This window comes from Homalodisca vitripennis, unplaced genomic scaffold (assembly GCF_021130785.1).
Source record: "Homalodisca vitripennis isolate AUS2020 unplaced genomic scaffold, UT_GWSS_2.1 ScUCBcl_6899;HRSCAF=14331, whole genome shotgun sequence".
NCBI classification, from domain to species: Eukaryota; Metazoa; Arthropoda; class Insecta; order Hemiptera; family Cicadellidae; genus Homalodisca; species Homalodisca vitripennis.
The window spans coordinates 1-54,339 of record NW_025783020.1 but is presented as its reverse complement, the minus strand read 5'-3'; the positions used below and the strand labels follow the sequence as shown (position 1 = coordinate 54,339).

The following is a 54,339-nucleotide window of genomic DNA, read 5'->3' as shown; positions in this document are numbered from 1 at the left end:
AATATATTTATTTCCATCTTTTTCATTTATGTTACATAATAAGATGACAACTTGGAAAAGACAAATAACCACCATTAATTTGCCAGTATTCGGTGGTTATTTTGGTAATTTAATTATAACATAATTACAACTTAAATTAGTAGTCTTCCGTAATAAATTAACATTTTATTTTTTCGGCTTTCTGTAGCGCATACCAGCTAATAATAATAAAAATAAGTATGTAAGAGAACGAAAAAAAAACCATATTTAATAATTGCACCTATTTTACAGTTATATCACCGTTAAATGAGAAAATAATTGAAGAGCATCACATTAATAGATATACAAAATTGTATAACAATATAGATTAATACTAAAATTAGATCGTAAGCTAGGACAGTCAAAGTTAGGAAACAATAGACAGTAAAAATGCCTAAATCGTCAATATTATTGAGCCAAATTTTAAACTCTTTTTGAAAAACAATTTAAAAAATAGTAATTTGTTTTATATTATCAGGTATAAAGGATTGAAGCATTTTGGACCTAAGTATACAAATGTTTTTACAAAGAATGATCTGTTTACCTATGGTCTAACAAAAAAACGGCGGACTGTGCTTCGAGTTGGAATAAACAAATTTTCAGTTCCACTGTTGCCGCTCTTTTTGAAAAAATGCTTGAAGAACTTTAAACATAAAAAGGTTTTTTATAGGTAAAATTTGCAGATGTTTGAAAAGATAGTCAGTGTGTTCACGCTGTTTTTTTTAAAAAGCATTATTCTAACAAAGTGTTTTTGGGTCACAAAAAAGTTTATTAATTAAGTTATCATAAGCGCCACCCCAAAAACTGCAGCCCATATTGAAGGCGGGAGTTTATCAACGCGTAATACAGTGATCTTAAGCAAGTTATGTCACAGATATTTCTTAAGAAATAGAATGTTCGAATTGATTTCCTGATTTTCGGCGTGTAATTTATTTAATATGACTTTTCCATGTTATTTTGTTGTCAATTAAAATTCCAAGGTATTTAATTTCGGGTGTTTGTTGAATAACTTCGCAGGTACAATTTTGTACACCTAAACAATTGTTGTGGTACTTAAACTCATAGTCAAATTCAAAACCAGTCAAATCAAAGTTTAAAATTTTTGTTTTTGATGCATTTATTACCATTGCATTCCTGTTACACCAATTGTTCAGTAAAGCTAAGTCATGAATTATCGACTCTTTAATTGTAGCCCAGTTTTCAGACGAATACAAGAATGCAATATCATCGGCCAAATGCTATGATTTCTCCACGAAACTTTTCTAATAAGAGATCATTAATAAAGAAGTGAAAAGAGATCTGCCGATAGAACTGAGCCTTGAAGAAACGCCGATATTTACTAAATTTATGTCACTCAAAAACGTTGCGTATCCGAACTTATTGTTCTCTATTTTGAAGAAAAGTTAGAAAACCAATTTAGTGTAGGGCCTCTAATGCCGGTTACTTCTAGTTTTGTTAAAAAGATAATCATGACGGACTAAGTCAAACGGCTTTTCTGAAATCAATAAATAAGCCTGTTACTTTTTTGCCAGAATTTAAATTTGTATAAACCATATGCATAAGTTTTTCAATCGCGTCCTCTGTACTTTTACCTTTTTTAAAACCGAATTGATTGTTAGAAAAACAATTTTTTGAATAAAGAAAACTTTAAAATCTTGTTCTCATAAGTTTTTCCAGCAGTTTTCGAGGAAAATTGAGAGCAGTGTTGATTGGCCTATACTGCTCTAACAATTCGGATTTCCGCCCTTGAAAATTGGCACAACCTATTGATTTCTTTAAAACCGTAGGGAACACTACCGGTAGCAAAACTTATATTGATTAGTTTGGCTAAGGGGTCAGAAATGATTTAAAAGCGCCGTTTTTTTGTTTAGACCATAGGTTAAACAGATCATTCTTTGTAAAAAACATTTGTATACTTAGGTCCAAAAATGCTTCAATCTTTTACCTTGATAATATAAAACAAATTACTAGTTTTAAATTGTTTTCCAAAAAGGTTAAAATTTGGCTCAATAATATTGACGATTTAGGCATTTTACTGTCTATTGTTTCCTAACTTTGACTGTCTAGCTTACGATCCTAATTTAGTAATTAATCTATATCTATTGTTATATAAATTTTGTGTTATATATAACCTGTTATTGTTACAATCATTTCCATCCATTTATTACTGAATGGAGGCTCATAGAAACATTGCAACAATAACTTTTGGAGCTTCTTTACAAAATGAATAATTAAGAGAAGGAAGTTGCGTACCATTTACAAAATTGGAATTCGCCATAAAGAAGATGAGTTTACACTAAAAGAAGTAGTCACGTTGGGCTTTTTGCACTCAAACCTTCAAGACTGAGAGGCAACTTCTATGCTTCCACTTTTACTTCTCCTAAGTAATCTAAAAGTCTTCGTAAGTAATTACTTTAATCGGAGCTTAGACCAACTTGTGGGTGCACAAAGAAAGGGCTGATATTGATTTTCATGTTAGTATCCCACTTTCATATCCCACTTTCATCCGTGCCAGTGTGATTGTGTTTCTCGGGACTTGCATTCTCTGCAGTGACAACACCTGGACTATACTTCAAACAGCTTTTGGCTATGTTTGAATCCTTTTCTTTCCCTTCTTTTCTTCTTTCTGTTCTTTATTTGGTATTTACTAATACCTCCCTATACCAATTACAATCTGATAATGTATGGACTCTTTTAAAAACCATTAACGCTTGGTTAAAATAACTTGACAACTAGTATGCTGCCACTTCTTACAACTATTTATCAAAAATAAATTAAAACAAATATTATAAATTAAAAAAAAAAAAAGGTTTTAGTAGATTTGATGATGCATGTTAAGGCTAGGTGGAAATACAATTTCTAAAGGATGTGAGATAAATTTCTTAGATTTAAGTATTAAACTTGGCAGATACCAAGCGCTTTAAGGGGGGGTGTGTATACCAATTACATGGTATACTTTAAAATAAAAATAAAAATTTAATAAATAAATTTTATTTTAGAATTGTAAATGGATAGGGAATAAAAAAGTAAATTTATATTGTAATCCAGCGGCAGGCCACAACGCGCTGGGAATCTGGTCTAGACCTGACTTGATGGCAGTGAATGCTAAACAATAGTCTACAGTGGACTCAATCTTTTGTTAGGCGGCGAACCTGCGTTGAGAGTGATTCAAACAGGCCTGCAGGAACAGGAGCGTAGTCGGTGCAGGCCGAGAAAACACGCTCTGCTTCCATTCCGAGTTGAGAAGCGATAGAGTAAAGTCTTTAGTGCGAGTTTAAAAGTAGTGTCGGGCGTAGGATCCGTTGGTATAGATTATTTTAATACCGAACTCCAAGACCTTCACGACCAAAGAGCTAAGTACTTTTGACTGAATTATTAAATTTTTCTAAATTTGAAATTTGAAAATTTAAGAAGTGAATTAATTTGAAATTGGAATTGAAATTTGAAATTAACGATCAAATTCTGTTGAGTGTGGACTAATATATATCTAAATTGTAAAGGAGTTATTTATTTAAAGTCCAAACGTAAAAATTTAATTGAAAATTGTAGGGATTCTAGTTAAAATTAAGAGCTGCAGGTGCTGCACCATATCCTGTAGGAACTTGTGAAAAAAATTCCTGTTGAGAAACTGTTTAGATTTGTTTGAGAATTTTATTTTAAAGAAGTTTATTAATTTTTATTTTATTAGTTTTGAGAAGAAGCCTATTTATTTTATTTCATTACAAATTTATTCAAGATTATTATTTTATTTTATATTTTATACACACGTATTTGGAGGACAGTGAGTCCATGTTAAATCGAAAAGTGCCTTGCCTAAGGAAGTAGTAATTTTAAACTATTGTGCAAAACATTTCATTGGTGGAATACAAGGTTAATAATTTGAAATTTGGATTGATTTAATAAACCTGAATATTTCTAAAAAGGTGCAGTTTTAATTTCCACCAGTATCTACTTAAATCTTATGAGTTCGAGAATATTTAAGGTCATCATAATAAAAACAAAAAATTTTGTATATTAACATTTAGTATACAAATAAGTGCGCCACTCTGCTTTATTCTGGTGAACCTTAATAAAATTGAACTTAGTGGTTGTTCATTAATAAGTGGCTTGGATACTGGAAATTTATAAAGTGTTTAATATTAAACTTTTAAAATGGCACTTAAGGGTGGACTTGTTAACCAAGGAGGAATTGGACTATGAAATTAGGTTAAGAGGTGTGGAAGTGTCTCCTAGTCTTAAAGTGATAGATTTAAGGAAAAAGTTACGGCAGTTAATAAGTCTTGATGTAAATAGTAATTATTTGAACCTGAGTGGAAAGGTCGCTTTCAAGGAGGAATGGGATAAAATTAAGTTAGAAACCCAAGTATTAGGAAGTAGGACTGGAGGAATCCATTGAACAGGGACTAACATTGGACATAGTTAGGTGTGAAACAAAAATAAATCATTGGTAGCGCCGACTAACTAACTTAAGTAAATTGTTTAAAATCGAAGAAAAGGATATAGCTAAACATGTTGAAAACCGGAATAGTATATTAAGTGAATTGTTGTTAAAAATAAAAAAAAACTTAAAAATTGACAAGGAAACATCTGATAACTTGGTGCGTAAGTTATCTGATTCCAATCTGGAAATAGAAGGTGAGCTGGAAGAGGCTAGTAAACCGGAAGTGAAAGATAAGTCTGGTCTAAATATGAGAGATGAGGTGTTTGTTTCGGGGACGGCCACATTTAAGTTATAATAAACTTACCGAACCCCATTGAGCGTTATTTGAAAGAGTTAAAAAATCTGCGATGGATTAAATGTTGAAGAATTATTAGAATTCTTTAAAATAATCTTGAAACTTAAAAAGGAAACTAGATGTACGGAAGAGGATATTATGGAGATTGCGATTTCACATAGTCAGGGAGCTCTTTTGTCGAAACTATTAGAAATAAAACAGGACAATGTCACGGTCAAATTAATGCTTGAAATATTATTGAATTATTTCGTGCCATATCATCAGCGTGAACTTTGAAATTTGAAAAGGTGCACCGTCCCCAAAGATATAATGAAAGCTTATCCAACTACATTATAGACATTAAGGAATCAGTAGAAGTACTTTGTTGTAATATAAATGAAAGGGATGTTGTGGAATTAATTAAGGTGGGAATTAATCCTGAAACCAGAAATAAACTAGTGTTTATGGGAAATCCGAGCACATATTCCGAACTGGATGAGATGTGTATAAGGGCGAATAATGTAGGTTATGCTGACAACGTGAGGAAAACAGGGAATAATTTGAATGTGAATAGGAAGTATAATGTACCGGTTAACAGCATCAGGACGAGGCAAGAAACAATAACTTGTTATAAATGTAATAGACCTGGTCATTATGCTTATCAGTGCCGGGAGGTAAACAGGAAACCTGTTGTAAACCAGCGGAGACCTATTGTAAACCACACTCCAGCTATAAAAAACCCCGAAAATGTAGGTCGTAATGTACAGGAGTCAAAAAACTAGTTAGTAGGGAAAGTTCGAACAATGAGTTAAGGAAGGGCGAACTTTCCCGGTTACCTAAAATTGTGTCCAACAAAAATTCACATGAATTATCTGCTAAATTAAATCATACTTGGCAAAAGAAAAATTCGGAAAATATCAGTTCATTGCCCAGCTTAGAAATAGATTTTGGCAAGAATATATCATTAAATGTATTATTAGATACTGGTAGTAGTATAAATATAATAAGTGATAGACTGTATAAACTATTATTAGAGAATAAGATTGTAAAGTGTTACCAGTTATCTAACCTGACATGTATGAGTGCTGAAAATAAAAAAATGTCCGTAATCGGCAGTGTAAATATAAAAATAAAAATAGATATGTTCACCCTGGAAAGTGGAATTTGTTATAGTGAAGGACTTAGCTCAAAAGGCAATTTTAGGAGCGAACTTTATAAAACATTCTGGTTTGTTAATAGACTTGAAAAATAATTGTTGTCGATTTGACTTTAATATAGAAAAGTGTATAAAAATTTGTGCAAAATATTACAGTAGCGTGTATGAACACCAATCACACTTATAAAATAGGATGCGAAGAGGCCAGTAATGAAATAATAAAAATTATAAAGGGAATTTCCAACGGTATTTACCGACAAAATTGGTAAAACTCTAGATTATGAGTATAAATTAAAAGTTAAAGATCATGAAACCCGTAAAACTTAGACCATATCCATTGAATCCACCTAAACAATTAAAAATAAAAAAAATTATTGACGAATTATTCGAACAGGACATTATTCAACCAAGTGTGAGTCAGTACTCGAGTCCAGCCTTTTTAGTAGGTAAGGAAGATGGAAAATCGGAAAGATTAGTAGTTAATTACAAGGAGTTAAACAAGAAGTTGGAAGGAGTGAGTTATCCTATAGGCGACATGCACGAACTATATTACCATTTGAAGGGAAACAATTATTACTCAGTAATAGACTTAACCAAAAGTTTTTATCAAATAAGTTTAGCGAAGGAAAGCCAGGAGTTAACTACGTTCTCGGTACCTTTCGGAAGTTACAGCTTTAAACGAATTCCTTTTGGATTATTAATTGGAAGTGGGGTATTGTCGTCATATATGAATATAAAATCTTAGGAGAATTGAGATTTACTTGCACTCTCGCCTTTTTGGACGATATTATTGTGTATTCGAAGACATTGGAGGAAACATTATATGCATTTGAAACAAGTGTTAGAGTGTTTAAAGAAAAATAATCTTACTGTGAATCCGGAGAAAGTAAAATTTTGTTATAATGAAAATTAAATTTCTGGGACATTTGGTTTCCAAAGACACTATAAGAATGGACCCTGACCGTACACGGACGTTATTAGAATCTCCGAGGCCCCGGGACAAGAAAGGTATTGCGAGATTCATAGGGATGACTAGTTATTTCTCTAAATTTATTCCAAATTATGCGGAAATAGCTCATCCACTCAATGAAATGAGGAAGAAGTCGTCCAAATTTGTGTGGGACCAAAAATGTCAGGAATCGTTCGATAAACTGAAACGAGCGGTTACCCGTCCCCCCGTGTTTAGCCATCCCTGACTTCAACAAGGAGTTCACAGTCCAATGCGACGCGAGTGATAAGGCCCTCGGTTCCTGTTTATTACAGGAAGCGGACAATGGACATTTAAAACCGGTGGCCTATTATTCGAGAAAATTTAACGAAAGTGAGGTGAAACTTACTACCTATCAAAAGGAAGCTTTGGCAGTTGTCTGTTCAATAAATAAATTCCGTAATTTCCTAGAAATGAGACCATTCAACTTAGTGACCGACAACTCAGCATTGGCTTGGGTATTGTCCCACTTTCGTAAGTTAGGAAAATTAGGGCGCTGGGTGGAGGTTATATTGTCTCTACCATTTAAAATTACGCATGTTAAAGGTAATCAGAACCCAGTAGCGGACTATTTATCTAGATTATTTCAAGATAGTGAAGTTGACCACAATGTGTTACATGAACTAGAAAAATTAGTGAATAAGGACAAGATGAATGATAACTCTATAAAAATGAACAATGAAACTGTAAATAATAAAGGACTTAGTAATAAGAGAGGAAAACAGTGTCTATAAAATAGTATAAGTACGATGCCTTTTTAGCTTTATGGACTTAAAAAACGCATCAGAAGCAGGATGTAAATATAACTAAAATTATGGAGGGTGTATTGAACTATACCAATAGTGATGTTTACAGTGTGGAAAAAGGGGTGTTATTTTATGTGAACAATAAAAACAATTCTAAAAGGATCTATTTACCTGAGCACTTATTCAAAGTCGTATACGAGTATTATCACAACTCATTGTCTGGCTGTCACTTCGGCATTTTAAAAACACAACAGAAAATAAATGAAAGGTTTTATCACCCTAAACTAAATGATTATGTGAAAAATAATGTAAAATGTTGTGAAGTGTGTTTGAAAGCAAAAAGTAGCAACTGGAGGGACCAAGGACCTTTGAACAGCAATCTGAGCAGTCGTCCAATGCAGAAGTTATATATGGATATTTATGGGCCATTACCTGCGTCTTCCAATCGAATGCAATACATCCTGATAGCTGTAGATGACTTCACCAAATATAATTGGATAATGCCACTCAGGAAATGCACCTCAGGTAATGTAATTAATGCATTAGAAAATAATATTTTCAAAAATTTTTCTTTGCCTGAAGAATTCGTGACGGATAATGGAACATATTTTGTCAGCGAGGAGTTCAAAAATTATTTGTTTAATTTGGGCATAAAACAAAGGACCATTATACCTTATACTCCTCAAGGAAATAAAAGTGAAAGGCAAATTCGAAATTTAAATCAAATTCTGACAGCTTATTATCATGACTGTAAAAAGAATTGGGACAAGGATTTGTACCATGTGCAAATGGCCCTAAATACTTGTCACAATGAAAGCATAAAGTCGTCTGCATTTGAATTGATGTTCAGTTTCAAAGCAAATGATGGTTTGTCACTAAAATGGCAAATTAAAGATATTTGTGATGAAAAATGGAGCAAAGATAAGAATGCAAAGATGGTTGAAGCTATTCAAAATTTAAAAAGACAAAATGAGCTGAATTCGAGAAGAAACCGATACAACCGAAATCACAGGCAATTAAAAATGTATGATGTAGTCTATTGTAGAATTACAAATCAGCGATATAAGCTAGATCTGAAATATGAAGGACCATTCAGAATAATTTCAATTATTAGCTCCAACTCATATGTGGTTCAAAATTTAAAAGAATTTGAATGAATTCCGTAGAATACACTTGCAGGATGTGAAACCCACTGGGGAAAGAAGAATGCATATTTAAATATAACAAAAAACAATATAATTACCGAGGGGTAAATAATTTTGAATTACAAAATAAAAAAAAAGAACTGATTAAAAATTATGACGAATTAAATTAGTTGTAAGAATGAAGAAAAACTATATTGGATGTACGCTGTATGTATGTATGTTTGATTTGAGAAATTTCAGTGACAAGGAAGATTAAATTAAAAATATATTGAACAATTGAGGAAATTCTACAGCCCTGTTAAATTGTAAATATTAACTTGAATTGTAATGTTGTAAAAATGTATTTTAAACTTGAAGAAACCTCAAGAGGAATAAAAAGTTTATGATTTAGAAAAAAAGGGCACAGGTGAAGTAAACAGTTGCGATAACTACATGGTTTGGGAGAGGAGGAGTGTATTAAAACAATTCAGTATTTATTTTCTGAATAATGCACAAATCCGAAACTCATGGTCCGTAATTAATGTTATTAACATGTGTTATTTATGTTTGTATGTAAATTAATAACTAACACGGAATGTTGGAATATTAATTTAAACTTGTTAGTTTGATAAAATTTATGCCAAGGAAGAGGGGAACAGAAGAAAAAAGACTGTTATTTCTATGATAAACAACGGTATAGGTAAAAATAATAAAATAAGAACTGACACCCCCGTCTGGGGATATGTTTTAATTCTATATGAAAGCTGCGACAAACCAGTGAATGGGCGACGAGCCAACACACACAGCCGTGCAGGGCAAAAGTTCCAAGGACGACCCAACTAATTACGGACCGGACCTGCAATAAACATCCCACAACAACAACCACCGACTACCTCGTTCTACCCATTGTGAAGGATTATCTGGATGGACTATCTTTATGGTAGGACTTAGAATTGTAAAAAGGTAGGTGGCATTTGGACTCTTAATATTTGCCATAGTTTAGGTCAAGGTTTCTATTGGGGAGTTTAATTGATAAGTTTTCAAAAAACAATCTGATAATGTATGGACTCTTTTAAAAACCATTAACGCTTGGTTAAAATAACTTGACAACTAGTATGCTGCCACTTCTTACAACTATTTATCAAAAATAAATTAAAACAAATATTATAAATTAAAAAAAAAAAGGTTTTGTAGATTTGATGATGCATGTTAAGGCTAGGTGGAAATACAATTTCTAAAGGATGTGAGATAAATTTCTTAGATTTAAGTATTAAACTTGGCAGATACCAAGCGCTTTAAGGGGGGGTGTGTATACCAATTTACATGGTATACTTTAAATAAAAATAAAAATTTAATAAATAAAATTTTATTTTAGAATTGTAAATGGATAGGGAATAAAAAAGTAAATTTATATTGTAATCCAGCGGCAGGCACAACGCGCTGGGAATCTGGTCTAGACCTGACTTGATGGCAGTGAATGCTAAACAATAGTCTACAGTGGACTCAATCTTTTGTTAGGCGGCGAACCTGCGTTGAGAGTGATTCAAACAGGCCTGCAGGAACAGGAGCGTAGTCGGTGCAGGCCGAGAAAACACGCTCTGCTTCCATTCCGAGTTGAGAAGCGATAGAGTAAAGTCTTTAGTGCGAGTTTAAAAGTAGTGTCGGGCGTAGGATCCGTTGGTATAGATTATTTTAATACCGAACTCCAAGACCTTCACGACCAAAGAGCTAAGTACTTTTGACTGAATTATTAAATTTTTTCTAAATTTGAAATTTGAAAATTTAAGAAGTGAATTAATTTGAAATTGGAATTGAAATTTGAAATTAACGATCAAATTCTGTTGAGTGTGGACTAATATATATCTAAATTGTAAAGGAGTTATTTATTTAAAGTCAAACGTAAAAATTTAATTGAAATTGTAGGGATTCTAGTTAAAATTAAGAGCTGCAGGTGCTGCACCATATCCTGTAGGAACTTGTGAAAAATTCCTGTTGAGAACTGTTTAGATTTGTTTGAGAATTTTATTTTAAAGAAGTTTATAATTTTTATTTTATTAGTTTTGAGAAGAAGCCTATTTATTTTATTTCATACAAATTTATTCAAGATTATTATTTTATTTTATATTTTATACACACGTATTTGGAGGACAGTGAGTCCATGTTAAATCGAAAGTGCCTTGCCTAAGGAAGTAGTAATTTTAAACTATTGTGCAAAACATTTCATTGGTGGAATACAAGGTTAATAATTGAAATTTGGATTGATTTAATAAACCTGAATATTTCTAAAAAAGGTGCAGTTTTAATTTCCACCAGTATCTACTTAAATCTTATGAGTTCGAGAATATTTAAGGTCATCATAATAAAAACAAAAAATGTTGTATATTAACATTTAGTATACTCCCCCACCTGACGAAGAGGATAGATTCCAATCCTCGAAACGTTGTGTTATACCTTTTGTAACCATAACCATATCAAAAGTCCAAAATCATTTTATCCTGCCAATTTGTACAATATGTTACAAACCCAACATCTCAACGTGGCCTTTAGGCCGCCGATTAAGGTACCAAAAGTGAAGTTACATCAATGATATCCCAGACAGTCTCAACAGTACAGGTATGTTTAACAGGTGACAGTAAGCGGATTAGATTTCCACAACCTTCGCGCCTCCCTGGAGGAGTGGAACAGGGCAGTAGGCTACATGTACAATCAGTGCCCAATCGATAGGTCCCAGTCGCTGTATGATGGTCCACTACGAGCAGCTGGTGTTGCATCCAGCCCGCTGGATGAAAGAGGTATTGGAATTTCTCGAAGTGCCTTGGAACGAGAAGGTGCTCCATCATGAGAGTCAAATTAACAAGTCTGGGGGCATATCATTGTCTAGGTAAGGGAGTAGAAAGGTAGTTAACTATTATATAACGGAACTATTGGTAAGAGACCAAGAAGACCGTAGCGTTTATAGCTCAATTTGTGCCTAATACTGGAGAAAGGAGAGATCAATCTCAAAATCCATTATACATTTAGAATTTGTTACATCAATATAAGATTTTATAATTTGTACTATTCTATTTTTTTATAGAAAACGGAATCACTGAACACGTTGAAGGTTTTGATTTTTAAAAGTATCGTCCTAAAATTACAAAGGAATTCCTTTGTTTAAGAGAGACGCTTTAAAAGCACCATCAGACTTTTTACTAACAGTCTAACGATTAAGTGGCATATTCTTTGGATATTACAATGAATTGTCCAGTATAATTAGTGAAGAGTATAACGGTGTATTTTCATGAAGGCGTATGGACGAAAATCTGAAATTGAGCCCTTCAGATGATTGAAACCTTTATATTAAATCCGTTTAAAAACTCGTAAAATTTCAAAATTATATTATAGTATACATGCTATGCCGAAAACTACGAAATTCTTGGACTCTTCTCAAATATTTCTATACCTGGGTATTGTTTGTTAGATAGTAATAGCTCCAGCCATGTTAACAGTAATCCGTCTCTTATACATGTTTCCTGTTTCTTTATCATACATCCTCTAATTCACCAAAGGGCAGCTAAAGGGTTCACCTTTTACATACCCCATCTAAGAGTTTCTAGAATACGTATCCGTTATGTTTAACCTCGTAAAATGTCTAAATTTCCAACGATGATTCTAGAGGATCCAGGTTAGATTTGTATGGATGTTACGATTTTTGATGGACGTGAACTGAATATCATTGATATATTATTGCCTGAAATTCATTTCTCTTAACCTGTAACAGTTTCGACCAAGAAGACTGATTAGCCTCGTCGTTAACTTTAGTGATTTCGTCAATAACTGAATTGTTCTCGTCCAATTTAATTTAACTTCTTCTACTGGCACATTATCTTTAAAAAACCTAACTATTAACAATCTACAGCCATTTGGGTTACATTAATACACGTAGATTTTAATGACAAACTCCTATTGAATTTATATATTTCTCTTTTCCATATCTTTTCCCAAAATTCATCCAAAGTGATTACTAAGTTATATACAATTATTATAAATACATGTGGTGTAGCTAGACAGACAGTGCAACACTAGTTTAACCTATCTCATTAAATTTTAACTCATATAACAACTATTATTCATATTCTTATAATATCCATTAAACAATTATATTCATTATCGGTCATTGTTGTAATAATGTATGGTTTTTTAATAAGTATTGAAATTATAGTACTAAAAATTATACTTACCATTTTTAAATTTTTTATAAAATTTACATTAAATTATAAAACATATTGTTGCTGAAATTAGTACATATAGAAATCCATTTTTCAATTTTAGGAGTTTGTTATTATTAACTAATTATTCGTATCGTAATTTTTTAAGAAAAAAATTACCACACTCAAGTCCGTTTGCCACACTGGAGACATTGGTTAGTTCGCAATGATATTTAACAAATAATGCAATAAAATATAGAGAATCGGTTTAGATGCTAGAACTCGAGAGGAAATGGACTATACTAATCTCTAAATATCTTTACAGGCTGGAGAAATCTTCTGACCAAATCATCAAACCAATCAACACCGAGCCTCTGGACAAGTGGGTCGGGTTCTATCCTCAGGATGTTGTGGATGATATGGACAAAATTGCCCCGATGTTGTTTAAAACTTGGTTACGACCCTAAAGCCAATCCGCCCAACTATGGAGTTCCGGACGGATTTGTTCTCCACAACACCAAACTGGTCCTTCAACAAATTACGTTTTGGAAACAAAAGGCGAAACAATTGCACATTAAAACTGCAATGGCACATGAATAAGAAAATCATGATTAAAAAAAAATATTGTTTACTCTTTCTTACGACCCAACATATTAAATTTATAACTATCAATCCCATATATGACTACCAGAATCCCGTTGGAGACTTTTGGCTTTGTGTGACCAATGAACTCTTCAATCGGGATTATAGCGAGACCATAGAGTATAAAAACAAATAAATTGAGACGTCCGACACATTATCTTGTAAGATCATTCCCAAAATTCTTTGTTTTATACATACTAAGTTAAAGAGCCGCGTTTGAGTCCCGGCGGAACAAGTAATTTTTGTAATTCAATTTTTATTAAATCAGGCTTTGCCGTTTATACAAACTGAATGAATGTTAAAAGTCGTTTGACAGATATTTGATCTTCCTCGGCAAAGCTCTGTAACTGACTACAATTTGAAAAAAACAATCGAGCTCAGTAAACCCATAACGATTTCAAATGAAATCACAAAGCAATGCACCAGACACACAGTGCAATCTTTTATTTCAGAAAACCATCGAGGGTTTAGTAGGTCTATGAATTGGACTATAAAAAGAAGAGATTTAGCGAACTGAGATTGGAAAGCAAAAGGAAAACAATACTGTATGAACTTTCCATAAAGGCTATTCATACATTTGAAGAACTAATGCAATTGATTATGGATCCTTCCTTCCATAATCAACAAAGCTAATACGGAGAGTGTAAGCAAATACAGCGAACTGGTTATCCTACAAGGTAAGCATACATTTCATAGTTGGGAATTTGTTTGACGTAAGCATTAGATTTAGCACCAATGTTGGTCTAGTGAAGAGTAAAAACATACTCGTAAGGAAGATAAGTTTTTTCATTCTACTATCCTTTATACCGAAGTAGATTGGCGGTAGTAAAAGTTGGTTAAAGTAGGCTTCTTTAGCCTACACACACACACACACACACACACACACACACACACACACACACACACACACACACACACACACACACACACACACACACACACATATATATATATATATATATATATATATATATATATAGCGATGAGACAAACTGAACTAGTTTTCTTGATTAGGACAGGAATTTAAATTCTACTGTGTATGTGAATGCAATTCCTTAAGTATTTTTCCTTAAACACGCGCAACAATTGAAGTAAGAGTCAATCGCAAGTACCTCACCTTTGAACCATCACAATGGAATAATATTTTCTTGGTACAAGCCTATTTCTAAGTATTGTCCTACTTAACCCTAGAGCTGGCAATCACTTTTTCATCACGACAGGCCATTTTTATATCCGTACTTTAACATTTTGTAAAACACAAATTTTAACTATATACTATATTATGTGTAATAATTTTTTCAGGAGAATGTAGAGATAATTATAGTATTAAAAACATTATGCATTAAGGTCATAAAACATTAAAACATATGATCACACTAAAATTTTATTTGTGGTGGGATTACACCTTGTAAAGTGTGATAGTATAGATAATAAATACTAGAATCTGAGATAGCCAATTTATTCTTCGTTTTATCTAATCTCAGAAAATGTATAATGGTATCCAGGTTCTCTTCAAGAAAAATTAAATATATTGTAAGAAACCGCAAATACGAGTACACGGAAGGCTAAATGTGTTACTGTGGTACCCATCATTTTCAAAAATTAAAACAAAAAAAGTAAAGTTTGATATGGAAATATTTTACTAATTATGTTATGTTTACAATGAATAAACACTAATTTTTAACTTTTGCTGAAACATTGGCTTAACCTGGGGTTACAGAAAGCACAAAGGGAAACCTAGGTGTCGCTGTCAAGGCCTAGGTTGTTTGAGTCTAACAGATGAACAAGTTCTCTAATGACAAAAATCACCAACATTTTGAGACATTTTGGAAATGAGAGCTTACAACAAAGCTATAAACAAACATAATAAACCATACCTATGATATTATCACTAACATTGTAACTTTCACTGCACTGCATAATAACCAAGATTGACCTAGGCTTACCAATTACAGCTGTTCCGAGTTAGCGAAAAAGACAGGAGGTCTCGGAAGCGCGCCCCTCCCAAACTCGGAGCAAATCATAAAAAAAAACAATCACATGCCACTAGTGGGAAGAGACAAAAACGAGACAAGATTTCGAGTACAAGAAATATAATTAGTAGGTGGCAAACATTTCCATGCAAAATACAATTATGCAGCACCACGGTGCACCGCGTAACTTAAAAACTAAATAACAACAATAAATATAATTCCAATAATGACAATAACATAATAAATAAATAATATAATAATAACACAATAAATAGAAATTTGGTCTATAAATAACATATATCAGGTACGGCGGTGGTAAATATAAAATTTTTAACAGGTAAATTTTTTATGAACTGAGGGGAGGAAAAAGGTTGTAGAATTTCTAGGCCCACTATTTTTGAAAAGTAATTTTGTTTTCAAGTTTGTAGCCGAAATTAAAAAAAAATATATTTAAAGCCAATTTTCGAAGGAGGCGGGGGCTTAGTTGCCTCCACGAATCCGAATTAAAGATGAAATCCTCCCCTTCAGGTCATGTAAACTAACTAAATAAATACTGGCTAGGTACTGGCCCTCCTCCAGATCTAACATCTGGCAGCGCTCCCTGCACCCCAGTCCTCGCAAGTTCAGTATAAGAAGTAAAAAAAAACATTTTTAATCCAACCTTGTTACAGAAGAAATGAATGGGAGCACTACACTCCGGTTGGATGCCGATCCAATAGCGCTGGCAGGGCGCGGGCATTCAATTTTTCAGTTGTTCGGGCAGACTCGCCGCACCAGTCCCGCTGACGGCACTCACGGGGACCCTGCCGAAAGTAGTGGAGTTAGCCAGCCATGGGGAAACGGGAAGAGCAGAGAACAACCAGAAACACAGTCGCTTCTCCGAACGTCTGACCGCTCCGAACAGTAGCCGGTGCCGGTGAACAGCTGGTCGGTAAACTAGTCAAGGTCAACCAGCTGATCTCGACCAATCAGTCCAACCAGGCAGAAAATCAATACTTGACGGAGTGACTCCCCCACCGACTGATAAGAGTGGCCGAGGTTGGAAAAGTAAGACAAAAATAAATTGTCCAAACTGAGCCCCGGCTCAACCTCCCCCACTAAAAGGGTGCAACCCGAAACAAAACCTCTCCCCCACTGAAAGAAGAACCAACAAGCTCTGGCACAGGAAACGGGAAGTCGAGAACCCTAACAGGAAACGAAGTCCTGAGCAGGAGGCAGACAAAACACGATCCTCCTGAAAAATTTTGAGAGGCGCCTCTCTTGGAGAAAGAAGAAAACAGAAAGAGAGTAAAACGACACCACAGGGAAAACCAGGGGTGATCAGTCCCCGGACACCCCCGCAGCCGCACCAGTATCCAGAGCATGACCAGAGGTATCACCACGGAAGGCCTTCAGATGAGAAACGTGGGCCTTCCGCCACAACCTCCCCGATACGGGATCAACCAACTCAGCAGTAACTGGGGAGAGAAAACGAAGAATCCGGTGAGGACCTGTCCACCGATAGCAAAGTTTGGCTGCCCGTTTATCCACGGCCGAACTGACCGGAATGGGCCTTACAAAAGACAAGATCCCCCACCTGGAAGGGGTTAGCAATACGTCCCTTATTGAATTTTCTCCTCACCCTTTCCCTAGACTGTAGGAGCTTAACCCTGACTGCTTCCCAAGTGTCACTCACATTGGGAGTACCAGGCACTGGTAGAAGACTATCCAGACTCCAGAGATTAGACAAGGGATCAGAAGGAGGACGACTAAACATGACCTGGAAAGGCGTGGAATCATGACTTTCGTGAAGAGCAGAATAGAAGGCTAACTGAAGCCAGCTCAGGTTTTCATCCCAGGTAGTTTGTTTCTCAGCGTGATAAGCGATGAGGGCGGCTCTGAGATTGCGGTTGAACCGCTCAGCATGAGAAGGCTGGGGGTAGTAAGGAGATGTCGTAACATGTTTGATTCCATGCCCAAAACAGAAGCGATGAAACTCCCTCGACACGAATTGTGTGCCGTTGTCTGAGACGAAGGTGGCGGGCACTCCAAAATTCTGTAGAAGGCGGGACTTGAGTGCCTTGACGGTGAGCGACGCCGTGGCACTCCTAAGAGGAATCAACCAGCAAAACTTAGAGAAAGCATCCACAGCGACAAGCAGGGAGGTGTTCCCTGACTTGCTACGGGGAAAGGGTCCCACATAGTCAATGAACACCTTTTCAAGAGGCCGCTCCGCCACCTCGGAGGAAAGAAGTCCTAATTTGGTATTTTGTGCAGGTTTACTGACCGAGCAAAGATGACAAGCTCGTACTCTACCAGCAATGTCTCTGTCCATACTCTTCCAGATAAACTTATCTCTGATTTTAGCGATGGTCTTGTGAATACCTAAATGACCGCCCACGGGAGAGAAACATGAAAGTAGGAAAAGACCATCGGTATGAGGGCACTCGGCAGAACAATCTTGGGACCACCTCCGCGTCGGGCACGACAGCAGAGGACACCCTTGGACAAGAAGTAAGGAGAGTGGGCTTCTCCCTCCTGGAGCTCACCAATGATGTTTGACAACTCGGGGTCTTGAAGTTGGTGAGAGCCAAAACTCTCAAAGGCAGCAGGGAAAATCCAACATCACAGTCCCACACAACGGTGCTTGAGAATCAACAGGATCGCTGGGTAGATGATACATTCTAGAAAGAGCATCGGCGACGACGTTTTGGGTGCCGCGAATGTGCTGCACCCTGAATTTAAAGGCCGCAATTTTGACAACCCAGCGACCAATCTTCCCGAGTTGTCGAGGATGGGCCAATAGCCAGGAAAGAGCCTGATTGTCAGTTTCCAGCAGAAATTCGGAATGCTCTAGGAACCTCCGAAACTTATCCATGCCGAAAACGACCTCCAGACACTCCAGCTCATAAATAGAAGATTTCTTTTCCTGAAGGGTCAAAGTCCTAGATGCAAAAAGCTATAGGTTGCCGAGCACCGTCGAATTCTTGAGAAAGCACAGCTCCTACAGCACAGGATGAGGAGTCAGTCTGCAAGATGAAGGGCCTACTAAAGTCCGGTATTCGCAGCACAGGAGGTTGGATAATTGCCTCCTTAAGCAGTTGAAAAGCACGTTCTTGATCTTCACCCCAAACGAACTTTGCGTCTTTCCTTCTTAAGGCGTTCAGAGGGGCGGCCACCTCGGCAAAGTCAGGAATAAACCTACGGTAGAAATTAACCATGCCTATGAATCTGGCAATACCCTTGGCATCCTTCGGAGGAGGGAAATCCCGAATGCCTTGGGTCCTGGCAGGGTCTATAGATACACCCCTAGACGACACGAGGTGACCGAGAAACGATATTTCAGACTTGGCGTAAGACACCTTCTCCGGATTGACTGTAAGGCCAGCCCTACCCAACCTAACCAAGACCTCCTCAAGATGTTTAACGTGTTCCGTGAAAGACTCACTGTAGACCAGAAGGTCATCAAGATAATTAAAGACATACCTGAACTTCACATCGTGGAAGATGGAGTCGAGCAACCTAGTTAACGTTTGGGCCCCCACAGCTAGCCCCATAGGCACAGATCGGTACTGATACAAATTCCACGGAACACAGAAGGCCGTGAGAGGACGTGATTCCTTCTTCAACGGAATCTGATGATATGCTTGGTTCAAATCAAATATAGTGAAAAATTTGGCCTTACCGAACCAATCAAAAGCAGAATGGAGATCGGGGAGAGGCACTGAGTCTATTTCAATTTTGGCATTAAGTTTTCTTAGGTCAACCACCATACGATGTTTTCCATTAGGCTTTGGAACCAAGAACGCTGGACTGGCATACGATGAGTTTGAGGGCTCAATAACTCCTTGATCCAAGAGATCCTTGATGATACCACGCATAACCTCCATCTTTGGAGGAGCCAACTTGTATGGGTGGGAGCGTACTGGCTGAGTGTCAGTCAGACGAATCTCATATTCAATAAGATGGGTAGAACCGAGCTTGGGTGTGAGAACCTCCGGAAATCTTGAGCAAAGCTCACGGAGAACCCCAGCTTGCTCCTCATCCAAGTGACCGAACGGGTCCCCAGGGGCAGAACCTTCCTCACACTCCACCTCACCAACCTGCGGTGTCGATTTGAAATTATCAGAAAAGGGGACTGACACTCGCGATTGAATTTGAAATAAGACTGGCCCGCCTGAAGATCCAGCACCAAACCAGTCTTTTGAATAAAATCCGCCCCCAAAATACAATCCATACTCAGGTCCTGGGCCACAAGGAAGCTCCACACCCATGAAAAACATTCAACCTTAAACTTGATTGAAGCCTTCCTCGAAATTGGAAGAGGGGAATTAGAAGCAGTCCAGCAAGTTAAAGAAGACTCCTCGGTGTGCTTCACCAAACCTAACCTTGAAATGGCTTCAAAAAGACGGGAAGAGATGAGGCTACAGGCTGACCCGGAATCAACTAGGGCCTTATGCACTGAGTCTCCCACTAAGATATTGATATAAGGGCACACCGAAGATGCTGTCCTAAGCCGTAGGTTTCCCTTTTCTGCTAGGCTCATAGTGTCCAAACTATTAATCAAATTTTTCGCACAGGTACTATTTTTTTTGAAATTTTTTCTTAGACCTCGGGGGAACTTCAGAGAAAACCCCCCTTTGATCTAGTTTTTTTGGACCAGTGCGATATCTCCTAGGACACTCCCGACGAGTATGACCTCGTTCACCACAGGCATAGCAGATGGGTGGATGAAGCCCACCAGAGTGATGTGGCCCATCCACGGGATTCTGTACGGCCGTGACAGCCCTGGAGGGCTGGATGGAACGATGATTGTTCCTCTCCGCCCTCTGCCGGTCAGCAAACTGCACGCTGCGCGAAGCAATGCACAGACGGTCCAGTTCAGAAAAGGTGGAAGGGCGACCAGCAAAAACTAGACGGGACCTCTCTTCAGGATTGAGACCCTCAAGAATGGTGGTGACCACAGTACTTTCGGGGATATTGAGCCTTAACACCCTATCAGTGTCCCTCACCTCGGCCACAAACTTTGCCAAACTCTCTCCGTTGCCCTGAGGCCTAAAGAATTTCTCCACACGGAGACGTTCCCTCAACTGACCAGGAACAAAGAAATCCAATGCCTCCCTATGAAAATCATCCAGGGTACCACCCCTCTGGAGAACTCGAACCAGACAGTCACCCAAAGGTGGCCTACAAAACGGAGAGATGACATGCAGGAAGCTCGCTCCCTGAAGACCAGGCAAGTCATGCAGTCGCAGGATCTCAGAAAGAAACCGCAGCAAGGCTTCAGTATCTAGACCATCCACCGTAGGTAGTCGCTGCAGCAACGGGGTAAGTGGGTTTGGGAGCTTGTGATACTGAACAAACGATCCCGTCATCACAGCTCCCAGTCCTCCAGATCCAGCAGGCAGGGTCCCGTCCACACCAGACACCCCCGACGCCACGCCCACATCAAAGTCTGCAACAACTGACCCAGGGATCCGGCATTCACCCTTAACAGCCGCAGCAGAGTCAATCGCAGACAAAGTTTTTTCAGGAGCCTTTGCCCCCTCGTCCCTCTCGAGTACCGTCAGCAGGCCGTCAACCAAGGTGATGCGTTCCTCCAACCACTCCCTATCACCAGAACTGGTAAGCTTGGATCTAAGTAGCGACAGCCTCATATGTAGATGGGTAAGCCGGGACAAATACCTAGCCCTCTCTCGGCCAGTAGGCGGCGACTCCAACCAGTCCTCCTGACTATTTTCAAAAGTCTCCAACTTAGCCTCCAAAATGGGCCTCTGTTTCTGGAACGTCAAATCCCTAGGCCAAGTCGTGTCCAGGTCCATATTATCCCGCAGTTGCTTCCGCATGGACTCGCAGTCGGAACCCGGAGTAAGCCCACGAGCCAACAACTCAAAATGGAGATCCTCCTTCAACAAGTATTCAGGCACCAGAGAGACAGGCATGATAAATAAATAAATGACACAGACTAACAAGTAACACACACTGACTCGAAGTCAACGACTAACAAAGCAATAACTAAGGCGATAAGTGAATAACTTAGTGAGACAACACTCTCAGCAGGGTCCCCAGAATTCCTGCCGTCCACGAAACACGGCAGCGAAACCAAAATACCGCAACAAAACAATACGCCGTACCAGAACAAAACCAGAAAAAAAACAATGAAGACAAGATATAACAAAAACACACAAGTAACAATAATCAGGAAATAAATAGGTTCACACACTTCCTGTCGATCGGCGAAAAAATAGCACAGCGAGACGGCACAGGCGCAGGAAGTCACAAACTAACTTCAACTCCTCCCTCTCACCACCAGTGGCAAAACAAAAACCCCGGGCCCGCAGAGGGTAAAAAACACGTAACCACGCTCTGCTACCATTTTGTTCCGAGTTAGCGAAAAAGACAGGAGGTCTCGGAAGCGCGCCCCTCCCAAACTCGGAGCAAAATCATAAAAAAAAAACAATCACATGCCACTAGTGGGAAGAGACAAAAACGAGACAAGATTTCGAGTACAAGAAATATAATTAGTAGGTGGCAAACATTTCCATGCAAAATACAATTATGCAGCACCACGGTGCACCGCGTAACTTAAAAACTAAATAACAACAATAAATATAATTCCAATAATGACAATAACATAATAAATAAATAATATAATAATAACACAATAAATAGAAATTTGGTCTATAAATAACATATATCAGGTACGGCGGTGGTAAATATAAAATTTTTAACAGGTAAATTTTTTATGAACTGAGGGGAGGAAAAAGGTTGTAGAATTTCTAGGCCCACTATTTTTGAAAAGTAATTTTGTTTCAAGTTTGTAGCCGAAATTAAAAAAAATATATTTAAAGCCAATTTTCGAAGGAGGCGGGGGCTTAGTTGCCTCCACGAATCCGAATTAAAGATGAAATCCTCCCCTTCAGGTCATGTAACTAACTAAATAAATACTGGCTAGGTACTGGCCCTCCTCCAGATCTAACATCTGGCAGCGCTCCCTGCACCCCAGTCCTCGCAAGTTCAGTATAAGAAGTAAAAAAAAAACATTTTTAATCCAACCTTGTTACAGAAGAAATGAATGGGAGCACTACACTCCGGTTGGATGCCGATCCAATAGCGCTGGCAGGGCGCGGGCATTCAATTTTTCAGTTGTTCGGGCAGACTCGCCGCACCAGTCCCGCTGACGGCACTCACGGGGACCCTGCCGAAAGTAGTGGAGTTAGCCAGCCATGGGGAAACGGGAAAGAAGAGCAGAGAACAACCAGAAACACAGTCGCTTCTCCGAACGTCTGACCGCTCCGAACAGTAGCCGGTGCCGGTGAACAGCTGGTCGGTAAACTAGTCAAGGTCAACCAGCTGATCTCGACCAATCAGTCCAACCAGGCAGAAAATCAATACTTGACGGAGTGACTCCCCCACCGACTGATAAGAGTGGCCGAGGTTGGAAAAGTAAGACAAAAAATAAATTGTCCAAACTGAGCCCCGGCTCACAGCATATCACATATAAAACCATGAAATCACTAACAAAAACACCATATCGATTTAAAAAGATCCTTACAAAACTCATTAACACTATCTTGCGAAATAAATACGTTTTGTGACTAAATCCAAGCCAATGTTGTAATCCGCATAGATGCGGATAACCTTGTTAGCCAGGTCATTGAGGTTAGGAAGTTATTGGACCATCTAAGATTTAAGTCCTGGGTGGCAGGATATCAGTTTGGAGGATGATGGCATACATCGTTGATCTATATTTTCCGGCTGATATTCTGGCAGGGGAGTAGTTATGTGGTCCTCCAGCCAGTTTAATGTAGCTATGACCACTAGAATATACTAGGGTCAGGTTATAGAGGAGAACGGAGAAGGTTTGCGTGAAAGTTGTGGTGTGAAATATCAGGTGATGTATTGGTTATTGGAATGGAAGGAGAATTTTGCCCAGGGGAGTTTGGTGAGGGTCATTTGGAAGTAAATGATGTTGTAAATTGAGCTGTATTTGTTGAAGCCACCATTATGAGTAAAATTAAAAAGAACCTGGAAGGTAGGTAGTGATATAGTCAAGATTCCGGTATCCTTAAGGGTAATCAGCTTACTTCTTGATGAGCTCGATGAGGGCACCTCAGAGAATCTGGAAGTGTAATTGATATAGCACGTAGCGGGAGGAACGTTTTTTTTTACTACAATGTCAAATTTTTTTTGGTGTTGTCATAGAGGACATTGAACCCGGTTCCAAAAACATTGTAGATCGTCCTCGTGCCATACATTCGTCAAGTTACATTGTTAGCGCACCCACTGCTTGTGGGCCGGGAGACTGATGATAGAAAAGGCTTTAGATATGCATCAAAGGACCCTTGGTAGCTTTTACAATGTCATTAAGGACGTGTCTGAGCAAAAGGCCCATAGTGCCAAGAGTGACACATTAAAAAGGAAATTCAGCGCAAGATTTAGGCAAAACTGGAATGTGTCTCTTACGAATATTAAGTTGTCACTATGTCAGTGTCCAGCGAGACCTCTTTCTGCGTGATATAGGTGTTCTCGTTAGTACTACACGCAATTTTATAGTAATCTTTATGTGTTGTGATTTTTCTTTTTCACGTCTACTTTAAATAGATTAAATATACTCACGAACAAGAAATCCCTATTGGATACATTAGCAAAGGTGTACCCAATTGAGAAGATTATAAAATACTGACTGACTGCCCGTTATGTTCCACCATGGATTTTGTTGGTTTCTGAATTTTTGGGAGTATCTCAAAGCTCGTGGTGCAGAGCCGTTCTATTACTATTCAATATAATACTTTGGTCAAAAACGATGAAAAGAAATCTGCAGGCAGTGCTACTACTGTATTACTAATATTTTATTAGATAATAAGTCCAAACTGCTTACTGTTCAATATATAACGCTTTTAGTAGAAATAATTTAATATTCTAGATTTATTTACTTCAGCTCTACTTTTTAATTTAGGGACGGATCCCAGGTTTGAATGATGATAACATTTGATGTTGATAGTTAGTGAGTAATTTTCCGTAGACTGTGGGTAGTTTCAACAGTTGGCATTGGCAGATCTGCTTTGATCGCTTATTCATTTCTGCTTTGTTTTTAGGTTAGTTATGGAATTTATGTTTTATGTTGAAATAGGTTAGTCAGTATAAGTGTTTTGAAAATGGCAAATACTGGAGTTTTGCCCTTTGTGCGTGGTGTAGATTTCAGCAGAAATGATTTTAGTGTGAGTATACAGAATATTATAACTTAAAATTTCATAACACGAATTGCAAATACCATTTTTCTGATAACAACTTTCCTAGCCCTGGCAAAGATAAAGAATGGATTTTGTAGATTTATACTCCCTATCAGTATACATATAGTGTAGGCCAATTGGTAATTAAAATTAGTGAAAGCACCTATATCAATAAAATCATCACTCTTCAAATACTGTAGCCTACAACAACTAAATATCTTGGGATTAGCCTATTACTACAAAGATCATTGTGTCTCATAGTTGATAGTCCTAAAGCAAATTACAGGGGTTAATTTTTTGTACCAGTGTCATATTTCAGACACTGCGGTGAAATGGAACTGAACTCAATATTCACATTAACAAATTAATTTAAAAAGTACTTCTTTATTGAATTAGGTTATACCTATTTTGGACTTAATTTTGACAGGATGGCAGATTTCCTCAGTCTGTTCGCCTCATGTCAGGGGTCCAGTGGCTCAAGCTGGATCGATCCAACCTGACGCAGGTGCCTGAAGAGCTCGGCAACCTCATGAAACTTGTGAGTACTAAATGTAGTGTTAGCAATTATTACTTCTAGTGATAATTAATTTGGGATAAATTGGTGAAATTTTCTGTTATGACAGGTTTTGTCAGTTAAAACCTAAAACTTTGCCTCAAAAGATTCATGCCTCCCAACTTAGCAGTCAGGCTGTGCTTGAGAATTATTTTTTAAAACTGTTGGTACTTTGGGATTACACCGACCACACCAATATGAAGAACACAAAAATATAAATTTATAGAAACAAACATGATAGAACGAAAAAAACAACTCTTTAATTACAAAATTACAAACTTACAACGATTATCAATTGTTAATGGGGTCAGATTCCATTATATGCCCCCAACGCTTAAACTTTTTTCAATGAACTTAGAATGTTTTAAAACGATGTAGTTGAGTAACAGAACTAACATTCCATCAATCAACAAGCATTTCCAGGTATTGTTGTCGCTGTTATCTTATCTTTCTCGAGAATCCCGATTAAGGCAGGCCTCGCGGCATCACATGATTATTTAAGTTTTTTGCATGGTACATAATTGCCTTTCCATTACAATTCAATTTATATTTCTGATCAGCCTCTCTAAAATTTGATATTTTACTGATAGGTACTATCTCAAGGGATGTTTTTCTTTCGTTGACATCAGCGCGGGGCAGAAGATGCTGCCGAAGCCTGCGCTCGGAGGCACTCACATTTTGGGTGGCGGAGTGTGATCAAGAATAAAAACAAGTTTTGTGTGTTTTTTTCAATAAAGAGTTTAGTTTTCGTTTGTTTTTGTTGAATTTTTGTGTTTGGAGAAATGTAGGGGTAAAACACGGAAGTACAACAAAGCGATGCACCAGCTGAACGGGCGGCGAGACTCTGCAATCAACTTTATCTACTAGACCGTTCGACTTTGATCTCTGTCTGAGGATGGGGAGGGGTTTGCGATAAGACAATTCCTGTTTTATATTGACGAAATATTGTTCTACGCTACGCTAAATCAGTAGAAGCAAATGTCAAATAATGATTCATGTCTGGGTGTGGTCGGTATAATCCCAAAGTACCAAACTGTTATCTGTAAAACAAATATGTTAAAGTGGTCACACTCATTTGTTAAAAAATTAAGCTAGATGAACAGAATGTGTTCAGTTAAATTTAAGAAATGTTGTTTAAAGTCTGTAAATGTAAAAGACCAATTTGTGGTAGCCAAGCAATAATGAAAATATATTTTCTACTCCAAATGGCATATTAGCACAGGAAATAACTCAATTTTCCAACGGGGTTTACAATGAGTGATCATTTAATGAATACGTAATATAAAATGTTTCCAGAGGTAAGTTATAAATATTAGTTTGTCTTGGAGTTCACATAGATGAGAATATCATCAGATGGAGAATTCGCATAAGTGATTATTATCAAGGATTTAAGTGAAAAGAACCACTTGACAGACCATTTAAGTGAAACTTGTATGTGGTATTAGTAAAGACGGTACTTTGGTATTTTTCGGAGACCATTAATTTTGGAACAGTTTTACTTACCGAACTTTAAAATTACAATATAAGAAAGAACAAACTCGATTTGATTTACTGTGAAAATTACATGTCATTATGACGATCGGTTCTTGTTTTCTGTCTCCCAAAAGGAAGCAACGGGAATTTTGGTGTGCAGATGGCCGAGCACTGGATTGATTCTTGTCTGTAACCTTTGCACTTTTTATCAATACCATCAACCTTGTATTGTATCGACCCTCCCCCTTATTCTTCTTGAAAAGATCCTTCCACAGGCCAGTGGCCCACGACGACGTGCAGAATAACCGACCTCAGATCATCCAACATTTCCGATGTCAGATCATGGAAAGTGATCTGAAGTCTGAAGTCAGGAAAGTACTGATCCGAAATGACCCTGGTCATCAGTACGTGCTTCGGTGGCACCTCCTCGTATTTCTGGAAAAGCTCATATTAGTGAGCACTCATAAATGTCGACTTTAAACTTTTTACACTTAATATATATACGTATGTACAGCCTATAAAAATAGTAGATAAGAACAGAGTGGCAGCCTCCTCACCGACATTGCTTCCTTTTGGTAGGCAGAAGACAATTTTTAACAGATTGTCATAATGACATGTAATTTTCACAGTAAGTCAAATAAAGTGTATTATTTTTAATAATGTAGTTTTTGTTGGTCCTCTATAACCAAAATTGTAGAAAAAATAGTGGTCTCCGGATAATACCAAATTACCCGCGAAGACATTAGTTCTCAATGTTGGCTTCAAAAAATTCTATGCCCTCATACGGGATAAATGTTAAAGTTAGGTTATCGTTAGGCACACTGAGGTACAAGTTAAAAAAGAATCCAAATATCCGTAAAGACAGTAGTTCTCAATGTTAGCTACAAAAATTCTATGCTTCTCATATGGGATACATGTTAAAGTTAGGTTATCGTTTGGAACACTGACTGAGCTACAAGTTAAAAAAGAATCCATATATCCGTATAGTGCAGAATCAAAAACCAACAGTTTTGAAATCAGAATAGTTTTTAATGGGTCCATCCATAAAAAATTCAATTAAGGTAAAAGATAATTTGTATAATAAATGAAGTAAGTTTTAAAGATTATTAATATTTTATAAATATTTTTTTGATAGGAACATCTTTCCCTTACACACAATGGGCTGGAGAAGTTGTTCGGAGAGTTGACAGAGCTATGGTCCCTGCGGACCCTCAACATCCGACACAACAAGGTGAGGAGCTCGGGAATCCCTGCCCAGCTATTCCACCTGGAGGACCTCACCACCCTGGACCTCAGCCATAATGTGCTCAAGGAGGTGCCCGAGGGGATGGAGAAAGCCAGGAGTCTGCTCGTACTCAATCTTAGCCATAACAAGTGAGTTGAGTTTCTTGTGACTTTCTTTAAGAAGCTGAAAAATGTTTGAAAATTGACATAAAAAGTCCCATAAGGATCTTACATCATTTTAGATTTGGTCTTAAATGCAATGAAAGTAATATAGGAAACTACCCTGGTTTTCCTCAGACAGCTGATGTTGATCTTAGAAGGGTAAAATTTATTTTTGTTGATGATCCAATGATCAGGGTTCTATACTCTGTTTATAGTTTAATATACTAAGATATACAAATCAAGATAGCCAATGCTGAATAATAACTACAAAAAATACTCAGACCACACCGGCTAGGTGTGCATCATGTACACTTCATGTAAAAAATCTGCTTCTGTAACAACTGAACTTAGACAACTAAATGATCAGTCGCTTCAAACTCTGAAACTGTTGAAGAGGGAGCCGTGGGGCATGGGGTTTATGATATTGACAGTGCTGAGGAAACCTATAATCCAAATGTAGCATGTCCTAGATTATAGCTTTGCTAAATTATAGGGCTTTCCAGAATTTGTCATAATATGTTACTGTGCAAGTTGGAAAATATAGGCATCAAAATGTGATTTAAGAGTTATCTTACAAATCAAACCCAATTTGTTGAAATAAACAAACATTTGAGCAATAATAGCAAAAATATCACATCTAGCCAAATGGTTGTAACTAGAGGTGTGCTACAAGGATCTATTCTGGGACCATTTCTTTTCATAATGTATGAGGTGTGTTCAAAAAGTATCATGAATTTTGTGTATTTTCAAAAATTATTTATTTATTCGTGAATATATCTATTATGTCCCCTTCAAACTAATCCCCCTGGGATATTATACACTTGTGCCAACGTTTTTTCCAATCTTCGAAGCACTTCAAAAAATCATCTTTTTTGTATCTTGTTTCAGCTCCTCCTTCGATGCCGACTCTATCTCGTCAATCGTGGTGTGTAGCGTCGTCCTTTCATGGGCCTCTTCAGTTTCGGGAACAAGGAAAATTCACAGGGGGCCAGATCTGGGGAATACGGTGGCTGCGGTATCATTAGTGTGTAGTTTTTGGCCAAGAAGTCGCGTACAAGCAGCGATGTGTGAGCAGGGGCGTTATCGTGGTGCAAAAGCCAATTTTTGTTTTTCCACAAATTCGGGCATTTCTTGCGGATTGCTTTGCGCAAATTGCGCATAACTTGCAGGTAATATTCCTTATTCACCATTCTACATTGTGGCAAGAACTCATGATGCACCACGCCCCTGCAATCGAAGAAAACTGTAAGCAAAACTTTTACATTCGACCAAACTTGGCGTGGCGTGCTTTTTTCAGTCTTGGTTCGTGTGGCAGAATCAGAATCAGAATCAGAATCAGAATCAGAATCAGAATCAGAATCATTTTATTGTCGTCCAACAATTACAAAATTGTATTGACAAAGTCAAGTGTGATATTAAAAATATCACTAAGTAGGCCTACAGAGCCTAAAATAAATACAATCTATATCTACGTTAAAAGTTTAAAATTGTAAGTCACTAAAATTATCATTAAAAATCTCATCTACAGAATAAAACGTTTTTCTCTTGAGCCACTCTGCAACAACATTCTTAAACCTACCAACAGAAATTGATCTAGCACTTAATGGTAACTTATTGAATAGCCTAGCTCCGGTTATTGCATAGTTCTGTTGAGTTTTACTTAACCTAGCATATTGTACATCAATTGTATTTTTAATTCTAGTGTTGTATTCATGGTTAAAGCTTCTAAGATTGAAAGAGTCAAGATTTTCCTTAACAAAAACTAAACTGTGTAATATATATATACATGGAAGCGTAAGTATACCCAGTTCTTCAAAAAATGGCCTACAGGACTCATTGTCGCTAATTCCTACTATACAGCGTATGGCTTTCTTTTGCCACTTAAACACAGTCTTGGCTCCACTAGAGTTGCCCCACAGTAAAACCCCATACAGAAGGTGTACATTAAAAAAAGCGTAATATGCACTAATGACTAGATTAAGACTTGTATACAATTTTAGTTTTTTTAGTAGAAATATCACTCTTGCTAATCTAATACATAAATGGTTTGTATGGATTCCCAGTTAAGCTTTGAGTCTAAATTGATACCAAGTAGTTTTACAGACTTATTTTCAGCATTACGTAAACTAAAGACAATTTCCTCGGTCTTGTTATTATTAACAGTTAATTTATTAGCAGAGAACCAGAGATAGGACCTTTCCCTCATATAGCCCATAATGACATCATTTAATTTTGAGTCTCTGTCTGATGATAACAGAGTAGTATCATCAGCATACAAAACAACCTTACCAGGGACAAATTTAGGGAGATCATTAATGAAGACAGTAAACAAGAAGGGGCCCAAGACTGAGCCCTGGGGAACCCCGCTTGCTACCCTCCTAAGTCCTGATCTCTGGTCACCTACTTTGACAAGCTGAAGTCTATTGCTCAAATAAGACATAATCAAAGACAAAGCATTGTTCTCCAGACCATAATATTTCAATTTTTGAATGAGTTCATCATGAGGTACAACGTCAAATGCCTTACTTAAGTCCAATAACACAGCAGCTGTTTCTTCCTTATTTTCAAAGTTATTCAATACATAAGAGACAATATTATCTACAGCTTTAACAGTTGACAGATTTTTCCTAAACCCATACTGAGATGAAGAAATCAAATTATTGTACTCAAAATAATATTCCAATTGGTTTTTCACAATAGTCTCTATTAACTTTGATATAACGGGTACTAGGGCAATAGGCCGATAATTGTTTAAATTCATTTTGTCACCCTTCTTATGCAAAGGTACCGTTATTGTTATTTTAAGGCACTGTGGATATATTCCATCAGTAAGCACCCAGTTTATCAGCTGTGTTAAAGGATAGATTATAACATCTAATATTTCCTTTAATACAAAGTTGGAAAGTCCATAGACATCTTCTGATCTGGAATTACTTAACCTATACACAGAACTATATACATCTCTACTATTTACAACTGTCCACTTAAAACTACACAGGCCAGGGGGTTTAATACCTGACGATTTCAACATATCAACAGAACTTGCTACATCTAAAATATCACAGCTATTTTTTAACACATTAACAACATTAATAAAAAAGCTATTAAAATCATCAGCTGTTATTGGGATTTTTTCTTTGGCTTTGTTAGGCACACGACCTGTTTCAGCGTTTATAACTTTCCATGCAGCCTTACATTTATTGTGTGACTCAAAAATAAACTTTTCATTTGCTCTTTTTTTAGCCAAAATAATTTCCTGCCTATACATTTTCTTAAGCCTACCATGAATTGCCATGCACTGAGGATCAGTCCTTCCTTTTTCATGACTTAAGTCTAGCAATAGCCTTATTTCCCTTAGCAGAGGAGTGTACCAGTTCAACTTTAAGCTTTTTGACTTATATCTAGGCCTACTATGGTTGACAAGACTTTTCTTTTTTAGAGGGCATGATTCATTCAAAACAATCAGATAAAACTTGCAGAAAAGTTTGAAAAGCTAACTCAACATTAGTTACTGTTAAAAAGATGCTATCCCAGGTTACAGATCTTAACCTATGCTTAAGTCTATCTAGACAAGGTTTGCTCAACGGCCTATGTGTTTCAAATGTACCGTGACTATTTTGAAAATATTCAGAAGATGAGGTTAGGTGTTGCATATTATAATTTAAAAGTAATGCACAATGGTCAGAAAGATGAGGTTGGATAATTTCACAGGTAAGCATTGAGGGGTGTAGGTTAGTGATAAAATTATCAAGACAGGAGGCAAGGCGGGTGGGCTGGAAATTTAAACAGACAAAATCAAGAGATCGTAGAATATTTACAAAGTTTTGCACTTTAGGGTCGTCACTTTTTGGATCCATGTTTATATCGCCCGCAATTATCATCTTGAAATTTCTGTATTTATTTACAAAGTCAATAAGATTAGCCAGCTTCTCTGTAAAGATGTCGACTGACGAATCAGGTGTACGATATACAGACACAGTCAGTAAGCGCAAAGTAGGAAAAACTATCACAGCGACTTCAAATTGCTTAATTTCACACAGGCAATGGATGTCAACAACTTCAAACGCATGTAAAAAAGTGTTTTTCACAAAGATTGCCACTCCGCCAAATGAAGTAGGCCTACAATAACGAGCAGCTAGTAGAAAACCTGCTGGTTGATAAAGCAATATTTCATCGTCCACACACCAGTGTTCGTTAATGCAAAGTATGTCACAATTGACATCCTCAAGGAAAACATCCAACTCGTTAACTTTATTTTTAATTGACTGAGTGTTTATGTGCACAAAATTTACATCCAATTTCGAACCAGATATAGATTGAGAAGGAATTGGATCACTCACCCTAACTGCAAACTTTGGTAGGCCTAAGTTTGCAGCTTCCATTGAGATGATTGAGCTTTGGTTTCCACGTCATAACCATAAATCCACGATTCGTCACCAGTTATGACCCTTTGGAGCAAATTCGGGTCGTCGCGGACAGATTCCAACATCTCATTAGCAATGTTCATGCGATGCTGTTTTTTATCGAAATTGAGCAATTTTGGTACGAATTTTGCGGCGACCCGTCTCATGCCCAAATTATCGATTAAAATCGAATGGCATGAGCCAATCGATATGCCTAGGTCCTCTGCAATTTCTCTAACGGTGATTCGACAATCGGCCAATACCATTTTCTTCACTTCATCAATTTTTTCGTCTGTTGTTGAATTGCCTGTAAAGGAAACCTCCATAGATTCTTGATACTCCAGGAAAAGACAATTCACATTCTCTTTGACCTAGGCTCACTGGACTCTTGTAGACTCATATAAACATCTTAACAACCTAACTGCTATTGGACTTTTCATCCTAGAGATATTTTGCAAACAATCAAAATCTGAGAAGAGGAGTAGACATCCACAATTAGCAGACAAGAAGAGCCAATAATTATGCCCTTTCTATCCACGGCCTAACTGTATTTGAGAAACAATATCACACATTTGTGCCAAATACTGGAACATCCTCCCTGGTAAAATCTAAGCTCTTCGCTCCCACCAGCAATTGAGGAAGACCATCTACCAATGGATGCTGATCCAGCCATACTAGCTGGAGCAGTTTTTACATGGCTGTTATGAATTTTAAATTTTTGCACGTTAAATTAATTGTATGAATATGAGATATTGTCATCATTGCATTACCTTATGACTAGACAAAAACATTTAGGTTAAGATGACTTATCTTTGTTCTCAATGAATATGTGAATAAAAAATGTATTACTATGATTATGACAGTATTATGATTTACGTTATGATAACAGAAGTCAAGCATTAGTAGACTTTGGAATTGTATGAATGGATTGGATTTATGATGTTGTCCATAATAGGCCTGCTTACTTATTACTTGTAGTTCAGAAGTTGTATTTTATAAGCTATTGGGCTCTTAATTAAATTACAGAAAAAGATTCAGAACTGTATAATTTGCATACTTTAACTATTTTCAAAGTTATTTGGTAATTGACAAACATAATTTATACATTCTAGGTTAATATCAGGACAACATTTGGGATAAGAAAGAATTGTACATTACTTCTCGTTGGCATTTTTATATACTCTGGCATACAAATATTTCTCCAAAATTGCTGATGCAATTTTTGCCATAGTGAATGTGTGTATACATTATTCTAAAAAGTATGTATTCAGGCAATACATTTGATTGATTTAGACATTTTTGAAATGTTCTTTATTGGTTATTATTAGAAATACAATGAATTTGTAGGGAAATATTATACTATCCGTAATATGAAAATGTGAAATTTTGCAGTATCACAGCCATCCCCAACACATTGTTTGTGAACCTGACAGACCTGCTGTTTTTGGACCTGAGTCACAATCAGTTGGAGACACTGCCACCACAGATGCGCAGGCTGGCCAACCTCCAGACCCTCATTCTCAACCATAACCCTCTTGGCCATTTCCAGCTCAGGTGCGACAACCTTTTAATAACAATCTCATTCATCTATACTCGTCACTCTTTGTAATCTAGCTTTGTGGAAGTACGTTGCCAATCTCCAGACTCTCATCTGTTACCACAATTTCCTACCAGTTCAGGTGTAACAACTTTTCAACTTTTGTGTTTTCCATTGATCTATACAAGATATTCCCATTTACATTACTGTGTTCAACAGATATAAAGAAATTTTGAATACTAGACAAGAACGTACCAGAATGTAAGCAATAACAAACATCTAAGTTTCCCAGTTCACACCTAACCAAAACATTGCTCACACAATTAAATTTTGTTAAATACTTAAAGAATTTAATTGTGAAAGCAAAGTTGAAAAGTGCGAGAATCGCAAACATTTTTAATTATGAAACTGTAAACCAAAACTAAAACTGACATTTCTTTACTTTTTCCGCTTATTCCAAATTACTTAGTTCAAATTTGAATACATAAAGACAAATTGAGCATCTTAAAAATAGAAATCTCTAACTCCAGATTTATCATATTGGCTTAATTTTTATTTTTTAATGACTTAAACAGTGGTGTAATATTTGTTAGTCTAGACTAAACTGTTCTGAAACGCTAAGGTGATAATCTACATTAAGCTATGTTGATCATATAGTTTTTATACTTAGAATTAATTATATTGGTCCTTATACATAAAAAAGGATTAATGAATTCATAATTTTTCATGTACATATGTAATCTTTAGTATACCATCATCATTATTATTATTATTATTGTTATATCTGAGACTTGTTTTTATATAGGTATACAGTGGTAACTCAGTAACAGAAGTCTCTTAAAGCAGTTAGTGGACATTTTTTGTATAAAATAAATCACGAGGTCGGGTAGTTGAAGACTTTGATGAGGTTTACATTATTAAAGTTATGGCAGCAACACTTTTTGGTATTTTGGTGTGGATTGTATTTAAGTTATTTTGTTTAAATTTTGCCACATTCGTTATTTAGTTAAAAATTTTGTTTACAGTTGACTTTATGGTTTAAAGATTGTATGTAATTATAGAAATAATGTTTTATTGGAGTATTATTAGAAATTCACAGGTATTGAATAATTTATACAATTAAGGAAATTTTTTGTCACTAGGTTAGCAAGGTTCTTTTTTTTCATGCATATTTTGAAATTATTTTTGTACATAATTTACAATTAGCATAAATGACACCAATATTATTGAGCAGTAAAACGTTTTTGTATCCGAATTTCAATTTTGCATCTCTTGCTTCATGGATACTCTTGTATTCATTAAACTGTATTGTCGTATGTTGTATTAAGAATAATCTTGTTTTTACAAGAAAGACAGTTGCCCAGCCTGGTGGGGTTGGAGACTCTCCACATGCGTGACACGCAGCGCAGTCCTGACAACATGCCAACCAGCCTGGAGATGTTGTCCAATCTACGGGATGTAGACCTCAGTTTCAACGATCTGCCCAAGGTTCCCGACGCTCTCTACACAGTGCCTACGTTGCGCAGACTGAACCTTAGCAGCAACTGTATTACTGAGCTAGCTATGGCATTGGGTATGTTGGGCCGTTGGGCTTTCAATACTCTAACAGTTATCATTACCACCCTGTTATAGAGCTAATAAATAAATGTTGATTATTTTTATTATATTCATACAAAATCAATTTTTTTAGAATTAGACCTTTTGTAGATGATACACTGAAAATAAAATTTATTAACGGTTTTAAGAACCTTTTCTGCAGGCCAAGCTAGCAGTACTTGAGAAAAATTAGCTTTTATTTAACATAAGCTGAGGATGATCCATAGTTCTATGCCCCTTTTATTTTACATAAAATCTTAAAAAGTAGTTATCAATTAGTTTAAAATTGTTAAAAGTCTGCAATACTGATACATTCAATTACCAAGTTTCACTAGTCACTAATATGAAGAAACGTGTGTCTCTTACAAACAAAGGGTACTGCATACTGCATCTCAGAACTCTAAATTCATATTTTATGCTGGTACTTTACTAATGAGCATTTATAATTCTGTAGAGAGACTAGTTTGCCACATTGTGATAAGATTGAAGCTCCTTTCGCACATCTAAAACTAAAGCTCTTCATTTGCACGTAATTAATTTCAATTTTTAAAAGATTAATTTATAATTCGCTGCTACCTTATTCATTTGCGTAATGTGGTTAAAGTCTAAAGAATAACGAAGTGAATAGAATGAAATTTACTTATACCACAAATAAAATATGTGCGGATGCTGAAATATACCTCAACGTGCCAAACTTCTGTTGACAGAGGTCTGGCAGAATCTGGAGACTCTGAACTTGTGCTGCAATCAGCTGACAAGTCTGCCTGCATCTCTGTGTAAGCTGACCTCTCTGCGGCGTCTCTACCTCAACAACAACAAACTGGACTTTGAGGGCATTCCTTCTGGCATCGGAAAACTTGTCAACTTGGAGGTGTTCTCTGCTGCCAACAACCACCTGGAGATGATTCCTGAAGGCCTCTGCAGGTTTGTGATCGGGAATTCGTTCTTGGTTGTTTGTACCCCTATGGGTATTCATCAACAGCTAGATTTGAAATCGTCGAAAGTACAAGTTCGCCTAGTTTCCTGGATCAAGTCTAATTCCGCCCAACATCCCAAGATAGCATTTTGTTTAATTCGCACTTCTCATATTCAAAATCCATACCCTTAACCTTCATAAAACCACTCTATCCATGCTATTATATAAAAATGTGGTCATTAAGCTTTTTTGCCAGCTTTGCTTGCCATTAAGCTTGTTTTTAAACTGTTAAAGCCAGTAATTATAAATATAATGATTTATACACATTTAAACAGGTGATAGTAAATGTAAGTCATCTGAGTAAGTCAGACAGATATTCCTGGAGTTATCATGTTTCTCCCCAGAAAGTCTTGACCTATCAATTAGTTTTGTACATAGTATGCGGGGTATGAAACAGTACAATGATTTCAATGAGAAAATTAAATGTTATTGTAAAGACGGCGTCCTTTATACATTTTCTATAGTCAAAATTATCAACTCGTAATAAATCAAAACAGGTAAAAACTTTTTTTCCTACAAAATGTAGGAATCGGCTGTTATTGTGTTCTTTCTCAGAGGTTCATTTAAAACTTTTATTAAATTAGTTAGCAATTTTGAGTTTTTGTAATTTTTTAATTGAATTTGTCTAATAGAGTCAGGAGGAGAAGAAATAATATTAAGATGCCAGTAAGTTAATGTGGGGTGTGTGTGGCAGATGTGTCTCACTGAAGAAGCTAATTCTCAGCGGTAACCGACTGATCACAGTGCCAGACACGGTGCACCTGCTCAGTGAGCTGCAGACCCTGGAGCTCAAGGACAACCCAGATCTGGTGATGTTAGTGTGTTAATGCTAATCTCTGTGGCAGATGTGGCTCACTGAAGAAGCTGATACTCAGCGGTAACCGACTGATCACCGGTGCCAGACACGGTGCACCTGCTCAGTGAGCTGCAGACCCTGGAGCTCAAGGACAACCCAGATCTGGTGATGTTAGTGTGTTAATGCTAATCTCTGTGGCAGATGTGGCTCACTGAAGAAGCTGATACTTAGCGGTAACCGACTGATCACGCTGCCAGACACGGTGCACCTGCTCAGTGAGCTGCAGACCCTGGAGCTCAAAGACAACCCAGATTTGGTGATGCCACCCAAACCTCTGGAGGCACAGCGTGGTGCCGGCATCGAATTCTACAACATCGACTTTTCACTGCAGAACCAACTAAGACTTGCTGGTGCCGCCGCCGTACCAGCCCCTTTACCCGTCACTGGTATGTGCTTTTCAGTTTTAACTGTCCGTACTAATACTTAGGGAGATCAAGAAAGATAGATTTGTTTATTATTTCTTGTACAATAGCTGTAGTAATCACTTACTACGGTTGTAAATTAAGTTCAACCAAATTATTCAATAGGTAAAATTCATCTAACAACATTACTGTTGCGTTTTCATATTTATCTTAAAGCAGTATGAATTTGTATATGTTTAATATTTACAATATATCCAGTAGAGTCCTATGTATTGGTCTTTAAACACATTCAACAGTGCAATAGACTTCGTCAAGTTACTATTCTAAACTAAAACTAAAACAAACAATTCAGATTCTACCTACTCAATCCAGCCTACCAGTAAATATATAGATCTATATAATTAAAACAACAATAACCGAGCAACCAACAGATCTACAAATACACAATAAATTTACAATAATAACTAAATAATTATTAACATATTTAACATGGATAAAATTTTAAAATTCAATAATATCAAAACTGAATAAATAAATACATTGAGAGACAAAATTTAAAAAATTATGTTGTGGTATCACAATTTAAGAAGTCATCCATGCAATAAAAATATATTAACTTTTAACCAGCACTTTAAAACTGTTTTAAATTTGACTAAAGACACAGATCTAGCATGTAATGGTAACTTATTCAACAATTTAATTTTCATAAAAATATGACTGTATTTTGTTTTGGTTAACTTAACTGGTAAAAGTTGTAACAAATGCTTTGATAATCCAATACTCCATTCCAATACTTTTACTGCACCATTACTATTCCCCCATAGAGTTATACCATAACTTAAGATTGAATGGAAAAATGCGTAATGGGAGGCCAGAAGCACATCCATAGTTATAGAATGTTTCAATTTACTCAAAAGATAGACTACTCTAGATAATTTTTTATACAATTGATCTGTGTGATGTTCCCAACTTAATTTGCTGTCGATATGTATATATATATATATATATACATATAGCATAGGTTCAAATCTGTTGGCATTTCGGTGAAATAGATTGAACGAAGTAATACTTTATCACAACAATCATCAATTGGAATTGCTTTCCAGGTGCCAGTAAAGATCCCATTGCTCGCAAGCTGCGGCTGAGGAGAGGCAAGAGAGATCATGAAGAAGCTGACTCTGACCAGGCCAAGATATTGAAGGTATGCTAATTAACAATGTGTTATGAAACAAACTCATTGCCATTTGTGTTCAAAGTCTACATCTGCATCACCGTTTTCACTTATTCCCAGTCTTCTAGTTTGTAACACAAAAGTTTTTGATAATTTTGTCATGAAAAGTGGTCCGGGCTTAAATAAATACCAACTTAAAAATATGTTTAAATCTTTGAGAAACACTTAAGATTAAATCCAATCATTCTTTATTGAGCAGAATGGTTTAATATTAGGATAAAAATAAAAACTTAAAGAATTAAATTAACCTAATAGTTTTTTTAATGCCTTATTGTCAAATCCAAATAGGTTGGAATGTACTTCGATCCAATACAAAGGCAACCCTTAAGAAGTCACAATTTTGAAGCAACAGAAGTATTGTAATTTCAATTTAGACTATTATAGATTTATTAATATTAAGTGATATTGCTCAAAATGGTTGCCTGTAAATGTTCCAGGGAATGAAAGACATTGCCAAGGAGAAGAATAAACAGAAGACCTTAGAAGAAGTGAAAGCAGAATCGCTCAAGTGAGTTTTTACAGATATTGATGTTATTATTTTGTGATGCTGCTCGCCCTTATCCTTAATCCCTATCTACTTGATGATCTGGCATGCGATCTGAGGTCGGGAAAGTACTAATTGGAAAAGCCCCTAGTCATAAGTTTTAGCGCCACCCCACACGTCCTGCGAAAAATAAAACATTCCTCGAGATAGGACCTAAATTCAAGCTCAGATCACGTAGTGCTCGTCTTTTTGGGAGGCAGAAAACAAAAATCGATCGTGGCAGTGACATGTAGTTTTCAAAGCAAGTCAAATTAAGTCTGTGTTTTCTAATAATGTAGCTTTTTAGGTCCCCGGTAAGAAAAACTCTACCAACAATAGTGGTCTCCAGATAATACCAAGGCACCGATTTAATATTACATTTTATCCTTTTTCACTAAAATGTTTCCAAATATTGGTATGGACTTATTTGATAAAGAACTCATTTACTTTGTGGTACTCAGAAGGCTAATTCATCTTTTTTTGACATTTTAAAGGAATATTCTTACTTGCTATATTTATTTTTTGTCAATAATTTTGCATATCGTTTTAAATTTTACAAAGTTTTAAGATGTATAAAATTCATGGATGGATGAAGTATATGTATAAACGATCATATTGACCATAACAGTACTTTTTAATATCTTATAGTTTCATACATTGACATCTTCCAATATGGCTACAATGATACAACTGCTATTGTAAAAATCAACATGACGTGGTTGGACTTCAGGCCGAAGCGGTGGGACGAGTCATTGGAGAAACCACAGTTGGACTACTCAGAACTATTCGATGAGGATGCGGGACAGATGCCGGGGCTGACCGTGTGGGAGATAGAGAACTTCCTGCCCAACCAGGTGGAGGAGGTGGCACACGGCAAGTTCTACGAGGGCGATTGCTACATCATCCTCAAGACCAGGCTCGATGAATCTAGCAACCTACAGTGGCAGATTTACTTCTGGATAGGCGACAAGGCTACGGTGAGGATGAAAATACCTTTCTGATAGTTAAAACTTTGGCTTATCGATGTCCCACACTGTTTGGGCACTATTTACTCAAAATTCAACTATTCATATCTATATAACTCCACTATTCCATATTTTTACAAAAACTTTAAATTCTGTGGCACAATAATATTAGATAGTGTGGACTACCAAGAAAAATTATTATTCTTTATTGGTTAACCCTTTGTGTAATTACTGATTACACGAAATTGCGCGAGCTGCCGGGATTGCGATGTTCCGCTTTGTATGTCCGACTTTTCACATCTATCATGCCATCAAAGATTTCTGAGGAGACTTTTACTAACTTGTACCTTAGCATGTTAATGAGATAAATGCTGAATATTTTATTATTATTCTCATATTTTGTAAGTACCTATACTAACTTTTGTGCATAATTAGATTAATTTCTGTATAAATACAAAAAAAAAAACTTAAATAACATTGAATTGAGTGTTTTTATTAACACATCTACTGCAGTAACCCCAAATTACTTTTAAAAAAAACAAAATATCAAATTTTTTTTAAATTCACTTTTAGGGCACTCTTATTGAGAAAACCCCACCAATCAAAGGGTTAATATTGAATAATATGTGATATATGAAATCACATTGAATAAAATATGATTCAATCTTTTGTTATAATATCAAACCAAATGACTTACAGAAATCCGAGCGTCTGCATTATGTGAACATGAGCGGTTCAGCAAAAATGTTAATATCATTTCATTATGGTACGTCAGTTGCCTAAACATGAAATCATAAACTGACCTAACAGATAAAAAAAATGTCACCAACAAAGATCCTCAAAGTGAACTCCTCATATTATTTAAACCTCAGAGACACCTGGACTACAAAATCAAGTGTAATATAGGTGAAGAGGTATTCTCATTGCCTCATCAGGTGCACAACTAAATGGAGTATAATGTTTAAGACACAGTCTTTAAGCACGGTGGAGCAACCGGGTTTTCTACACATAAGCTCATAGTTTAGCTCTAGTTCACCTTCCTCTTAGTGCAGCGTCTGGAATCTGACGCTGTCACAGACTTTCGCTCCAGGGATCTGGAGAGATTCCAAATAAAGACCAAAAAATTTCTCTTTTTGGATCTCTTCAGAGGAACATGACTCAAGATTCCAGGAGTCGTCTGTGACAGCATCAGATTCTTGATATTGCACTGAGAGGAAGGTGAACTGGTGCTAATTTGTTATTTGTTATTTGAGAAAAAATCAATGTTAGGAAACGTACTTGTATCTCCAAGAAGTCCATCGGTAGTAAATTCAGGATCATTATCTGTGTCATCTTGGAATAAATCATTACTTTCATTGTCACTTGAAAATCTGAGTAATTTTTCTAGCACTTGATAGTCTTCAATGCTGTCACGATTAATTGTATTTACTCATAAAACAATTAATTGGTCTAAACTAAAGTAATAGCAATAGCAAGCAAAACAATAACAATGCTTACAACGAATTAGCTGAACGATAGGAGAACAACAGCAAACAGCCGATGCGACGGTGAGCTCGTAAACAAACCACTTTTTATCCAATATTCCAGATGACTGTCAACAACATTTCATAGTTTCATAATCCATAGAGTAAGAAACAAAAACATGGAAATAGCGAATTACTATCAATGCTAAAGTCCAAACACTTTAAATGCATTTTTATTACTGTAAAAGTCGGTCCCGTCAAAAGACGTTGTTGGCAGTCTATAAAATTCCATGTGCGAAATCAAATGATGTGGTCGGCAGTGAAAGTGTTAATAGATGCCTCTGGTCAAAGGCTTGGCAAGTATGGAACAAGCTGTGTGAACAAATAGCGTTGCAGCGGTAGGGTTAAATTCTGAATAGACTATGAACACTTTTTATTGCAATATTTAGAAATTAACATACTTGAAATTGGAAAATAGCAAATCAGTGTTTTTTAAACCCTTCGACGCGTTTTTTTTGTGTGTGCACCTATACCCCCTTACTGCGTGAGTTTTTCTGCAGTTTTCTTAAATTTTGCTACTCCGATATGTTTTAAGCTGTGCATGTAAATAAAAACACACATAGATCATTATATTTTTATTTTTAGACAAACATAACCTGAAAATGATAAAACAATACAGTTTTATGACATTTATATGTATTTACAACAAGAAAAATAGTATTTTTACCTCAAAAGTTGATTTTCGTGTGGGTATGCCTTGAAACATTCCCCCACACAGAGACCTGCTTCGCAATCTGGGCACCAGAAAACTGTTTCCCTTCTTTGGCCATGTTTGGAACAAACTACACATCGTTTTTGTGGTTTTGCCTTCTTACCAGAAGGTGGTATTCGGTCAATAAAGTGCCGTTCTACTAGTCGAGCAGGTGATGGCTCAATTGATGGTCTACCATAGCTGGGTCTTTCTAAACCTCCTTGGAATTGTTCAATAATCTCTTTTATAAGGCCTAGCCTAAATGTAAGATGGTCTATTTTTGGATTTTTTGCCTTCCATATAATATAGCAGTTCAATATGGTTACATTTAGCAGTCGTTTGAAAACTTTGACATACCATTTTATGTTACGCTTTCTTTCCATAAGGTAATTTTCCAACATTTGATCCCTTACATCAACACCACCCATATTGCTGTTGTAATCTGTAACTACTGTAGGTTTCAGCATTTCAACATTTGACCTACTTCTACAAGTTTTCATTTCAATATTGTGGTATGTTGATATAAGGCTAACTATGCGCTTATCGCGCCATTTGAAGATGGAAACATCCCCACTGTGAACCACTAGTATTTCTCCTTTTGATAACGTTTTGTTTTTGAAAGTCTTTGGGGACAGATTTCCTTCCTAATCTCAAAGTTCCTACACAATCAGTTTTTTTACTTTTCAGAAATTTAGCAAGTTCAGGATCATTATAAAAATTGTCCATCCAAAGTGTATAACCTTGGTTGAGAAGCTTTTCAACTAAGCATAAAACGATAGCTTCTGTTTTTTTCATCTCTGGAGTAACGAGGGAACAATCCAACACTGTATCACTGCCTGTATATACAATAAAATTCCATGTATAGCCAGTTGATGACTCGCAGAGCTCATAGGTTTTCACCCCAAACTTTGCAGCCTTCAGCGGAATGTACTGTCTAAATGACAGTCTGCCCTTCCATAACAACAACGATTCATCAATTGAAATATTTTGTGAAGGCTGGTAAGCTTCTTGAAATTTGTTTGTCAAGTGTGAGATTACAGGAAAGATTTTTCTGAGTTTTTTTTTGTTCTTGCCTATGATCAACTGAGTTATCGCTAAAATGCAGAAATTTGGAAAGGAGTTCAAATCTGTCACATGACATTATGGTTGAGAAAAACCTTGATTCTAAAAATGGATTTTTAGAGAAATAGGATCTTATTGTAGGTTTTACTACAACACTCATTATCATGTACATAGCTAAGAGTACATATATTTCATCCCTTGAGCATGGACTCCACTTCCATAGTCGAGAAAACCGAGAAAAAAATCATTCCTTTCTTAGCCATTTCTTGTTCAGCATACTTGTTTGTTTCATTCACAATTAGGTCTATTAGTGTTTGGTCAAAAAAGAATAAAAAAGTGTCTAGAATGCTGTTTGTTTCCATTTTAGGGCCACTGTCACATAAAAAACTTTCTCTCATACCATTATAAGTGTTCATAGTTTCCCAAATCATGTCTGAATTCGCCATTTGTCTAGGCCTAGGTCTACTGGCATTTCCATCTCCTCCCCCCAAATTTGCAAAATCCTCAACTTCTTCATTATCTAACCCTACAATATCCTGGAACTGGATATATACATATATATATAAAAAAAAGTTATCTTGGGAAATTGTGTAAGTTAAAAGCAGAATTTTACTGTGCCTACAACTGTTATTAAAAGCAAGCTAACAACGCCTCATGGTTTGGCAGCTGGACAAGCGAGCTTGTTCTGCTATCCACGCAGTAAATTTGCGCAACTTCCTGGGAGCAGAGTGTCGGACAGCACGGGAGGAACAAGGAGATGAATCTGAGGAGTTCCTGGCATTGTTCCCGAACGACATTGTCTACATAGAGGGTGGCCGCACATCTAGCGGCTTCTACACAGTGGAGGATGTGGTAGGTGGAATTCCCTTCCCCTCGCCCACACTATTACTAGGAATATAGTCTAATAGTATTAAAAATGTATAGCAGAATTTCAGCGTACTGCGTTTGTAATCCAGTTTTCTAACTGGTGGAGGATCAACTATAATATGAAGCTGTCCAAAAAGTATCAGTCGTTTTGAAATAAAAAATTAACAAACTGAAAGAAAACACTTGTATTATACAGGGTGTAAATTAAGTCCTGATTCACCTAGATATATTCCTAACGGTTTGAGATGTCAATGTACAATCTTCACCATGCCTATTAAAATATTTTTTTGAACTTTTTAGAGGGTAAACAATTGTAACCCCCTTTTCAAAGGGTGGTATGGGGGATAACTTTTCAAATTGTAACCCCTATCTTGTGACATGTCGTATTAAAGGTCTATTAAATAGAAACACAATGACACTAAGAAAACACCTCTACACCGTTTTTAGCAAAGTTATGGGCAAATACCATACAAAAAAATAATAATCAGTAGGGACCACGCCAATTTCTCACACAATGCATGGGTGATATCATCTAGTAAGACTTTGAGGGGCCCATCTTATCCCTTTATGCAGCATCTAATGTTTCTGGTGTGCATAGTTTTGGTTAATGACATTGCCTGCGCTTGTACATGCTTGAGACGAGCATGTTCTGTCATTTCAGGTGTACGTTGGTGCAAGATAGGGATGTCCATGGTTTATAATTACAAGAGCTGGAGAAAACTACAGAGTTGCTCAACACGGGCTACAGCTTCATGGCCATTTCCCATCTGAGATGGGTGTCAGATTTTACCAGAAAAAATCAAATCTATCACAAATCAATCAAAATTCAAAAGGCATTGAAAGAAACACGTGGTTTAATAGAAAACACATTTTATTCCATGGGCGAGTTCCTGGAACACAGCAGCAACCAACGTTGTTAGAGCTGAAAGACGTGGGGAGTTGAAGGGTGTACGACTCAGTTGATGTGATTTTAAAATATGTGTATATGTATATGTGTGAAATTGATTGAATGCGTTTTTATTATTATTATTATTTGTTTGAAATGTTTTGTTTAATTTTAAAAATTGTATACATGACGAAGCTTATTGGGTGAAAAATAGGATTAGTGACGCATATCATACAATTTTGTATAACTGTTAAATAATAATAATAAAAAATAATTGTATTGTATGGTAAGAGTTGTCTTTTTCTAGGTGGCATTACAATGTAAGGGATTACTTGTCCATAACTTTTGCTAGGGTTGTCGTAGAGGGTTTTTTTCATATCATTGTGTTTCTTTTCACTACCTTTTAAATGACATGTCTAAAGATAGGGATTGCAATTTGAAAATTTAAAGTGACCTCCCTCAACCCACTTTCAAAAAGGGGGTGAAATATTTTTACCATCCAAAAAACTATTTTAATAGGCATGGTGAAGATTGTACATCGATATCTCAATCCGTTTGGAATATATCCAGGCGTATCAGGACTTAATTTATACCCTGTATATTGTAGATTTAAAAGCTATATTCTTAGACTATTTTTCAGTGTAATCCTCATTTAGATTGAGCCACTCATTATAGCATGTCAAACTCTTTCGATTCCAATTTTGGAGAAATTCTCCATGTAAGATATTAAACGTTGGTTAATGCCAGTGTGAAGTTCTGCGTCACTATTGAAGCACTGAAATGCAAGTTAGGTCTTCATCACTGGAAAGAGAGTCACATGCTGCTCTATGGAGGATGGTCGAACATCTCCTATCCAAAATCATCCCAAAGCTATCAGGTATGATTGGCTGTGTGTCGACATGCATTGTTGTGAAAAAGAAAAATTTTAAGGTTATTTTCCCCTATGTTTATATTTCTTACCGAAGTTTCTTCTGCAGTGTTTCACAGTATCATTCTGCATTGATTGCCGAGCCTCGTTCAAGGAAATCAACTAGAACCAATCCTTTATCATCCTAGGAAATATTTTGCTTGTTGATCTTTCTGCGTGATGGAATTTGGAGACATCGTCTTGGATTTTTGGGAGAATGCGGGGGTCCTCATTACAGAGACTCTGCCTCGTAATTAACATATTTTGCTCATATTTATCATATTCAAGGAAATTCAGCGATGAAGCAAGCCTTTTTTGAGGAACATATTTGTGAAGTAAAACAAACTCTAAGAAAAATCTTCCATAATAAAATATTAATTTGTTTTCTTATTTTAGGAAATTTGTTACTTCATTTAATTTAGGAGTTTTTTCCAAATATTTGAGTGAGTAAATGGAACATGTTTGGTATTGCAGGCGTACACTGTGCGTCTGTACCGAGTACACGGTGCCGGCAACTCCAGTATACACCTGGAGCCGGTGCCAGTCTCTGCGGAGTCTCTGGATCCTCGGTTCGTCTTCCTGCTGGACACTGGGCTCAAAGATATTCATGTGGTACGGCAAGCGAGCTAAAAACACCTTCAAGTCCAAAGCAAGGTCGGTCTCTATCTACCACTACAACTACTATTACTATCTTTTTTACGTTACAAATTGGAATAGTCATAATTACTCGGAAAATATACAACTAATCCCAACTACTAGGTACATTTATTTATGTATTTATAAAACTTTTCAGACTGTTAGCGGAGAAGATCAACAAGAACGAACGCAAGAACAAGGCTGAGATAATCATGGAGACGCTCAACGATGAGAGCGCAGACTTCTGGAAGGCTTTGGGCGAAGAAGATGGAATGAGGCCTGAAGAACCGGTTATCGTAAGTGGTCATTGCATACACAATAATCCTCTAATTCTGTTTCACGATCACAGTAGTACTGGCAGAGTTGTGTAGGCAGAAGGACTTGAAAAAATAAAGTGTTACTTTGACGGAATATTTTAAGTATTGTCAAACTTACAGTCTTTTTTTAGATAAATTGTTCCATCTTAATAATTTGTATTTTCATCAAATCGAATAAACTATACATGTTTTAGTTAACGATTATCTACAAACTTGGTTTTAAAATTAATTAAAAAATTATTAATATTATGTACAAAATTTATATAAATATATAAAACAGGACGAATTACAAAATTATCTTAATTTTCTAGTTTTGTATGCTGATTATGAGTATTTTGAACTAGTATTTTCTTAAACAGCAAAATAATTGTAAGAGTAAATAATTAACCGTGTGCTATATGCATTTTTGATGCATTAGAGTACTGCCAAAGTGGTGAGTGAGTTCTGCTAAATTGTAAGTGCGCTATCTGCTGTGTGGTGTAAAGCGCTACTTGCGGACACAAGAGTAGCATCGTCAAGATGTTCATGCCATCCACCCTTGAGTGGTGAAGGATATAGTCGGACATAAACATAGACATTGAAGGACGAGTCTATAATCTATGAGCTGAAACCGGAATCTCTATCGCCAGTGATCAATGGATCTTGTACCTGGAAAGATCCATCGGATGTTAAATCATAATTTTTTAACCAAGGTACACAATCGAATAGTATTCGATTACAGCCTGGGTATTTAAATATTGGAATACCTCAAAATGAATTCAAATACTTTTGAAATGAATACAATTTCTCTGGAAGAGTCGAATTCAAACCTACAGTATTCATTTGTTTGGACTAATAGTATTCAAATAGAGTATTCAAGAGTTGTATTCAATTTATATGAATGTTTTATATATATACAGGGTGAGTCAGAAATATGGTAAAATATTTTAAGACGTGATTGTAAGAGCTAAAAATAAATTAAGTGATCCTGAAATGTTTTGTTCTTACCTTTTAACTCAAATAAGGTGGATTTATAAGGAAAATCACCTGAAAAATCAAACCACAAAAACAAAAATACCGTCTTAAATGTTTGATATCCAATAAAATTGTTAAATGACCAATAAACAAAATTGTTTTTCCTAATACAGATTGTAGAGAATTTAATTCTGAAAAACAACCATAATAAGCAAAGTTAAATAAATGTGTAAAAAGGTTATGAAATTGACTCCTCACGTCATTGGTGACAAAACCTGCAGCAGAAAAGAATGTTTCAAACAGGACTGAAGTAGCAAGTAAACAAATATATAATGTTTTCGCAGTTCATAAATCGTGGGTATGACATGTTAGCAGGAAACACAAAAAGGCAAAGGATTTTCCCACCTTTAGGTAGGGAAATTCCAAATTCCCAAGAAACAATGGATTATGGGTAGGAAGTAATAATAAATATTCGAATACAAGGGTGCTTTTGAATACACTGTATTCGATTCTTTTAACCCATTGCGGATCACTGACGAGCTGGGCTCGTCACGCAGCGGCCGGGGCCTGACGAGCTCAGGTCGCAAAAGCGGTCTGCTTTTAAATTTCCCTCCAAATAGTTCTGTTAATGTCTGATAGATCGGGCGATCGTCTTCACTTGTCTACTAAGAGTGTTTAACAACGGTTTACGTTTAGAGTTTTCAAAACTTTTATAAATACCCTACAGATCGCAGTTGTATGTCGAAGTTGAAAAAATCATTCATATGAGTTTACTCTCTGCTTTTTAGTGCTTCTGATTGGGTGTTTTCCTCAGTTGTTATTAAAATACTTTTGAGGTTAATGACACAACTAAACGACGCAGACGTGCATGTTGGTGGGTTTAGTCTAGATAATGGCCCGGATGTTGCAATCGATTCGCCCGAGCCGCTTTACTTAGACTATGATTCAGGCATCATCCCTGCCACGCCATGACCTTGCTCGCGTGTTATCGTTCCTACATCACGGACACCCCAGCAGGCCCATGTTCCATCTGAACGAATACCTTCGCAGATGAATTTTCTAGTATACAATAGCGAGCGATATGATGTGGCGCACCATTGATGTTCGTTGCGGCCACTGACCGTGAATTAATTCGTGCCCGCTGGTGCTCGCGCGCTAAAACAATACGATCCGCAATGGGTTAAGTATTAGATTCTTCCATCACTACTTCTCTGTTCATCAGCTGTTGTATTCCTGTGCAGGAACACGTGAGTGATGACTTTGCGATCATCCCACCTAGGCTGTACCAAGTGAAGCTGGGGATGGGATACCTGGAGTTGCCCCAGGTGGAGTTGACCCACAACAAGTTGGTGCACACCCTGCTGCAGAGTCGTAATGTCTACATACTGGACTGCTACATGGACTTGTTCGTATGGTATGTCCAGAATCAGTGACGTAATCATTAAAATCAATTTTTAAATACGAATTATAAGTGTAAAAATATTGTTATGTTCATTAATTGTTTAAAGTTTTTGTTGATATTCCACTTTATAATGTATTAAAAATTCATTCTGAATAATATCTTAATATTTTACCCATTTTTTTTTTAAATTTACTGATAAGTTATTTATTTACACAATAGAACATACAGCTTTTCTGTGCACATCATCAAATGTTTTATCCAGTAAAATCACATCAAAAATATTTAAAATAATGTCAAAATTAATAGAAATATCAACAGCTAGTTTAAAATTTGTAAAATGACTAATTTTTGCACTGCTGACCAAACCAATCTACTCAAATACCTCTTGCAGACTGTAAAAGGTCTTTCTGAACAAATATGATCTAACTTAGATTTTAAATTATCGGGAGTGTTAAGTGATTTATAAATATATTAGAAAAAAATAAAAAATCTTAGGTCCATAACAATTTATTAAAGTTTTGTATAAAAGACATTCTAAATCTACAAATCCATGTTTGTAATAAAATCGTGTTTTTACACAACTGACTATGGGACTTTTTTCCCGAAACATGTAGTGACAATTCTACAAAAGCAAATTTTGAAACTAGGTAAAGTACCGTATATTAGTCTAAATCTATCTGAAATAATAGCATTCCTTTGCCTAGTATTACACGAGTGGTCTAAATATACACGAGAATAAATGACGATTTGTGAAAAAAATTACAGTATGATAAATTAGTGGGTCTAAAAGTATGAGGATGCCACTTATTCGGAACAGCTGTCTCACTGCCCAATACCCCAAACTACCCTTAAAGTCCTCTTCTGGAGTTGAAAAATGCGTTAAAAATTACTGGAGGTGGTGAACCCCCAGGATATGATGTCATGTCTCAACTTTGGTTCTACGAAGCCAAAGTAATCCAGCTTAGCATGTCCCAGTTTGCAAATATCCATAGGCACCTTAGAGCGTATATCGTAGAATTAAATTGTTTGCTATGTTTTGTGATAGTGCATCCCACTTTAACCCTAGAGTAGACGGGCTGGGTCTGTGAGACCCAGGCGGTTTTGTTTTGTTCAGAGCTTCAAGGTCAAAGTGGCTTACGGTGGCGAGACTCCGTGTAGCTTTCCAAAACACTCCACATAGTGCTCTGCCGTAATTGTTTTTGTTTCCCACGTCTCAGTCTTTGCGTAGTAAGTGATTGATTACGTTTTGGGTCTGGTAGGCCCAGCCCGTCGGCTATTTTACATCGGAAAAGTGTTTATATACGTTTGTTTTTTTATTGTAATGAAGTTTTAGACCATTAAAATAAATATGGCTAATAGACATATTGACAGAAGCAGTGAAAATTGACAGACTATTGTTACGAGACAGTGAGAGTGAATCTGATAACGCTGATCCAAACTTATACAGTGACCATGATACAGAAAGTGAATTCGATTTGGATGCAGTTTGTGAAGCAGGACAACATGAAGAGGAAAGTGACAGGAAGGGACGGTCACCTCTTACAACCTTACATGTCACTTCGGGCACAACAAGGCAACTTACCCAGGGAAATTTGAGCCTTAGCTGCAAAATTCCTATTCCTTTCCTCGCAAAAGAAAACCCCTGAACCAAGAAAACGAGGCAGGTGCTCTTTGTGCAAAGACAGCAAAACCAAATATTTTTGTAAGCAGTGTAAAGCGTGGCTGTGCTTGTCTCACGCGGAGCTGCTGTACCGGGATTGCGCTGAGTAGATCTAAAAGATAAGGATACAACCGACACCTACAGCTTGTATCTATGATTGTGAAAGTAATTTAGTATTTTTTCCCCCTTCTTAAGTTAGTCTATAGTGATAAAATGATAGATTTTATTGTGTAAATATCTATTTGTAGAGTAAGAACAGTACTTGTCTTCATTTTGCTTTTCTGTATACGGAAATGTACATTTGCAAAAGTAGATTTTTTTACGCCTATATAATAAGAAATCGGTTTTATTTCAGAAAGATTTTACATTTTTATTTTATTATTTAGGTCTTTCTTATTTCAAAAATATGTATAGTTTAATTGTTATATACACATCATGGTAAGATAACGTGTTTTTTAAAACATTTAATATTTTAAGTAAATTTGTAAGATCTAATTAGCTATTTTTTTTATAAAAGCTCTTCATTAAATTATGACATTAAAACTAGCCAATACTAATACAGTCATGCCTGTATTTTAATGTAAAAATAAATTTGTATTAATAAACTGGTTAAAACATATTTTTTTTCATTGTTTTTATTTGGGTCTGTCAGACCCAGCCCGTCCTGATACGTAACTTTTTTTGCCCGTCTACTCTAGGGTTAAATCTTAGTAGATGAGACTCTATTCACTGCTAGGCCATTGATAGATATAAATCTATGGGGAAAGTTTAATGAATTACCGTTTGAAATTTCATTACATGAGTTTCCGACAAGTTGAGTTAGAGTTTGTTGATGAAATCCAGGTTAAAAGTTTACTATAGACACTGTGGAACATATCATTAAAATGGATGTATGGTTAATAATAAGATTGGTAGCAACCAAAAAAAGAGGATTTGCTAAGTGACTATTAATTTCAAGAGCTAAATTCAAACTTAGAGGATGAGATCAATTATGAGAAGTACTAATAAAGAAGAGCATAGCTTTGAGCCTTGAGGAACACCTGTTTTTTGATAGAGAGATCTGATTGATAACCATAACCATTCTGTTGTATTTTTAAATAGTTAATGCGATATTTCAAATAAGGCTTGAAATCATTTAAATGGGTGAAGTAATAATTGTTATGTTCGCCAGGTTTGGCAAGAAAATCGACTCGACTAGTGCGAGCAGCTGCAGTGAAGCTGTCCCATGAGCTGTTCACGATGATGGAGCGTCCGTCCCAATGCCCTGGTCACCCGAGTGCAGGAAGGTACGGAGTCCCAGATCTTCAAAATCAAGTTCTCTGGATGGGACGAGGTATGTGGTCTGTTCTGGTTGGGGAAAAATGGAAGAATTTTGGAAGAGGAATATATTGTGAAGGAATCAGGATTTTTCCGGACATTTGCCATCGTTCAGTGAAACAAGAAAATGTCATGTGAAAAGTGACATTCTCTTGTTTCACTGAACGATGGAAAATGTCCGGAAAAAAACTGTTTCCTTCACAATCCTTTCATTGTCAAAAACAACCTTCAAACAAAGAATATATAGTGTTGAGAAAATAAATAAGGTCAAAATGTGCTTTACTTTAAATGTGAGAAATACGGCTTTGGTTAAAAATACAGAACATTTATATACATCAATAATACTGATTATGAAGATTTCTTACTTTAGTTATTTTAGAAAATACAAGTTTTACAAACTGTGACTTTGTAAACGTTTACTTTCCAATTAAGACTTTGGGATTATCACCAGGTATATTTATCTCTGCTTTTAGTTGTTTTTAGTTTTTTATTGTTTTTATCGGTGAACTCTAAATTACTCTAATTCAAGTGATTTTGGCTAAAGGTTTTCATAATTATAATTGCATCAGTAAACCTGGTCCCTAATTTGATAAACATCAGTGAATAGGATTGATACAACAGGCTTTGATTATTTAGCTAACTACATATAAAAATATTAAATACTTTAGAACTAAACTTTTGTTCCCACACAAATTTACAATATAATATAACTTTATATCAGTTTTTAATTGACATTTGTTAAAGTTGATTTTCATATCAGTACAAGTAATAAATTGTAAATATCTGAATGTAACAGATATTGGAGATTTCAATAACACTAATTAGGTGTATTAGACGTTGGGGCTAGAAGAATTAAGGAAGCTCTGCTATACAAAATATTAGTGCATAAAGGTCAGCTAGTACACTTGTACCTATCTTAAAAATTGGGTCTTGAGCAGATCACAAGTTTCTGAGATATGAGTTTTCAGTTGCAGTTTGGAAAAGCGCCAAAAACCTGTACCCTTTATTGTTGTTTTTCACATAGAAACTAAAAGTTATTGCCTGTAAATTATTTTCTGAATTTGTCTGAACACAGATATAAAATAAACTAAGTTTCAAATGTAACTCGTATTATTATAGCTACAAATTGGTTAGTTTGTGGTTAACATTCCAAGTGGTGTATCTATACTTTTTATCCAAAAATAGAAAACCTTCAAAATTGCAATAAAGATTTTTCTTTCCAACTACATAACTTTTTGTCCATACACCTCAGAGAAGACTTACTCTTGAAAGAATGTTGGTCATTTCTGATAGCAAGCAAGTCATCCCCTCCCCCGTATGCAATTGATATCGTTACCAACCTTTGTAAGGCATGACTGGGTTGAAGAATGTTGAGGTGTAGTCATAAGACATCCATGTCTCAAATATAGCAGTGATGATTGAGCTAGTACAGCTCAAGAAAGAAAAAGTTGTGTTCCAAGAACCATGGACAATGCGGTCTTTTACAGACAAGTCC

General features: G+C 36.3%; 2 protein-coding genes across 2 annotated transcripts; both read left to right on the top strand.

The window, feature by feature from the left end:
* Window positions 1–11,373: 11,373 nt before the first annotated feature.
* Window positions 11,374–13,567, top strand: LOC124373989 (protein-tyrosine sulfotransferase 1-like; the record flags this gene model as incomplete). Its single annotated transcript, XM_046832295.1, is given in 4 exon segments — window positions 11,374–11,460; window positions 11,462–11,628; window positions 13,260–13,377; window positions 13,379–13,567. Coding segments are annotated over 4 exon segments (528 nt in total), but the record flags the coding sequence as incomplete, so codon positions are not given.
* Window positions 13,568–24,590: 11,023 nt separating this feature from the next.
* LOC124373988 (protein flightless-1-like) lies at window positions 24,591–49,898 on the top strand. The gene is given in 15 exon segments (XM_046832294.1): window positions 24,591–24,749; window positions 25,189–25,299; window positions 27,923–28,161; window positions 33,969–34,130; window positions 35,466–35,686; window positions 36,417–36,633; window positions 37,683–37,927; window positions 39,010–39,104; window positions 39,572–39,642; window positions 40,388–40,634; window positions 44,565–44,750; window positions 47,033–47,155; window positions 47,157–47,212; window positions 47,352–47,490; window positions 49,707–49,898. Coding segments are annotated over 15 exon segments (2,367 nt in total). The 5' UTR covers window positions 24,591–24,686.
* The last annotated feature ends 4,441 nt before the right edge of the window (window positions 49,899–54,339 follow it).